This window comes from Callithrix jacchus, chromosome 20 (genome assembly GCF_049354715.1).
Source record: "Callithrix jacchus isolate 240 chromosome 20, calJac240_pri, whole genome shotgun sequence".
NCBI classification, from domain to species: Eukaryota; Metazoa; Chordata; class Mammalia; order Primates; family Cebidae; genus Callithrix; species Callithrix jacchus.
In genome coordinates, this window is record NC_133521.1 from 53,347,538 (window position 1) to 53,419,626 (window position 72,089).

The following is a 72,089-nucleotide window of genomic DNA, read 5'->3' on the forward strand; positions in this document are numbered from 1 at the left end:
TTTCGGTATTTTACATGAGAGAGCATATTGAGTTGATGTATATACTACAAAACAGAGTAGAAAAGGGCTTTGTATATTTTTTCTGACATGTTATATTCAGAGAAATTTTGCTTTTAACATTCGGGTGTCTAGATAATATTTAGATTTTTTTCGATTCACGTAAAATTTGAATTTCTGTATTTTACATGAGAGATCATACTGAGTTGGTGTATATACTCCAAAAAAAGGTAGAGTGGGGCATTGTATATTTTTTCTCACAGATTATATTCAGGGCAATTTTTCTTTTAACATTCGGGTGCCTATATAATACTTAGATTTTTTTTCTATTCTCTTAAATATAGAATTTCTGTATTTTACATGAGAGAGCAAGTTGATTTGGTGTATATAGTCAAAAACAGAGTAGAATAGGGCATTGAATATTTTTTCTGACAGATTATATTCAGAGCAATTTTGTTTTTAACATTGGGGTGCCTAGATTATATTTAGATTTTGTTCGGTTCACATTAAATTAGAATTTCGGTATTTTACATTTGAGAGCATACTGAGTCGGTGTATATACTCCAAGAGAGTGTAGGATAAGGTATTGTATATTTTTTCTAACAGACTATATTTATAGCCATTTTATTTAAACTTTGGGGCGCCTAGATATTATTTAGATTATTTTTGATTCACGTAAAATTTTAATTTCGGTATTTTACATGAGAGAGCATATTGAGTTGGTGTATATTCTCCAAAACAGAGTAGAAAATGGTGTTGTATATTTCTTTTTTGACAGATTATATTAACAGCAATTTTTCTTTTAACATTCGGGTGCCTAGATAATATATAGATTTCTTTCGATTCACCTAAAATTTGAATTTCAGTATTTTACATGAGAGAGCATACTGAGTTGGTCTATATCCTCCAAAACAGAGTAGAGTGGGGCATTGTATATTTTTTCTGACAGATTATATTCAGAGCAATTTTGCTTTTATCATTGGGGTGCCAAGATAATATTTAGTTTTTTTTCAATACTCTTAAATACATAATTTCTGTATTTTACATGAGAGAGCAAATGAAGTTGGTGTATATACTCTAAAACGGAGTAGAATGAGGCATTGTATATTTTTTCTAACATTATATTCAGAGCCATTTTCTTTTAACTTTGGGTCACCTAGATGTTATTTACATTTTTTTCAATTCGCGTAAAATTAGAATTTCTGTATTTTACATGAGAGAGCATACTGAGTTAATGTATATACTCCAAAACAGAGTAGAATAAGGCATTGTATATTTTTTCTAACAGACAATATTTAGAGCCATTTTCTTTTAACTTTGGGGCACCTAGATATTATTTAGATTTTTTTTGATTCACGTAAAATTAGAATTTCGGTATTTTACATGGGAGAGCATATGAAGTTGCTGTATATACTCCAAAACAGATTAGAATAGGGCGTTGTTTATTTTTTCTGACAGACTGTATTCAGAGCAATTTTGTTTTTATCATTGGGGTGCCTAGATAATATTTAGATTTATTTCGATTTGCTTAAATATAGAATTTCTGTATTTTACATGCGAGAGCATATGGACTTGGTGTATATACTACAAAACAGAGTAGAATAAAGCATTGTATATTTTTTTCTGACAGATTATATTCAAAGAAATTTTGTTTTAAACATTGGATTGCTTATATAATATATAGATTTTTTTGATTCGGGTAAAATTAGAATTTCTGTATTTTATATGAGAGAGCATATTGAGTTGGTGTATATACTACAAAATAGAGTAGAAAAGGGCATTGTATATTTTTTCGGACAGATTATATTCAGTGTAATTTTGCTTTAACATTGGGGTGCCTAGATAATATTTATATTTTTTCGATTCGGGTAAAATTAGAATTTCTGTATTTTACATCAGAGAGCATAGTGAGTTGGTGTATATACTCCAAAATAGAGTAGAATAAGGCATTGTATATTTTTTCTAACAGACTATATTCACAGGCAGTTACTTTGAATTTTGGGGCACCTAGTTATTATTTAGATATTTTTCGATTCTCGTAAAATTAGAATTTTGGAATTTTACATGAGAGAGCATATTGAGTTGGTGTATATACTCCAAAAAAGAGTACAATAGGGCATTGTATTTGTTTTCTGACAAATAATATTTAGAACAATTTTGTTTTTAAGATTTGTGTGCCTACATAATATCTAGATTTTTTCCATTCACTTAAATAGTGAATTTCTCTATTTTACATGAGAGAGCATATGGAGTTGGTGTATATATCCCAAAACAGAGTAGAATAGGGCACTGTATATTTATTCTGACAAACTCTATTCAGAGCAACTTTGTTTTTAACATTGGGGTGACTAGATAATATTTAGATTTTTTTCGATTCAAGTAAAACTTGAATTTCGCTATTTTGCATGAGAGAGCATACAGAGTTTGTTTATATACTCCAAAACAGAGTAGAAAATGGCATTGTATATTCATTCTGAAAGTTGATATTCAGAGAAATTTTGCTTTTAACGTTAGGGTGCCTAAATAATATTTAGATTTTTTTTAATTCATGTAAAATTAGAATTTCGGTATTATACATAAGAGAGCATACGGAGTCGGTGTATATCCTCCAAAACAGAGTAGAATAAGGCATTGTATATTTTTTCTGACAGATTATATTCAGAGCAATTTTGCTTTTAACATTAAGGTTCCTAGATAATATTTAGATTTCTTTTCGATTCGCTTAAATATACAATTTCTGTATTTTAGATGAGCGAGCATATGGAGTCAATGTATATACTCCAAAACAGAGTAGAATAGCGCATTGTATATTTTCTCTGACAGATTATATTCAGAGAAATTTTGTTAATATCATTGGGTTGACTAAATAATATTTAGATTTTTTCCATTCGGGTAAAATTAGAATTTCTGTATTTTACCTGAGAGAGCACACTGAGTTGGTGTATATACTCCAAAACAGTGTAGAATAAGGCATTGTATATTTTTTCTAACAGACTATATTCAGAGCCACTTTCTCTTAACTTTGGGGCGCCTAGATATTCTTTAGATTTTTTTCGATTCGCGTAAAATTAGAATTTCGGCATTTTACATGAGAGAGCATACTGAGTTGGTGTATATACTCCAAAACAGAGTAGAATATGGCATTATATATTTTTTATGACAGGTTATATTCAGAGTAATTTTGCTTTTAATATTGGGGTGCCTACATTATATTTAGATTTTTTTCGATTCATGTAAAATTAGAATTTCGGTATTTTACATGAGAGAGTATACTGAGTTGGTGTTTATATTTCAAAACAGAGTAGAATAGGGCATTGTATATTTTTTCTGACAGATTATATTCAGAGAAATTTTGCTTTTAACGTTGGGGTGCCTAGATAATATTTAGATTTTTTTCTCTTTGCCTAAATATAGAATTTCTGTATTTTACATGAGAGAGCATATGGAATTGGTGTATATACTCCAAAACAGAGTAGAATAGAGCATAGTATATTTTGTCTAACGGACTATACTCAGTGCCATTTTCTTTTAACTTTGGAGGCCTAGAAATTATTAAGATTCCTCTCGATTCCCTAAAAATTCGAATTTCGGTATTTTACATGAGAGAGCATATTTAGTTGTTGTATATACTCTCAAACAGAGTAGAAAAGCGCATTGTATATTTTTTCTGACAGATTATATTCAGAGCAATTTGCTTTTAACATTCGGTTGCCTAGATAATAATTAGATTTTTTTCGATTCACGTAAAATTAGAATTTCACTATTTTACATGGGAGAGCATATGGAGTTGGTGTATATACTCCAAAAGAGATTAGAATAGGGCATTGTATATTTTTTCTGACAGATTGTATTCAGAACAATTTTGTTCTTAACATTGGGGTGCCTAGATAATATTTAGATTTATTTCGATTTGCTTAAATAGAGAATTTCTGTATTTTACATGAGAGAGCATATTGAGTTGGTGTATATACTCCAAAACAGAGTAGAATAGGGCATACTTTATTTTTTCTGACAGATTATATTCCACGCAATTTTGTTTTTCACATAGGGGTGCCTAGATTATATTTAGATTTTTTCGATTCGTGTAAAACTCGAATTTGTGTATTTTACATGAGAGAGCATATTGAGTTGATGTATATACTACAAAACAGAGTAGAAAATGGCATTGTATATTTTTTCTGAAAGGCTATATTCAGAGCAATTTTGCTTTTAACATTGGGGTGCCTAGATAATATTTAGATTTTTTTCGATTCGCTTAAATATAGAATTTTTGTATTTTACATGAGAGAGCATACTGAACTGGTGTATATACTCCAAAACAGAGTAGAATAAGGCATTGTATATTTTTCCTAACAGAATATATTCAGACCCATTTTCTTTTAACTTTGGGGCATCTTGATATTATTCAGATTATTTTCGATTCATGTAAAATTAGAATTTCGGTATTTTACATGAGAGAGCATATAGAGTTGGTGTACATACTACAAAACCGAGTAGAATAGGGCATTGTATATTTCTTCTGACTGATTATATTAAGAGCATATTTGTTTTTAACATTGGGGTGCCTAGATAATATTTAGATTTTTTCGATTCTGCTAAAATTAGAATTTCTGTATTTTACATAAGAGAGTATATGTAGTTGTGTATATATTACAAAATAGAGTAGAATAGGGCATTGTATATTTTTTCTGACAGATTATATTCAGAGCAATTTTATTTTTATCATTTTGGTTTCTAGATATTTATATTTTTTTCGATTCACATAAAATAAAAATTTCGGTATTTTACATGAGAGGGCATATTGATTTGGTTTATACACTCCAAAACATAGTAGACAAGGAAATTGTATATTCTGTCAGTCAGATTATATTCAGAGCAATTTTGCTTTAAACATTGGGGTGCCTAGATAATACTTAGGTTTTTTTTCGATTCACTTAAATATAGAATTTTGGTATTTTACATGAGAGAGCATATTGAGTTGGTGTATATACTCCAAAACAGAGTAGAAAAGAACATTGTATATTTTTTCTGACAGATTATACTCAGAGCAATTTTGTTTTTAACATTGGGTGCCTAGATAATATTTAGATTTTTTCGATTTGGGTAGAATTACAATTTCTGTATTTTACATGAGAGAGGACACTGAGTTAGTGTATATACTCCAAAACAAAATAGAATAAGGCATTGTATATTTTTTCTAACAGAGTATATTCAGAGCCATTTTGTTTTAAATTTGGGGCGCCTAGATATTTACATATTTTTCCATTCGCTTAAAATTAGAATTTCAGTGTTTTACATGAGAGGGCATAGTGAGTTGGTGTATATACTCCAAAACAGAGTAGAATAAGGCATTGTATATTTTTTCTGACAAATTATATTCAGAGCAATTTTGCTTTTAACTTTGGGGTTTCTAGATAATATTTAGATTTTTTCAGATTCACGTAAAATTAGAATTTCTCTATTTTACAGGAGAGAGCATACTGAGTTTGTATATATACTCCATAACAGAGTAGAATAAGTGATTCTATATTTTTTCTAACAGTCTATATTCAGAGACATTTTCTTTGAACTTTGGGGCGCGTAGATATTATTTAGAATTTTTTCAATTCTCGTAAAATTAGAATTTCGGTATTTTACATGAGAGAGCAGATTGAGTTGGTGTATATACTCCAAAACAGAGTAGAAAAGGGCATTGTATATTTTTTCTGACACATTGTATTCAGAGCAATTTTGCTTTTAACATTCGGCTGCCTATATAGTATCTAGATTTATTTCGATTCACGTAAAATTAAAATTTCGGTATTTTACATGAGAGAGCATACTGAGTTAATTTATATACTCCAAAACAGAGTAAAATAGGGCATTGCATATGTTTTCTGACAGATTATATTCAGACCAATTTTGTTTTTAACGTTGGGATTACAAGATAATATTGAGATTTCTTCGATTCGGGTAAAATAAGAATTTCTGTATTTTACATTTGAGAGCATACTGAGTTGGTGTATATACTGCAAAACAGAGTAGAATAAGGAATTGTATATTTTTTCTAACAGACTATATTCAGAGCCATTTTCTTTTAACATTGGGGTGCCTAGATATTTTTTACATTTTTTTCATGTCTCGTAAAATTAGAATTTCTCTGTTTTACATGAGAGAGCATATTGAGTTCGTGTATACACATCACAGCAGGGTAGAAATGAGTATTGTATATTTTTTCTGACAGATTATATTCAGAGATATTTTTCTTTTAGTATTCGGGTGCCTAGATAATTTTTAGATTATTTTTGATTAGCTAAAATATGGAATTTCTGTATTTTACATTGGAGAGCAAATGGAGTTGGTGTATATACTCCAAAACAAAGAAGAAAAGGGCATTGTATATTTTTTCTTACAGATTATATTCAGAGCAATTTTGTTTTTAACATTGCAGTGCCTAGATAATATTTAGATTTCTTCGATTTGGGTAAAATTAGATTTTCTGTATTTTACATGAGAGAGCATACTGAGTTGGTGTATAGACTCCAAAACAAAGTAGAATAAGGCATTTTATATTTTTTCTAACAGACTATATTCAGAGGGATTTTCGTTTAAATTTGGGGCGCCTAAATATTATTAAATTTTTTTCGATTTGTGTAAAAGTATAATTTCCGTATTTTCCACGAGACAGCATATTGAGTTGGTGTATATACACCACAACGGAGTAGAAAAGGACATTGTATATTTTTTCTGACAGATGATATTCAGAGCAATTTTGCTGTTAACATTGGGGTGCCTAGATAATATTTAGATTTTTTTCGATTCACGTAAAATTAGAATTTCTGTATTTCACAAGAGAGAGCATACCGGGTTGCTGTATATACTCCTAAAAAGAGTAGAATAGGGTATTGTATATTTTTTCTGACAGATTATATTCAGAGCAATTTTGTTTTTAACATTGGGGTGCCTAGATAATATTTAGATTTTTTCGATGCATTTAAAATTAGAATTTTTGTATTTTACATAACAGAGCACACTGTTTTAGTGCATATACTCCAAAGCAGAGTAAAATAAGGCATTGTATATTTTCTCTAACAGACTATATTCAGAGCCATTTTTTTTAACTTTGTGGCGCCTAGATATTATTTAGAATTTTCGATTCGCAAAAAAATAAAATTACGCTACTTTACATGAGAGAGCATATTGAGTTGGTGTATATACTCAAAAACAGAGTAGAATAGGGCATTGTATATTTTTTCTGACTGATTATATTCAGAGCAATTTTGCTTTTAACATGGTGGTGCCTGGAAAATATTTAAATTTTTTTTGATTCATGTAAAATTAGTATTTCGGTATTTTACATGGGAGAGCATACTGAGTTGGTGTATATACTCCAAAACAGAGTAGAATAGGGCATTGCATATTTTCTCTAAGAGAATATATTCAGAGCCATTTTCTTTTAACTTTGGGGTGCCTAGATATTATTTAAATTTTTTTCGATTCGCGTAAAATTAGAATTTCGGTATTTTACATGAGAGAGCATATTGAGTTGGTGTAGATACTCCAAAACAGAGTAGAAAATGGCATTGTATATTTTTTCTGACAGATTATATTCAGAGCAATTTTGCTTTTAAGATTGGGGTGCCTAGATAATATTTAGAATTTTTTCGATTCACGTAAATTTAGGTTTTCGGTATTTTACATAAGAGAGCATACTGAGTTGGTGTATATACTCCAAAACAGAGTAGAATGAGGAATTGTATATTTTTTATAACAGACTATTTTCAGAGCCATTTTCGTTTAACTTTGGGGCGCCTAGATATTATTTACATTTTTTCGATTCACGTAAAATTAGAATTTCGGTAATTTACATGAGAGAGCATACTGAGTTGTTGTATATACTATAAAACAGAGTAGAAATGGGCATTGTATACAGTTTCTGACACATTATATTCAGAGCAATTTTGATTTTAGTATTGGAATGCCTAGATAATATTGACTTTTTTTGGATTCGCTCAAGTATAGAATTTTTGTATTTTACATGAAAGAGCATATGGAGTTGGTGTATATGCTCCAAAACAGAGTAGAGTAGAAATTTGTATATTTATTCTGACTGATTATATTCAGAGCAATTTTGTTTTTAACTTTGGGGTGCCTAGATAAGTTTTAGATTTTTTCGATTCGTGTAAAATTAGAATTTCTACATTTTACATGAGAGAGCATACTGAGTTGGTGTATAAACTCCAAAACAGAGTAGAATAAGGCATTGTATTTTTTTCTAACAGACTATATTCAGAGCCATTTTCTTTTAACTTTGGGGCACCTAGATACTATTCAGATTTTTTTCGATTCACGTTAAATTAGAATTTCGGTATTTTACGTGAGAGAGCATATTGAGTTCGTGCATATACTCCAAAACAGGGTAGAATAGGGCATTGTATATTTTTTCTGACAGATTATATTCAGAGCAATTTTGTTTTTAACATTGGGGTGCCTAGATAATATTTAGATTTGTTTTGATTCACTTAAATATAGAATTTCTGTATTTAATATAATAGAGCATATGGAGTTGGTGTATATACTCCAAAACCGAGTAGAATTAGGCATTGTATATTTTTTCTGACAGATTATATTCAGAGCAATTTTGTTTTAATATTGGCGTGTGAAGATAATATTTAGATTTTTTCAATTTGGGTAAAATTATAATTTGGATAATTTACATGAGAGAGCAAACTTAGTTGGTATATATACTACAAAACAGAGTAGAATAGGGCATTGTATATTTTTTCTGACAGATTATATTCAGAGCAATTTTGCTTTTAACATTGGGGTGCCAAGATAATATTTAGAATTTTTTCGATTCGCTTAAATATAGAATTTCTGTATTTTACATGAGAGAGCATATAGAGTTAATGTATACACTCCAAAACAAAGTAGAATAGGGCATTGTATATTTTTTCTGACAGATTATATTCAGAGCAATTTTGTTTTTAACATTGAAGTGCCTAGAATATATTTAGATATATTTTGATTCACGCAAAATTAGAATTTCGGTATTTTACCTGAAAAAGCATAATGAGTTGATGTATATACTCCAAAACAGAGTAGAATAGGGTATTGTATATTTTTTCTGACAGATTATACTCAGAGCAATTTTCTTTTATCTTTGGGGCGCCTAGATATTATTTAGATTTTTTACAATTCACGTAAAATTAGAATTTCGGTATTTTACATGAAAGACCATGTTGAGTTAGAGTATATACTCCAAAACAGAGTAGAAAAGGGCATTGTATATTTTCTCTGACAGATTATATTCAGAGCAATTTTGCTTTTAACATTGGCGTGCCTAGATAATATTTAGATTTTTTTCGATTCACTTAAATATAGAATTTCTGTATTTTATATGAGAGAGCATATGGAGTTGGTGTATATACTCCAAAAAAGAATAGAATAAAGCATTGTGTATTTTGTCTGACAGATTATATTCAGAGCAATTTTGTTTTTAACATTGGGGTGCCTAGATAATATTTAGATTTATTTCGATTTGCGTAAATATAGAATTTCTGTATTTTCCATGTGAGAGCATATGGAGTTGGTGTATATACTACAAAACAGAGTAGAATAAAGCATTGTATATTTTTTCTGACACATTATATTCAGAGGAATTTCACCTTTATCATTGTGGGGCCTGGAAAACATTTAGATTATTTTTGATTCACGTAAAATTAGTATTTCGGTATTTTACATGAGAGAGCATACTGAGTTGGTGTATATACTCCAAAACAGAGTAGTATAGGGTATTGTAAATTTTTTCTGACAGGTTATATTCAGACCAATTTTGTTTTTAACATTGGGGTGCCAAGATAATATTTAGAATTTTTCGATTCACTTAAATATAGAATTTCTGTATTTTACATGAGAGAGCATATAGAGTTAATGTATGTACTCCAAAACCGAGTAGAATAGGGCATTGTATATTTTCTATGACACATTATATTCAGAGCAACTGTACTGTTTACATTCCGGTGCCTAGATAATATTTAGATTTTTTCGATTCAGGTAAAATTAGAATTTCGGTATTTTACATCCGAGAGCATAATGAGTTGGTTTATATACTCCAAAACAGAGTAGAATAAGAAATTTTATATTTTTTATAACAGACTATTTTCAGAGACATTTTCTTTTCACTTTGGGGCGCCTATATATTATTTAAATTTTTTTTTGGATTTGCATAAAATTAGAATTTTGGTAATTTACAGGAGAGAGCGTATTGAGTTGGTGTATATACTACAAAACAAAGTAGAAAAGGGCATTGTATATTTCTTCTGACAGATTATATTCAGAGCAATATTGCTTTTAACATTGGGGTGCCTAGATAATATTCAGTTTTATTCGATTCGCTCAAATATAGAATTTCTGTATTTTACAGGAGAGAGCATATTGAGTTGGTGTATGTACTCCAAAACAGGGTAGAATAGGGCATTGTATATTTTGTCTGACAAATTATATTCAGAGCAATTTTGTCTTTAACATTGGGGTGCCTAGATAATTTTTAGATTTTTTTGGTTCGGGTAAAATTAGAATTTCGGAATTTAACATGAGAGAGCATAATGAGTTGGTGTATATACTCCAAAACAGAGTAGAATAGGGTATTGTATATTTTTTCTGACAGATTATATTCAGAGCAATTTTCTTTTATCTTTGGGGTTCCTAGATATTATTTCAATTTTTACAATTCACGTAAAATTAGAATTTCGGTATTTTACATGAGAGAGCATCCTGAGTTGTTGTGTACACTCCAAAACAGAGTAGAATGAGGCATTGTGTATTTTTTTTAACAGACTATATTCAGCGCCATTTTCTTTTATCTTTGGGGTGCCTAGATATTATTTAAATTTTTTACGATTCACGTAAAATTAGAATTTCGGTATTTTACATGAAAGACTACGTTGAGTTAGTGTATATACTCCAAAACAGAGTAGAAAAGGGCATTGTATATTTTTTCTCACAGATTATATACAGAGCAATTTTGCTTTTAACATTGGGGTGCCTAGATAATATTTAGATGTTTTTTGATTCACGTAAAATTAGAGTTTCTGTATCTTACATGAGAGAGCATACTGAGTTGGTGTATATATTCCAAAATAGAGTAGAATAAGCCATTGTATATTGTTTTCTGACAGATTATATTCAGAGCAATTTTGTTTTTAACATTGGTGTGCCTAGATAATTTTTAGATTTTTTCGATACGGGTAAAATTAGAATTTCTGTATTTTACATGAGAGAGCATACTGAGTTGGCGTATATACTCCCAAACAGAGTAGAAAATGGCATTGTATATTATTTCTAAAAGACTATATTGAGAGCCATATTCTTTTAACTTTGGTGCACGTAGATATTATTTACATTTTTTTCGATTCACGTAAAATTAAAATTTCTGTATTTTACATGAGAGAGCATATTGAGTTGGTGTATATAATCCAAACAGAGTATAAAAGGGCGTTGTACATTTTCTCTAACAGATTATTTTCAGAGCATTTTGCTTTTAACATTCGGGTGCCTAGATAATATTTATATTTTTTTCGATTTACGTAAAATTAGAATTTTGGTATTTTACATGAGAGAGCATATTGAGTTGGTGTATATACTCAAAAACATAGTAGAAATCTACATTGAATATTTTTTATGACACATTATATTAATTCCAATTTTGCTTTTAACATTGGGGTGCCTAGATAATATTTATTTTTTTCAATTCGCTTAAAAATAGAATTTCTGTATATTTCATAAGAGAGCATATGGAGTTGGTGTATATACTCCAAAACAGGGTAGAATAGGGCATTGTATATTTTTTCTGAAAGATTATATTGAGAGCAATTTTGCTTTTAACATTGGGGTGCATAAATAATATTTAGATCTTTTTCGATTCGCTTAAATATAGAATTTCTGTATTTTACATGAGAGAGCATATGGAGTTAATGTATATACTCCAAAACATAGTAGTAAAGGGCATTGTATATTTTTTCTGACAGATTATATTCAGAGAAATTGTGCTTTTAACATTGGGTTGCCTAGATAATATTTAGATTTTTTTCGATTTGCTTAAATATAGAATTTCTGTGTTTTACTTGAGAGAGCATATGGAGTTGGTGTATATACTCCAAAACAGGGTAGAATAAGGAATTGTATATTTTTTATAACAGACTATATTGAGAGCCATTTTCTTTTATTTTTGGGGCGCTTAGATATTATTTGTATTTTTTCAATTCGCTTAAATTTAGAATTTTGGTATTTTACATGAAAGAGCATATTGAGTTGGTTTATATACTACAAAACAGAGTAGAATAAGGCATTGTATATTTTTTCTAACAGACTATATTTAGAGTTATTTCCTTTTAACTTTCGGGTGCCTAGATATTATTTATTTATATTTCGATTCACGTAAAATTTGTATTTCCGTACTTTACATGAGAGAGCATATTGAGTTGGTGTATATACTACAAAAAAAAGTAGAAAGAAGCATTGTATATTTTTTCTGACAGATTATATTCAGATCAATTTTGCTTTTAACACTGGGGTGCCTAGATAATATTTAGATTTTTTTCGATTCACGTAAATTTAGAATTTCCGTATTTTACATGAGGGAGCATACTCTGTTGGTGTATATACTCCAAAACAGAGTAGAAAAGGGCATTGTATATTTTATCTGACAGATTATATTCAGAGAAATTTTTCTTTTAACATTGGGTTGCCTAAATAATATTTAGATTTTTTTCGTTTCGCTTAAATGTAGGATTTCTGTATTTTAATTGAGAGAGCATATGGAGTTGGTGTATATACTCTAAATCAGAGTAGAATAAGGAATTGTATATTTTTTATAACAGACTATATTCAGAGCCATTTTCTTTTAACTTTGGGGCGCCTAGATACTATTTAGATTTTTTTTTATTCGCGTAAAATTAGAATTTCAGTATTTTACATGATAGAGCGTATTGAGTTGGTGTATATACTACAAAACAGAGTACAAAAAGGCATTGTATATTTTTTCTGACAGATTATATTGAGATCAATTTTGCTTTTAGCATTGGGTTGCCTCGATAATATTGAGATTTTAGTCGATTTTCTCAAATATACATTTTCTGTATTTTACATGAGAGTGCATATTGAGTTGGTGTATATACTCCAAAACAGAGTAGAATAATGCATTCTATATTTTTTCTAACAGACTATATTCAGAGCCATTTTCTTTTAACTTTTGGGCGCCTAGATATTATTTAGATTTTTTTCGATTCACGAAAATTTCAAATTTTTGTATTTTACGTGAGAGAGCATATTGAGGTGGTGTATATACTCCAAACAGACTAGATTAGGGCATTGTATATTTTTTAAGAAAGATTATATTTAGAGACAAATTGCTTTTAACATTCGGGTGCCTAGATAATATTTAGATTATTTTCGATTCACGTAAAATTAGAATATTGTTATTTTACATGAGAGAGCATACTGAGTTGGTGTATATACTCCAAAACAGAGTGGAAAATGGTATTGTATATTTTCTCTGACAGATTATATTCAGAGAAATTTTGCTTTTTACATTGGGGTGCCTACATAATATTTAGATTTTTTTTGAATCGCTTAAATATAGAATTTCTGCATTTCACATGAGAGAGCATATGGAGTTGATGTATATACTCCAAAAAAGAGTAGAATAGGGCATTGTATGTTTTTTCTGACAGATTATATTCAGAGCAATTTTATTTTTAACATTGGGGTACCTAGATAATATTTATATTTTTTCGATTCGGGTAAAATTAGAATTTCTGTATTTTAAATGAGAGAGCATACTGAGTTGGTGTATATACTCCAAAACCGAGTAGAATAAGGCATTGTATATTTTCTCTAACAGACTATATTCAGAGCCATTTTCTTTTAATTTTGGGGTGCCTAGATATTTAGATTTTTTTCTCTTCGCATCAAATTAGAATTTCAGTATTTTACATGAGAGAGCATATAGAATTGGTGTATATACTCCAAAAGAGGGTACAATAGGGCATTGTATATTTTTTCTGACAGATTATATTCAGAGCAATTTTGCTTTTAACATTGGGGTGCCTAGATAATATTTAGATTTTTTTTTTATTCACGTATAATTAGAATTTCGGTATTTTACATGAGAGAGCATATGGAGTTGGTGTATATACTCCAAAACAGAGTAGAATAGAGCATTGTATATATTTTTTGACAAATTATATTCAGAGGCGTTTTGCTTTTACCATTGGGGTGCCCAGATAATATTTAGATTTTTTTTCGATTCACATAAAATTAGAATTTCGATATTTTACATGAGAGAGCATTCTGAGTTGGTGTATATACTCCACAACAGAGTAGAATAGGGCATTGTATATTTTTTCTAACAGATTATATTCAGACCAATTTTGTTTTTAATGTTGGGGTTACAAGATAATATTGAGATTTCTTCGATTCGGGTAAAATAAGAATTTCTGTATTTTACATTTGAGAGCATACTGAGTTCTTGTATATACTCCAAAACAGAGTAGAATAAGGCATTGTATATTTTCTCTAAGAGACTATATTCAGAGCCATTTTCTTTTAACATTGGGGCACCTAAATATTATTTAGATTTTTTTCTGATCTCGTAAAATTAGAATTTCGGTTTTTTACATGAGAGAGCCTATTGAGTTGGTGTATATACTACACAGCAGAGTAGAAAAGGGTATTGAATATTTTTTCTGACACATTATATTCAGAGCTATTTTGCCTTTAACATTCGAGTGCCTAGATAATTTTTAGATTTTTTTTGATTCGCTAAAATATGGAATTTCTGTATTTTACATGAGAGAGCATATGGAGTTGGTGTATATACTCCAAAAAAAATAAGAAAAGGGCATTGTATATTTTTTCTTAAAGATTATATTCAGAGAAATTTTGCTTTTAACATTGGGGTGCCTAGATAATATTTAGAATTTTTTCGATTCGCTTAAATATAGAATTTCTGTATTATACATGAGAGAGCATATGGAGTTGGTGTATATACTCCAAAACGCAGTCGAATTAGGCATTGTATATTTTTTTTTAACAGATTATATTCAGAGCCATTTTCTTTTAACTTTGGGGCACCTAGATGTTATTTACATTTTTTTCGATTTGTGTAAAATTAGAATTTCAGTGTTTTACATGAGAGAGCATACTAAGTTGGTGTATATACTCCAAAACAGAGTAGAATAAGACATTGTATATTTTTTCTATCAGACAATATTTAGAGCCATTATCTTTTACCTTTGGGGCACCTAGATATTATTTAGATTTTCTTTGATTCGCATAAAATTAGAATTTCGGTATTTTATATGGGAGAGCATATGGAGTCGGTGTATATACTCCAAAACAGATTAGAATAGGGCATTGTATATTTTTTCTTAAAGATTATATACAGAGCAATTTTTTTTTTAACATTGGGGTGCCTAGATAATATTTAGGTTTATTTCGATTCGCTTAAATATAGAATTTCTGTATTTTACATGAGAGAGCATACTGAGCTGGTGTATATACTCCAAGACAGAATAGAAAAGGGCATTGTATATTTTTTGGTACACATTATTATAAGAGCAATTTTGCTTATAACTTTCGTGTGCCTTGATAATACTTATATTTTTTTCGATTCACGTAAATTTAGAATTTCAGAATTTTACATGAGAGAGCATAGTGAGGTGGTGTATATACTCCAAAACAGGGTAGAATAAGGCATTGTATATATTTCGTTACAGATTATATTCAGAGCAATTTTGTGTATAACATTGGGGTGCCTAGATAATATTTAGATTTTTTCGATTTTGGTAAAATTAGAATTTCGTTATTTTACATGAGAGAGCATACTGAGTTGATGTATATACTCCAAAAGAGAGTAGAGTAAGGTACTGTATATTTTTTCTAACAGAGTATATTCAGAGCAATTTTTTTTAACTTTGGGGCGCCTAGATATTATTTGGGTTTTATCCATTCGCGTAAAATTAGAATTTCGGTATTTTACATGAGAGAGAATATGGAGTTGGTGTATATACTCCAAAACAGAGTAGAAAAAGGCATTATATATTTTCTCTGACTGATTATATTCAGAGCAATTTTGCTTTTAACATTCGGGTGCCTAGATAATATTTAGATTTTTTCGATTCGCTTAAATATAGAATTTCTGTATTTTACATAAGAGAGCATATAGAGTTTGTGTATGTACTCCAAAACAGAGTAGAATAGGGCATTGTATATTTTTTTTGAGAGATTATATTCAGAGCAAGTTTGTTTGTAACATTAGGGTGCCTAGATAATATTTAAATTTTTTCAAATCGGATAAAATTAGAATTTTTGTATTTTACATGAGACAGCATACTGAGTTGGTATATACTTCAAAACAGAGTAGAATAAGGCATTGTATATATTTTCTAAGAGAATGTATTCATAGCCATTTTCTTTTAACTTTGTGGCACCTAGATATAATTTAGGTTTTTTCAATTAGCTTAAAATTGTAATTTCTGTATTTTACATGAGAGAGCATACTGAGTTGGTGTATATACTCCAAAACACAGTAGAAAAGGTCATTGTATATTTTCTCTGACACATTGTATTCCGAGAAATTTTCATTTTATCATTCGGGTTCCTAGATAATATTTAGATTTATTTGGATTCACGTAAAAATAAAATTTTGGTATTTTACCTGAGAGAGCATACTGAGTTGGTTTATATACTCCAAAACAGAGTGGAATAGGGCATTGCATATTTTTTCTGACAGATTATATTCAGAGCAATTTTGTTTTTAACATTGGGGTGCCTAGATATTATTTAGATTTTTTCGATTCGGGTGAAATTTGAATTTCTGTATTTTACATGAGAGAGCATACTGAGTTGGTTTATATACTCCAAAACAGAGTAGAATAAGGCATTGTATATTTTCTCTAACAGAATATATTCAGAGCCAATTTCTTTTAAATTTGTGGCACCTGGATATTATTTAGATTTTTTTCGATTCCGTTAAATATAGAATTTTTGTATTGTACATGAGAGAGCATATGGAGTTGGTATATATACTCCAAAACAGAGTAGAATAGGGCATTGTATATTTTTTCTGACAGATTATATTCAGTGCAATTTTGGTTATAACATTGGGGTGCCTAGCAAATATTTAGATTTTTTTTCATTCGCGTAAAATTAGAATTTCAGTATTTTACATGAGAGAGCATACTGACTTGGTATATATACTCCAAAACAGAGTAGAATAAGGTATTGTATATTTTTTCTGCCAGATTATATTCAGAGCAATTTTGTTTTTAACATTGGGGTGCCTAGATAATATTTAGATTTTTTCGATTTGGTGAAATTAGAATTTCTGTATTTTACATGAGAGAGCCTATGGAGTTGGTGTATATACTCCAAAACAGAGTCAAATAGGGCATTGTATATTTTTTATGACAGATTATATTCAGAGCAATTTTGCTTTTAACGTTGGGGTGTCTAGATAATATTTAGATTTTTTCAGATTCACGTAAATTTAGAATTTCTCTATTTTACAAGAGAGAGCATACTGAGTTTGTATATATACTCCAAAACAGAGTAGAATAAGGCATTCTATATTTTTTCTAACAGACTATATTCAGAGATATTTTCTTTGAACTTTGGGGCGCATAGATATTATTTAGAATTTTTTCGATTCTTGTAAAATTAGAATTTCGGTATTTTACATGAGAGAGCACATTGAGTTGATGTATATACTCCAAAACAAAGTAGAAAAGGGCATTGTGTATTTTTTCTGACACATTGTATTCAGAGTAATTTTGCTTTTATCATTCGGTTGCCTTTATAATATTTAGATTTATTTCCATTCACGTAAAATTAGAATTTCGGTATTTTACATGAGAGAGCATATTGAGTTGGTGTATATACTACAAAAAAAAATAGAATAGGGCATTGTATATTTTTTCTAACAGATTATATTCAGAGAATTTTTCTTTTAACATTGGGGTGCCTAGAAAATTTTTAGATTTTTTCGATCCTGGTAAAATTAGAATTTCTGTATTTTACATGAGAGAGCATATTGAGGTGGTGAATATACTACAAAATAGAGTAGAAAAGGGCATTGTATATTTTTTCGGACAGATTATATTCAGAGCAACTTTGCTTTAACATTGGGGTGCCTAGATAATATTTATATTTTTTTATTCAGGTAAAATTAGAATTTCTGTATATTACATCAGAGAGCACACTGAGTTGGTGTGTATACTCCAAAATAGATTAGAATAAGGCATTGTGTATTTTTTGTAACAGACTATATTCAGAAGCAGTTTCTATTAATTTTGGGGCACCTAGGTACTATTTAGGTATTTTTCGATTCTCGTAAAATTAGAATTTCTGTATTTTACATGAGAGAGCATATTGAGTTGGTGTATATACTCCAAATAAGAGTAGAATAGGGCACTGTATATGTTTTCTGACAAGTAGTATTCAGAAAAATTTTGTTTTTAAGATTTGTGTGCCTACATAATATCTGGATTTTTTCGATTCGCTTAAATAGGGAATTTCTCCATTTTACATGATAGAGCATATGGAGTTGGTGTATATACCCCAAAACAGAGTAGAATAGGGCACTGTATATTTATTCTGACAGACTATATTCAGAGGAATTTTGTTTTTAACATTGGGGTGCCTAGATAATATTTAGATATTTTTCGATTCACGTAAAACTTGAATTTCGCTAATTTGCATGAGAGAGCATACTGAGTTGGTGTATATACTCCAAAAAAGAGTAGAATAAGGCATTGTATATTTCTTCTAACAGACTATATTCAGAGCCATTTTCTTTTAACTTTGGGGCGCCTAGATTTTATTTAGATTTTTTTCGATTCACGTAAAATTAGAATTGCGGTATTACATATGAGAGAGCATATTGCGTTGGTGTATATACTCCAAAACAGAGTAGAATGGGGCATTGTATATTTTTCCTGGCAGGTTATATTCAGAGCAATTTTGTTTTTAACATTAAGGTGCCTAGATAATATTTATATTTTTTTCGATTCACGTAAAATTAGAATTTCGGTATTTTACATTAGAGAGCATACTGAGTTGGTGTATATACTCCAAAACAGAGTAGAATATGTCATTGTATATTTTTCTGACAGATTATATTTCGAGCACTTTTGTTTTTAACATTGGGGTGCCTATATAATATTTAGATTTTTTCCATTCGGGTAAAATTAGAATTTCTGTATTTTAACTGAGAGAGCATGCTGAGTTGGTTTATATACTCCAAAACAGTGTAGAATAAGGCATTGTATATTTTTTTTAACAGACTATAGTAAGAGCCATTTTCTTTAAACTTTGGGACGCCTAGGTATTATTTAGATTTTTTTCAATTCGCGTAAACTTAGAATTTCGGAATTTTACATGAGAGAGCATATTGATTTGGTGTATATACTACACAACAGAGTAGATAATGGCATTGTGTATGTTTTCTGACAGATTATATTCAGAGATATTTTGCTATTTACATTGCGGTGCCTAGATAATATTTAGATATATTTTGTTTTCCTTAAATATAGAATTTCGGTATTTTACATGAGAGAGCATATTGAGTTTGTGTATATACTCCAAAACAGAGAAATAAAGGTCATTGTATATTTCTACTGACAGATTATATTCAGAGCAATTTTGCTTTTCACATTGGGGTGCCAGGATAATATGTAGATTTTTTTCGATTCTCTTAAATATAGAATTTCTGTATTTTACATTAGAGAGCATATGGAGTTGGTGTATATACTCCAAAACAGAGTAGAATAGGGCACTGTATATTTTGTCTGACAGATTATATTCAGAGCAATTTTGTTTTTCACATTGGGGTGCCTAGACATTATTAATATTTTTCTCGATTCGGGTAGAATTTAAACTTTTGTATTTTACACGAGAGAGCATATGGAGTTGGTGTATGTACTCGAAAACAGAGTAGAATAGGGCATTGTATATTTTTTCTGACAGATTATATTCAGAGCAAGTTTGTTTTTAACATTGGGTGCCTAGATAATATTTAGATTTTTTCGATTCAGGTAAAATTATAATTTCGGTATTTTACATGAGATAGCATATTGAGGTAGTGTATATACTACAAAACAGATTTGAAAAGGGCATTGTATATTTTCTCTGACAGATTATACCCAGAACAATTTTGTTTTTAACATTGGTGTGCCTAGATTATATTTAGATTTTTTTCGACTCGCTAAATAAAGAATTTTTGTATTTTACATACAAGAGCATATGAAGTTGGTGTATATAATCCAAAACAGAGTTGAAAAGGCATTTTATAATTTTCTGACAGAATATTTTCAGCACACTTTTGTTTTTAACATTGAAGTGCTTAGATGATATTTAGATTTTTTCGATTCACGTAAAATTTGAATTTCGGTATTTTACATGAGAGAGCATAGTGAGTTGGTGTATATAGTGTAAAACAGAGTAGAATAAGGCATTGTATATTTTTTCTTACAGTTTATTTTCAGAGCAATTTTTATTTTATCATCAGGGTGACTAGATAATTTTTAGATTTTTTAGATTCTGTTAAAATTAGAATTTCTGTATTTTACATGAGAGAGCATATTGAGTTGGTGTATATACTCCAAAACAGAGTAGAATAAGGCATTTTATATTTTTTCTAACAGACTATTTTTAGGGACATTTTTTTTTTATCTCTGGGGCGCCTAGATGTTATTTACATTTTTTTTGATTCACGTAAATTTAGAATTTCGGTATTTTACATGAGGGAGCATACTGAGTTGGTGTATATACTGTAAAACAGGGCAGAATAAGTTATTGTATATTTTGTCTTACAAACTATATTCAGAGCCATTTTCTTTTAACTTTGGGGCGCGTAGGTATTTAGATTTTTTTCGATTCGCGTAAAATTAGAATTTCGGTATTTTACAGGAGAGAGCATATTGAGTTAGTGTATATACTCCAAAACAGAGTAATAAAGGTCATTGTATATTTATTCTGACATATTATATTCAGAGAAATTTTGCTTTTAACATAGAGATGCCGAGATAATATTTAGATTTTTTTCGATTCGCTTAAATATAGAGTTTATGTATTTTCTATTAGAGAGCATATGGAGTTGGTGTATATACTCCAAAACAGAGTAGAATAGGGCATTGTATATTTTCTCTAACAGACTATATTTAGAGCCGTTTTCTTTAAACTTTGGGGCGCCTATATATTATTTAGAGTTTTTCGATTCGGGTAAAATATGAATTTCGTTATTTCACATGAGAGAGCTTACTGAGTTGTTGTATATACTCCAAAACAGAGTAGAAAAAAGCATTGTATATTTTCTCTGACGTATTATACCAAGAACAATATTGTTTTCAACATTGGGGTGCCTAGATAATATTTAGATTTTTTTCGATTCGCTTAAATATAGAATTTCTGTATTTTACATAAGAGAGCATATGGAGTTGGTGTATATACGCAAAAATTGATTAGAATAAGGCATTGTATATTTTCTCTGACAGATTCTATTCAGAGTAATTTTGTTTTTAACATTGGGGTGCCTAGATTATATTTAGATTTTTTTCGATTCGCTAAATATAGAATTTCTGTATTTTAAATGAGAGAGCATATGTAGTTCGTGTATATACTACAAAACAGAGTAGAATTGGGCATTGTATATTTTCTCTGACAGATTATATTCAGAGTAATTTTGTTTTTAACATTGGGGTACCTAGATTATATTTTGATTTTTTCAATTTTGGTAAAATTAGAATTTCGTTATTTTACATGAGAGAGCATATTGAGTTGGTGTATATACTCCAAAACAGAATAGAATAAGGCATTGTATATTTTCTCTAACAGACTATATTCAGAGTCATTTTCTTTTAACTTTGGGGCGCCTAGATATTCTTTAGATTCTTTTCAATTCGCGTAAAATTAGAATTTCGGTATTTTACATGACAGAGCATATTGAGTTGGTGTATACACTCCAAAATAGACTAGATCAGGGCATTGTATATTTTTTTTGAAAGATTATATTCAGAGCAATTTTGCTTTTAACATTCGGGTGCCTAGATAATATTTAGATTATTTTGGATTCACGTAAAATTAGAATTTCGGTATTTTACCTGAGAGAGGATACTGAGTTGGTGTATATACTGCAAAACCGAGTAGAATAAGGCATTGTATATTTTCTCTCACAGACTATATTCAGAGCCATTTTCTTTTAACTTTTGGGCGCCTAGATATTATTTACATTTCTTTCAATTCGCGTAAATTTAGAATTTCGGTATTTTACATGAGAGAGCATATTGAGTTGGTGTATATACTCCAAAACAGAGTAGAAAAGGGCATTGTATATTTTTTATGACAGCTTGTATTCAGAGAAATTCTGCTTTTAACATAGGGATGCCTAGATAGTATTTAGATTTTTTTCGATTTGCTTAAATATAGAATTTATGTATTTTCTATTAGTATATTGAGTTGGTATATATACTCCAAAACAGAGTAGAATAAGGCATTGTATATTTTTTCTAACAGACTATATTCAGAGCCGTTTTCTTTAAACTTTGGGGCGCCTATATATTATTTAGAGTTTTTGGATTCGGGTAAAATTTGAATTTCGTTATTTTATATGAGAGAGCATACTGAGTTGGTGTATATACTCCAAAACAGAGTAGAATAAGGCATTGTATATTTTTTCTTACAGATTATATTCAGAGCCCTTTTCTTTTAACTTTGGGGCGACTATATATTCTTTAGGTTTTTTTCCATTCACATAAAATTAGAATTTCGGTATTTTACATCAGAGAGCATATGGAGTTGGTTTATATACTCCAAAACAGAGTAGAATAGGGCATTTTATATTTTTTCTGACAGATTATATTCAGAGCAATTTTGCTTTTAAATTTATGGTGCCTAGATAATATTTAGAATTTTTTGGATTCACGTAAAATTAGAATTTCGATATTTTACATGAGAGAGCATACTGAGTTGGTGTATATACTCCAAAACAAAGTATAATAAGGCATTGTATATTTTTTCTAACTGACTATATTCAGAGCCATTTTATTTTAATTATGGGGCACCTAGATATTATTTAGTTTTTTTTGATTAGTGTAAAATTAGAATTTCGGTATGTTACATGAGAGACCGTATTGAGTTGGTTTATATACTCCAAAAAGTGTAGAAAAGAGCATTGTATATTCTTTCTGACAGATTAAATTCAGAGCAATTTTGCTTTTAACATTGGGGTGCCTAGATAATATTTACATTTTTTTCAATTCGCTTAAATATTGAATTCCTTTATTTTATATGAGAGAGTATATGGAGTTGGTGTATATACTCCAAAACAGAGTAGAATAGGGCATTGTATATTTTTTCTGACATACTATATTCAGAGCAATTTTGTTTTTCACACTGGGGTGCCTAGATAATATTTAGATTTTTTCGATTCGGGTAAAATTAGTATTTCTGTATTTTATATGAGAGAGCAAACTGACGTGGTGTGTATACTCCAAAACAGAGTAGAATAAGGCATTGTATATTTTTTCTAACAGACTATATTCAGAGCCATTTTCTTTTAACTTTGGGGCGCCTAGGTATTATTTAGATATTTTTGATTCAAGTAAAATTGAAACTTCTGTATTTAACGTGAGAGAGCATATTGAGTTAGTTTATACACTACAAAACGGTAGAAAAGTTCATTGTATATGTTTTCTGTCAGATTATATTCAGAGCAATTTTTCTTTTAACATTGGGGTGCCTAGATACTATTTAGATTTTTTTCGATTCGCTTAAATATAAAATTTCTCTATTTTACATGAGAGATCATATTGAGTTGGTGTATATACTCCAAAACACAGTAGAATAGGGCCTTATATATTATTTCTGACAGATTATATTCAGAGTAATTTTGTTTTTAACATTGGGGTGCATAGATAATATTTAGATTCTTTTCGATTCTCTTAAATATACAATTTCTGTATTTCACACGAGAGCATATGGAATTGGTGTTTATACTCGAAAACAGTGTAGAATAAAACATTGTATACATTTTCTAACAGACTATATTCAGAGCCATTTTCTTTTAAGTTTGGGGCGCCTAGATATTACTTAGATTTGTTTCGATTCGCATAAAATTATAATTTTGGTATTTTATATGGGAGAGCATATTGAGTTGGTGTACATACTTTAAAACAGTGTAGAAATGGGCATTGTATTTTTTTTCTGTCAGATTATATTCAGAGCAGTTTTGCTATTAACATTGGGGTGCCTAGATAATATTTAGATTCTTTTCGATTCACGTAAATTTAGAATTTCGGTATTATACATAAGAGAGCATACTGAGTTGGTGTGTATACTCCAAAGCAGAGTAGAATAAAGCATTGTATATTTTTTCTGACACCCTATATTCAGAGCAATTTTGTTTTTAACACTGGGGTGCCTAGATAATATTTAGATTTTTTCAATTTGGGTAAAATTAGAATTTCTGTATTTTACATGAGAGAGCATACTGAGTTGGTGTATATACTCCAAAACAGAGTAGAATAAGGGATTGTATACATTTTCTAACAGACTATATTCAGAGCCATTTTCTTTTAAGTTTGGGGCACCTAAATATTACTTAGATTTCTTTCGATTCACGTAAAATTAGAATTTGGTATTTTATATGGGAGAGCATATTGAGTTGGTGTACATACTCCAAAACCGTGTATAAAAGGGCATTGTATATGTTTTTCTGTCAGATTATATTCAGAGCAGTTTTGCTTTTAACATTGGGGTGCCAAGATAATATTTAGATTCTTTTCGATTCACGTAAATTTAGAATTTCGGTATTATACATAAGAGAGCATACTGAGTTGGTGTATATACTCCAAAACAGAGTAGAATAAAGCATTGTATATTTTTTATGACACCTTATATTCAGAACAATTTTGTTTTTAACATTGGGGTGCCTAAATAATATTTATTTTTTTTTGGATTCGCTTAAATTTATAATTTCTGTATTTTACATGAGAGAGCATATGGAGTTGGTGTATATACTCCAAAACAGAGTAGAATAGGGCATTTTATATTTTTTCTGACAGATTATTTTCAGAGCAATTTTGTTTTTAACATTTGGGTGCCTAGATAATATTTAGATTCTTTTCGATTCGATTAAATATAGAATTTCCGTATTTTACATGAGAGAGCATATTGAGTTGGTATATATACTCCAAAACAGAGTAGAAGAAGGCATTGTATATTTTTTCTACCAGAATATATTCAGAGCCATTTTCTTTTAACTTTGGGGCACCTAGATATTATTTAGATTATTTTCGAGTCGCGTAAAATTAGAATTTCGGTATTTTACATGTGAGAGCATATTGAGTTGGTTTCTATACTCCAAAACAGAGTAGAAAATTTTTTCTGACAAATTATATTCAGAGAAATTTTGCTTTTAACATTGGGGTCCCTAGATAATATTTACATTTTTTTGATTCGCTTAAATATAAAGTTACTGTATTTTACATGAGAGAGCATATGGACTTGGTTTATATACTCCTAAACAGAGTAGAATAGGGCATGGTATATTTTTTCTGACAGACTATATTCAGAGCAATTTTGTTTTTAACATTGGGGTGCCTAGATAATATATAGAATTTTTTCGATTCGCTTAAATATAGATTTTCTGCATTTTACATGAGAGAGAAACTGGAGTTGATGTATATACTCCAAAAAAAAGTAGAATAAGGCATTGTATATTTTTTTGAGAGATTATATTCAGAGCAACTTTGTTTTTAACATTGGGGTGCCTAGATAATATTTAGATTTTTTTCGATTCCCTTAAATATAGAATTTCTGTATTTTACATGAGAGAGCATATGGAGTTGGTGTATATACTCCAAAAAAGAGTAGAATAGGGCATTTTATGTTTTTTCTGACAGATTATATTCAGAGCAATTTTTTTTTTAACATTGGGGTACCTAGATAATATTTAGATATTTTCGATTCTGGTAAAATTAGAATTTCTGTATTTTACATGAGAGAGCATACGGAGGTGGTGTATTTACTCCAAAACGGAGTACAATAGGGCATCATATACTTTTTCTAACAGACTATATTCATAGCCATTTTCTTTTAACTTTGGGGCACCTAGATATTATTTAGATATTTTTCAATTCGCGTAAAATCAGAATTTCGGTATTTTACATGAGAGAGCATATTGAGTTGGTGTATATACTCCAAAACAGAGTAGAAAAGGGCATTGTATAATTTTTCTGACGGATTATATTCAGAGTAATTTTGCTTTTAACATTGGGGTGCCTAGATAATATTTAGATTTTTTCAATTCCGGTAAGTTTGAATTTCGGTATTTTACATTAGAGAGCATACTGAGTTGGTGTATATACTCCAAAATAGCGTAGAATAAAGCATTCTATATTTTATCTAACTGACTATATTCTGAGCCATTTTATTTTAACTTTGGGGCGCCTAGATATTATTTAGATTTATTTCGATTCGCGTAAAATTAGAATTTCGGTATTTTACATGAGAGAGCATATTGAGTTGGTGTATTTACTGCAAAACAGAGTAGAAAAGGGCATTGTATATTTTTTCTGACAGATAATATTCAGAGTAATTTTGCTTTTGACATTGGGGTGCCTAGATAATATGTAGATTTTTTTCGATTCGCTTAAATATAGAATGTCTATATTTTACATAAGAGAACATATTGAGTTGGTGTATGTACCCCAAAACGGAGTAGAATAGGGCATTGCATATTTTCTCTGACAGATTATATTCAGAGCAATTTTGTTTTTAACATTGCGGTGACTAGAAAATATTTAGATTTTTTTCGATCCTCTTAAATATATAATTTGTATATTTTACATGAGAGAGCATATGGATTTGGTGTATATACTCCAAAACAGAGTAGAAAAGAGCATTGTATATTTTTTCTGACAGATTATATTCAGAGCAATTTTTATTTGAATATTGGGGTGCCTAGATAATATTTAGATTTTTTTCGATTTGCTTAAATATAGAATTTCTGTATTTTACATTAGAGTCCGTGTTTAGTTTGTGTATATACTCCAAAAGAAAGTAGAATAGGGCATTGTATATTTTTCCTAACAGACTATATTCAGACTGATTTTCTTTTAACTTTGGGGCGCCTTGATATTATTCAGATTATTTTCGATTCACGTAAAATTAGAATTTCGGTATGTTACAAGAGAGAGCATATAGAGTTGGTGTACATACTCCAAAACCGAGTAAAATAGGGCATTGTATATATCTTCTGACTGATTATTTTCAGAGCATATTTGTTTTTCACATTGGGGTGCCTAGATAATATTCAGATTTTTTCGATTCTGCTAAAATTAGAATTTCTGTATTTTACATAAGAGAGTATATGGAGTTGGTGTATGTATTACAAAATAGAGTAGAATAGGGCATTGTATATTTTTTCTGACAGATTATATTCAGAGCAATTTTGCTTTTGACATTAGGGTGCCTAGATAATATTTAGATTTATTTCGATTCGCTTAAATGTAGAATTTCTGTATTTTATATGAGAGAGCATATGGAGTTGTTTTATATACCCCAAAACAAAGTAGAATAGGGCATTGTATATTTTTTCTGACAGATTATATTCAGAGCAATTTTGTTTTTATCATTTTGGTGCCTAGATATTATTTAGATTTTTTTCGATTCGCATAAAATAAGAATTTCAGTATTTTACATGAAAGGGCATATTGATTTGGTTTACACACTCCAAAACAGAGTAGACAAGGACATTGTATATTTTGCCAGTCAGATTATACTCAGAGCAATTTTCCTTTAAACATTGAGGTGACTAGATAATATTTAGATTTTTTCGATTCACGTAAAATTTGAATTTTGTTATTTTACATGAGAGAGCATACTGAGTTGGTGTATATACTGCAAAACAGAGAAGAAAAGGGCATTGTATATTTTTTTTGACAGATTATATTCAGAGCAATTTTGCTCTTAACATAGGGATGCCAAGATAATATTTAGATTATATTCGATTCTCGTAAATTTAGAATTTCGGAATTTTACATGAGAGAGCATACTGAGTTGGTGTATATACTCCATAAAAGGGTAGAATAGGGCACTGTATATTTTTTCTTACAGACTATATTCAGAGCAATTTTGTTTTTAACATTGGGTGCCTAGATAATATTTAGATTTTTTTTGATTCACGTAAAACTTGAATTTCGATATTTTGCATGAGAGAGCATACTGAGTTGGTGTATATACTCCAAAAAAGAGTAGAATACGGCATGGTATATTTCTTCTAACAGACTATATTCAGAGCCATTTTCTTTTAACTTTGGGGCGCCTAGATTTTATTTAGAATTTTTTCGTTTCACGTAAAATTAGAATTGCGGTATTACACATGAGAGAGCATATTGAGTTGGTGTATATACTCCAAAACAGAGTAGAATAGGGCATTGTATATTTTGTCTGGCAGGTTATATTCAGAGCAATTTTGTTTTTAACATTAAGGTGCCTAGATAATATTTAGATTTGTTTCGATTCACGTAAAATTAGAATTTAGGTATTTTATATTACAGAGCATACTGAGTTGCTGTATATACTCCAAAACGAAGTAAAACAGGGCGTTGTATATATTCTCTGGAAGATTATATTCAGAGCAATTTTGTTTTTAACTTTGGTGTGCCTAGATAATATTAAGATTTTTTCGATTCACGTTAAATTAGAATTTCTGTATTTTACATGAGAGAGCATTCTGAGTTGGTGTATATACTCCAAAACAGAGTAGAATAAGGCATTGTGTATTTTTCCTAACAGACGATATTTAGAGCCATTTTCTTTTAACTTTGGGGTGCCTTGATATTATTTATATTATTTTCAATATCCGTAAAATTAGAATTTCGGTATTTCACATGAGAGAGCATATGGAGTTGGTTTATTTACTCCAAAACAGAGTAGAAAAGGGCATTGTATATTTTTTCTGACAGATTATATTCAGAGCAATTTTGCCTTTGACATTGGGGTTCCTAGATAATATTTACATTTTTTTCAATTCACGTAAAATTAGAATTTCGGTCTTTTAAAAGACAGAGCATGCTGAGTTTGTGTATATACTCCAAAACAGAGTAGAATAGGGTATTGTATATTTTTTCTGACAGATTATATTCAGGGAAATTTTGTTTTTAACATTGGGGTGCCTAGATTATATGTAGATTTTATTGATTTGGGTAAAATTTGAATTTTTGTATTTTACATGAGAGAGCATACTGAGTTGGTGTATATACTCCAAAACAGAATAATATCAGGCATTGTATATTTTTTCAAACAGACTATGTTCAGAGCCATTTTCTTTTAACTTTGGGGCGCCTACATAATATTTAGATTTTTTTCGATTCACGTAAAATTAGAAATTCGGTGTTTTACATGAGAGAGCATACTGAGTTGGTTTATGTACTCCAAAACAGAGTAGAATAGGGCATTGTATATTTTTTCTGACAGATTATATTCAGACCAATTTTGTTTTTAACGTTGGAGTTACAAGATAATATTGAGATTTCTTCGATTCGGCTAAAATAAGAATTTCTGTATTTTACATTTGAGAGCATCCTGAATTGGTGTATATACTCCAAAACAGTGTAGAATAAGGCATTGTATATTTTTTCTAACAGACTATATTCAGAGGCACTTTCTTTTAACTTTGGGGCACGTAGATATTATTTAGATTTTTTTCGATTCGTGTAAAATTAGAATTTCGGTATTTTTCATGAGAGAGCATACTGAGTTGGTGTATATACTACAAAACAGAGTAGAATAGGGCATTGTATATTTTTTCTGACAGATTATATTCAGAGTAATTTTGATTTTAACATTGGGATGCCTAGATAATATTTAGATTTCTTTCGATTCATGTAAAATTATAATTTCGGTATTTTACATGAGAGAGTATACTGAGTTGGTGTTTATATTCAAAAACGGAGTAGAATATGGCATTGTATATTTTTTCTGACAGATTATATTCAGGGCAATTTTGCTTTTAACATTGGGGTGCCAAGATAATATTTAGATTTTTTTTCTCCTTGCTTAAATATAGAATTTCTGTATTTTACATGAGAGAGCATATGGAGTTGGTGTATATACTCCAAAACAGAGTTGAATAAAGCGTAGTATATTTTTTCTAACGGACTATACTCAGTGCCATTTTCTTTTACCTTTGGGGGCGTAGATATTATTAGATTCTTTTCGATTCGCGAAAAATTCTAATTTCGGTATTTTACATGAGAGAGCATATTTAGTTGTTGTATATACACCCAGAGTACAAAAGCGCATTGTATGTTTTTTCTAACAGATTATATTCAGAGCAATTTTGCTATTAACATTCGGTTGCCTAGATTATAATTAGATTTTTTTCGATTCACGTAAAATTAGTATTTCGGTATTTTACATGAGGGAGCATACTGAGTGAGTGTATATATTCCAAAACAGAGAAGAATAAGGCATTGTATATTTTCTCTATAAGACTATATTCAGAGCCATTTTCTTTTAACTTTGGAGCACCTTCATAATATTTAGATTTTTTTCGATGCGTGTAAAATTAAAATTTCGGTATTTTATATCAGAGAGCATATTGATTTGGTGTATATAGTCCAAAGCAGAGTAGAAAAGGGCATTGTATATTTTTTCTGACAGATTATATACAGAGCAATTTTCCTTTTAACATTCGGTTGCCTAGATAATATTTAGTTATTTTTGATTCGCTTAAATATAGAATTTCTTTATTTTTCATGAGAGAGCATATGGAGTTAGTTTATATACTCCAAAAGAGAGTAGAATAGGGCATTGTATATTTTTTCTGACAGATTATATTCAGAGCCATTTTTTTTTAAACTGGGGTGCCTAAATCATATTTAGATTTTTTCGATTCTGATAAAATTAGAATTTTCGTATTTTACATGAGAGAGCATATTGAATTGGTGTATATACTCCAAAACAGAGTAGAATAAGGCATTGTATATTTTTTCTGACAGATTATATTCAGAGCAATTTTGTTTTTAATATTGGGGTGCCTAGATATTATTTAGAGTTTTTCGATTTGGGTAAAATTGGAGTTTCTGTATTTTACATGACAGAGCCTATGGAGTTGGTGTATATACTCAAAAACAGACTCGAATAGGGCATTGTATATTTTCTCTGACAGACTACATTAGAGCAATTCTATTTTTAACATTCAAGTGCCTAGATAATATTTAGATTTTTTCCGATTCACGTAAAATTACAATTTCGGTATTTTACATGAGAGAGCATACTGAGTTGGTGTATATACTCCAAAACAGAGTAGAAAAAGGCATTGTATATTTTGTCAAACAGACTGTATTCAGAGTCATTATCTTTTAACTTTCGGGCGACTAGATATTATTTAGATTTTTTTCGATTCACGTAAAATTAGAATTTCGGTATTTTACAAGAGAGAGCATATTGAGTTGGTGTATATACTACAAAAAATTTTAGAAAAAAGCATTGCATATTTTTTGTGACAGATTACATCCAGAGCAACATTGCATTAAACATTGTGGTTCCTAGGTAATATTTAGATTTTTTCGATTCACTTAAATTTAGAATTTCGGTATTTTACATGAGAGAGCATACTGAGTTGGTGTATATATTCCAAAACAGAGTAGAATAGAACATTGTACATTTTTTCTGACAGATTATATTCAGAGCAATTTTGCCTTTAAAATTGGAGTGCCTAGATAATATTTAGATTTTTCTCTTTTCGCTTACATATGGAATTTCTGTATTTTACATTAAAGAGCATATTGAGTTGGTTTATATACTCCAAAACAGAGTAGAATAAGGCATTTTATATTTTTTCTGATAAATTATATTAAGAGCAATTTTGCTTTTAACTTTTGTGTGTCTAGATAATATTTAGATTTTTTGAGATTCACGTAAATTTAGAATTTCTCTATTTTACCATGAGAGAGAATACTGAGTTTGTATATATACTCCAAAACAGAGCAGAATAAGGCATTCTATATTTATTCTAATAGACTATATTCAGAGACATTTTCTATGAAGTTTGGGGCGCATACGTATTATTTAGATTTTTTTCGATTCTCGTAAATTTAGTATTTCCGTATTTTACATGAGAGAGCATATTGAGTTGGTGTATATACTCCAAAAAAAATTAGAAAAGGGCATTGTATATTTTTCCTGACAGATTGTATTCAGAGCAATTTTGCTTTTAACAGTCGATTGCCTATATAATATTTAGATTTATTTCGATTCACGTAAAATTAGAATTTCGGTATTTTACATGAAAGAGCATACTGAGTTGGTGTATATACTCCAAAAGAGAGTAGAATAAGGCATTGTATATTTTTTCTAACAGACTATATTCAGAGAAATTATTTTTAACTTTGGGGCGCCTAGATATTATTTAGGTTTTTTACATTTGCGTAAAATTAGAATTTCGGTATTATACATGAGAGAGCATATGGAGTTGGTGTATATACTCCAAAACAGAGTAGAAAAGGGCATTGTATATTTTTTCTGACAGATTATATTCAGAGCAATTTTGCTTTTAACATTCGGGTGCCTAGATAATATTTAGATTTTTTTCGATTCGCTTAAATATAGAATTTCTGTATTTTACATGAGAGAGCATATGGAGTTGGTTTATGTACTCCAAAACAGAGTAGAATAGGGCATTGTATATTTTTTCTGACAGATTATATTCAGAGCAAGTTTGTTTTTAACATTAGGATGCCTAGATAATATTTAAATTTTTTCGAATCGGGTAAAATTAGAATTTTGGTATTTTACATGAGAGAGCATACTGAGTTGGTGTATATACTCCAAAACAGAGTAGAATAAGGCATTGTATATATTTTCTAAAAAATATATTCATAGCCATTTTGTTTAACTTTGTGGCACGTAGATATGGTTTAGGTTATTTTTGATTAGCTTAAAATTAGAATTTCGGTATTTTACATGAGAGAGCATATTCAGTTGGTGTATATCCTCCAAAACAGAGTAGAAAAGGTCATTGTATATTTTTTCTGACACATTGTATTCCGAGGAATTTTCCTTTTATCATTCGGGTTTCTAGATAATAGATTTATTTTGATTCACGTAAAATTGGAATTTTGGTATTTTATCTGAGAGAGCATACTGAGTTGGTTTATATACTCCAAAACAGAGTAGAATAGGGCATTGCATATGTTTTATGACAGATTATATTCAGAGCAATTTTGTTTTTAACATTGGGGTGCCTAGATATTATTTAGATTTTTTCGATTCGGGTGAAATTTGAATTTCTGTATTTTAAATGAGAGAGCATATTGAGTTGGTGTATACACTCCAAAACAGAGTAGAATAAGGCATTGTATATTTTTTCTAACAGACTATTTTTAGTGCCATTTTCTTTTAACTCTCGGGCGCCTAGATGTTATTTAGATTTCTTTCGATTCGCGTAAATTTAGAATTTCGGTATTTTACATGAGGGAGCATACTGAGTTGGTGTATATACTGTAAAACAGGGTAGAATAAGGTATTGTATATTTTTTGTTACAAACTATATTCAGAGCCATTTTCTTTTAACTTTGGGGCGCGTAGATATTATTTAGATTTTTATCGATTCGCGTAAAATTAGAATTTCGGTATTTTACAGGAGAGAGCATATTGAGTTGGTGTATATACTCCAAAACAGAGTAATAAAGGTCATTGTATATTTTTTCTGACATATTGTATTCAGAGAAATTTTGCGTTTAACAGAGAGATGCCAAGATGCTATTTAGATTTTTTTCGATTCGCTTAAATATAGAATTTATGTATTTTCTATTAGAGATCATATAGACTTGGTTTATATACTACAAAAGAGAGTAGAATAGGGCATTTTATATTTTCTCTAACAGACTTTATTTAGAGCCGTTTTCTTTAAACTTTGGGGCGCCTATATATTATTTAGAGTTTTTCGATTCGGGTAAAATTTGAATTTCGTTATTTTACATGAGAGGGCTTACTGAGTTGTTGTATATACTCCTAAACAGAGTAGAAAAGGGCATTGTATATTTTCTCTGACGGATTAAACCCAGAACAATATTGTTTTCAACATTGGGGTGCCTAGATAATATTTAGATTATTTTCGATTCGCTTAAATATAGAATTTCTGTATTTTACATAAGAGAGCATATGGAGTTGGTGTATATACGCAAAAATTGATTAGAATAAGGCATTGTATATTTTGTCTGACAAATTCTATTCAGAGTAATTTTGTTTTTAACATTGGGGTGCCTAGATTATAGTTAGATTTTTTTCGATTCGCTAAATATAGAATTTCTGTATTTTACATGAGAGAGCAGATGGAGTTGGTGTATATATTTCAAAACAGAGTAGAATAGAACATTGTATATTTCCTCTGACAGATTATATTCAGAGTAATTTTGTTTTTAACATTGGGGTACCTAGATTATATTTTGATATTTTCAATTTTGGTAAAATTAGAATTTCATTATTTTACATGAGAGAGCATACTGAGTTTGTGTATATACTCCAAAACAGAATAGAATAAGGCATTGTATATTTTCTCTAACAGACAATATTCAGAGCCATTTTCTTTTAACTTTGGGGTGCCTAGATATTCTTTAGATTCTTTTCGATTCGCGTAAAATTAGAATTTCGGTATTTTACATGACAGAGCATATTGAGTTGGTGTATACACTCCAAAATAGACTAGATCAGGGCATTGTATATTTTTTTTGAAAGATTATATTCAGAGCAATTTTGCTTTTAACATTCGGGTGCCTAGATAATATTTAGATTATTTTGGATTCACGTAAAATTATAATTTGGGTATTTTACATGAGAGAGGATACTGAGTTGGTTTATATACTCCAAAACAGAGTAGAATAAGGCATTGTATATTTTTTCTCACAGCCTATATTCAGAGCCATTTTCTTTTAACTTTGGGGCGCCTAGATGTTATTTACATTTCTTTCGATTTCCGTAAATTTAGAATTTCCGTATTTTACATGAGAGAGCATATTCAGTTGGTGTATATACACCAAAACAAAGTCGAAAAGGGCATTGTATATTTTTATGACAGATTATATTCAGAGAAATTCTGCTTTTAACATAGGGATGCCTAGATAGTATTTAGATTTTTTTCGATTCGCTTAAATATAGTATTTATGTATTTTCAATTAGAGAGCATATTGAGTTGGTGGATATACTCCAAAACAGAGTAGAATAAGGCATTGTATATTTTTTCTAACAGACTATATTCAGAGCCGTTTTCTTTAAACTTTGGGGCGCCTATATATTTTTCAGAGTTTTTGGATTTGGGTAAAATTTGAATTTCGTTATTTTATATGAGAGAGCATACTGAGTTGGTGTATATACTCCAAAACAGAGTAGAATAAGGCATTGTATATTTTTTCTAACATACTATATTCAGAGCCATTTTCTTTTAACTTTGGGTCGCCTAGATATTATTTAGATTTTTCTCGATTCGTGTAAAATTAGAATTTCGGTATTTTACAAAACAGAGCATATTGAATTGGTTTATATACTCCAAAACAAAGTGGAAAAGGGAATTGTATATTTTTTCTGACAGACTATATTCAGAGAAATTTTGCTTTTAACTTTGGGGTGACTAGGTAATATTTAGATTTTTTTCGATTCGCTTAAATATAGAAGTTCTGTATTTTCTATGATAGAGCATATTTAGTTGGTTTATATGCTCCAAAAAATACTTGAAGAGGTCATTGTATATTTTTTCTGACAGTTTATATTCAGAGCAATTTTGATTTTAACATTAGGATGCCAAGATAATATTCAGTTTTTTTTGATTCGCTTAAATATTGAATTTCTGTATTTTACATGAGAGAGCATATGGAGTTGGTGTATATACTCCAAAACAGAGTCGAATAAAGCATTGTACAAGTTTTCTGACAGATTATATTCAGAGAAATTTTGATTTTTACATTGGGGTGCCTAGATAATATTTAAATTTTTTTGATTCGCTTAAATCAAGTATTTTTGTACTTTACTTAAGAGAGCATATGGAGTTGGTGTATATACTCCAAAATAGAGTAGAATACGGCATTGTATATTTTCTCTGACAGTTTATATTCAGAGCAATTTTGATTTTAACACTGGGGTGCCTAGATAATATTTAGATTTTTTTCTATTTGCTTAAATATAGAATTTCTGTATTTTATATTAGAGAGCATATGAAGTTGGTGTATATACTCCAAAACAAAGTAGAATAGGGCACTGTATATTTTTTATGACAGATTATATTACGAGCAATTTTGTTTTTAACATTGGGGTGCCTAGAAAATATTTAGATTTTTTCGATTCGGGTTAAATTAGAATTTTGGTATTTTACATGAGAGAGCATACTGAGTTGGTGTATATACTCCAAAACAGAGTAGAATAAGGTATTGTATATTTTTTCTAACAGACTATATTCAGAGCCATTTTGTTTTAACTATGGGGTGCCTAGATATTATTTATATTTTTTTCGATTCATGTACAATTCGAATTTTTGTATTTTACATGAGAGAGCATACTGAGTTGGTGTATATACTCCAAAAAAAAAGTAGAATAAGGCATTGCATATTTTTTCTAACAGACCATATTCAGAGTCATTATCTTTTAACTTTCGGGTGCCTAGATATTATTTAGATATTTTTCGATTCACGTAAAATTAGAATTTCGGTATTTTACAAGAAAGAGCATATTGTGTTGGTGTATATACTACAAAAAAGAGAAGAAAAGGGCATTGTATATTTTTTGTGACAGATTATATGCAGAGCAACTTTGCATTTATCATTGTGGTGCCTAGATAATATTTAGATTTATTTCAATACGCTTAAAAATACAGTTTCTGTATTTTACATGAGAGAGCGTATGGAGTTGGTCTATATACTCCAAAAAAGAGTAGAATATGGCAATGTATATTTTTTCTCACAGATTATATTCAGAGCAATTTTGTTTTTAAGATTGGGGTACCGAGATAACATTTAGATTTTTTTCGATTCAAGTAAATTCAGAATTTTGGTATTTTACATGAGAGAGCATATTGAGTTGGTGTATATACTCCAAAACAGAGTAGAAAAGGGCATTGTATATTTTTTGTGACACATTGTATTCAGAGCAATTTTGCTTTAAACATTTGGTTGCCTATGTAATATTTAGAGTTATTTTGATTCACGTCAAATTAGAATTTCCGTTTTTTACATGAGAGAGCATACTGCGTTGGTGTATATACTCAAAAACAGAGTAGAAAAGGGCATTGTATATTTTTTCTGACAGATTATATTCAGAGCAATTTTGCTTTTAAACTTCGGGTCCCTAGATAATATTTAGATTTTTTTCGATTTGGGTAAATTTTGAATTTCAGTATTTTACATAAGAGAGCATACTGAGTTGGTGTATATATTCCAAAACAGAGTAGAATAGGGCATTGTATATTTTTTATGACAGATTATATTCAGATCAAGTTTTCTTTAAAACTGGAGTGCCTACATAATATTGATATTTTTCTCTCCTCGCTTGAATATAGAATTTCTGTATTTTACATTAAAGAGCATATTTAGTTGGTGTATATACTCGAAAACAGAGAAGAATAAGGCATTCTATATTTTGTCTAACAGACTATATTCAGAGACATTTTCTTTGACCTTTGGGGTGCAGAGATAATATTTAGATTTTTTTCGATTCTCGTAAATTTAGAATTTCGGTATTTTACATGAGAGAGCATATTGAGTTGGTGTATATACTCGAAAATGAAGTAGAAAAGGGCATTGTATATTTTTTCTGACAGATTATATTCAGAGCAATTTTGCTTTTAACATTCGGGTGCCTAGATAATATTTACAGTTTTCTCTATTTTCTTAACTATAGAGTTTCTGTATTTAACATGAGAAAGCATATGGAGTTGGTGTATATACTATAAAACCGAGTAGAATAGGGCATTATATATCTCTTCTGACAGATTATATTCACAGCAATATTTATTTTAACTTTGGTGTGCCTAGATAATATTTAGATTTATTTTGATTCACGTAAAATTACAATTTCTGTATTTTACATGAGAGAGCATACTGAGTTAGTGTATATACTCCAAAACAGAGTAGAAAAAGGCATTGTATATTTTTCCTAACAGACTATATTCAGAGTCATTATCTTTTAACTTTCGGGCGCCTAGATATTATTTAGATTTTTTTCGATTCACGTAAATTTAGAATTTCGGTATTTTACAAGAGAGATCATTTTGAGTTGGTGTATATACTACAAAAAAGAGTAGAAAAGGGCATTGTATATTTTTTGTGACAGATTATAAGTAGAGCAACTTTGCATTTAACATTGTGTTGCCTAGATAATATTTAGATTTATTTCAATACGCTTAAATATACAATTTCTGTATTTTACATGAGAGAGCATACTGAGTTTGTGTTTATACTCCAAACCAGAGTAGAAAAGGGCATTGTATATTTTTTCTGACACATTGTATTCAGAGCAATTTTGCTTTTAACATTCGGTTGCCTATATAATATTTAGATTTATTTCGATTCACGTAAAATTAGAATTTTGGTATTTTACATGAGAGAGCATACTGAGTTGGTGTATATATTCCAAAACAGAGTAGAATAAGGCATTGTATATTTTTTATAACAGACTATATTCAGAGCAATTTTTTTTAACTTTGGGGCGCCTAGATATTATTTAGGATTTTTCCATTCGCGTAAAATTAAAATTTCGGTATTTTACACGAGAGAGAATATGGATTTGGTGTATATTCTCGAAAACAGAGTAGAATAGGGCATTGTATATTTTCTCTGACAGATTATATTCAGTGAAATTTTGTTTATAACATTGGGGTGCCTAGCTAATATTTAGATATTTTTCGATTCGTGTAAAATTAGAATTTTGGTATTTTACATGAGAGAGCATACTGAGTTGGTGTAAATATTCCAAAACAGAGTAGAATAAGGCATTGTATATATTTTCTAACAGACTATATTTAGAGGCAATTTCTTTTCACTTTGGAGCACCTAGATAATATTTAAATTTTTTTCGATTCACGTAAAATTAGAATGTCGGTATTTTACATGAGAGAGCATATTGATTTGGTGTATATAGTCCAAAACAGAGTAGAAAAGGATGTTGTATTTTTTATCTGACAGATTTTATACTGAGTAATTTTGCTATTAACATTGGGGTGCCTAGATAATATTTAGATTTTATTTGATTCACTGAAATTTAGCATTTCTGTATTTTACATGAGAGAGCACATAGACTTGGTGTATATACTCAAAAAAAGTGTAGAATAGGGCATTGTATATTTTTTCTGACAGTTTATATTCAGAGCAATTTTGTTTTTAAAATTGGGGTTCCTAGATAATATTTAGATTTTTTCGATTCTGGTAAAATTGGAATTTCTGTATTTTACGTGAGAGAGCATACTGAGTTGGTGTATGTACTCCAAAACAGAGTAGAATAAGGCATTGTATATTTTTTCTAACAGACTATATTCAGAGGCATTTTCTTTTAACTTTGGAGCGTCTAGATATTATTTAGATTTTTTTCGATTCGCGTAAAATTAGAATTGGGGTATTTTACATGAGAGAGCATATTGAGTTGGTATATATACACCAATATAGAGTAGAAAAGGGTATTGTGTATTTTTTCTGACAGATTATATTCAGAATAATTTATCTTTTAACATTGGGGTGCCTAGATAATATTTAGATTTTTTCGATTTGGGTAAAATTAGAATCTCGGTATTTTACATGAGAGAGCATACTGATTGGGTGTATATACTCCAAAACAGAGTAGAATAAGGCATTGTATATTTTTTCTAACAGACTATATACAGAGCGATTTTCTTTTAACTTTGTGGCGCCTAGATATTATTGAGATTGTTTTCAATTTGCGTAAAATTAGAATTTCGGTATTTTACATGACAGAGCATATTGAGTTGGTGTATACACTCCAAAACAAAGTAGAATAGAACATTGTATCATTTTTATGACAGATTATATTCATCGCAATGTTGTTTTTAACATTGGGGTGCCTAGATAATATTTAGATTTTTTTCAATTCACGTAAAATTTGAATTTCTGTATTTTACATGAGAGAGCATACTGAGTTGGTGTATATATTCCAAAACAGAGTAGAATAAGGAATTGTATATTTTTTCTAACAGACTATTTACAGAGAGATTTTCTTTTAACTTTGTGGCGCCTAAATATTATTTAGATTGTTTTCAATTTGCGTAAAATTGGAATTTCCGTATTTTACATGACAGAGCATATTGAGTTGGTGTATATACTCCAAAACAGAGTAGAATAGAACATTGTATATTTTTTCTGACAGATTATATTCAGCGCAATGTTGTTTTTAACATTGGTGTGCCTAGGTAATATATAGATTTTTTTCGATTCACGTAAAGTTTGAATTTCTGTATTTTACATGAGAGAGCATACTGAGTTGGTGTATATACTCCAAAACAGAGTAGAATAGGGCATTTATATTATCTCTGAAAGATTATATTCAGAGCAATTTTTTTTTACATTGGGGAGTCTAGATAATATTTAGATTTATTCTATTTGGGTAAAATTAAAATTTCTGTATTTTACATGGGAGAGCATATGGAGTTGCGGTATATACTACAAAACAGAGTAGAAAAGGGCATTGTATATTTTTTCTGATATATTATATTCAGAGAAATTTTGCGTTTAAAATCGGGGTGCATAGATAATATTTAGATTTTTTTCGATTTGTTTAAATATAGAATTTCTGTATTTTACATGAGAGAGCATACGGAGTTGGTGTATATACTCCAAAACAGAGTAGAAAATGGCATTGTATATTTTTTTGGACATATTATATTCAGAGCAACTTTGTTTTTAACATTGGGTGCCTAGATAATATTTAGATTATTTTCGATTCACGAAAAATATGAATTTTGATATTTTACCTGAAGAGCATACTTAGTTGGTGTATATACTCCAAAACAGAATAGAATTAGGCATTGGATATTTTTCCTAACAGACTATATTCAGAGCCATTATCTTTTAACTTTTTGACGCCCAGATATTATTTAGATTTTTTTCGATTCGCGTAAAATTTTAATTTCGGTATTTTACATGAGAGAGCATATTGAGTTGGTGTATATATTCCAAAGCAGTGTAGAATAGGGCATTGTATATTTTTTCTGACAAATTATATTCACAGCAATTTTGTATTAAGCATTGGGGTGCCTAGATAATATTGAGATATTTACATTTCGGGTAAAATTAGAATTTCTGTATTTTACGTGAGAGAGAATACTGAGTTGGTGTATATACTCAAAAACAGAGTAGAATAATGCATTATATATTTTTTATAACAAACTATATTCAGTGCCATTTTCTTTTACCTTTGGGGTGCCTAGATATTATTTAGATTTTCTTCGATTCACGTAAAATTATAATTTCGTTATTTTACGTTGGAGAGCATATTGAGTTGGTGTATATACTCCAAAACAGAGTAGAAAAGGGCATTGTATATTTTTTCTGACAGATTATATTCAGAGCAATTTTACTTTTAATATTGGAGTGCCTAGATAATATTTAGATTTTTTTCGATTCACGTAAAATTACAATTTCGATATTTTATATGAGAGAGCACACTGAGTTGGTGTATAAACTCCAAAACAGAGTAGAAAAGGGCATTGTGTATTTTTTATGACAGATTATATTCAGAGAAATTTTGCTTTTAACATTGGGGTGCCTAGATAATATTTAGATTTTTTCGATTCGGGTAAAATTAGAATTTCTGTATTTTACACGAGAGAGCATACTGAGTTGGTGTATATACTCCAAAACATAGTAGAATAAGGCATTGTATATTTTTCCTAGCAGACTATATTCAGAGACATTTTCTTTTCAGTTTGGGGTGCCTAGATATTATTTAGATATTTTTTCATTCGCTTAAATAAAAATTTCTGTATTTTACATGAGAGAGCATATTAAGTTGGTGTATATACTCCAAAACAAAGTAGAATAGAACATTGTATATTTTTTCTGACAGATTACATTCAGCGCCATTTTGCTTTTAACATTGGGGTGCCTTGGTAATATTTAGATTTTTTTCGATTCGCTTAAATATAGAATTTCTGTATTTTACATGAGAGAGCATATGGAGATGGTGTATATCATCCAAAACAGAGTAGAAAAGAGCATTGTACATTTTTTCTTACAGATTATATTGTGAGAAATTTTGTTTTTATCATTGGGGTGCCTAGATAATATTTATGTTTTTTTCGATACGCTTAAATATAGAATTTCGGTATTTTACATGAGAGAGCATATGGAGTTGGTGTATTTACTCCAAAACACAGTATAATAAGGCATTGTGTATTTTTTTTCACAGACTATATTCAGAGTCATTTTCCTTTAACTTTGGAGCGCCTAGATATTATTTAGATTTTATTCGATTCACGTAAAATTAGAATTTCGGTATTTCACATGAGAGAGCAAACTTAGTTGTTGTATATACTCTAAAACAGAGTAGAATAGGGCATTGTATATTTTTTCTGACGGATTATGTTCAGAGCAATTTTACTTTTAACATTCGGGTGCCTAGATAATATTTAGATATTTTTCGATTCTCTTAAATATATAATTTCTGTATTTTACATGAGAGAGCAAGTTGAGTTGGTGTATATAGTCAAAAACAGAGTAGAATAGGGGATTGAATATTTTTTCTGACAGATTATATTTAGAGCAATTTTGTTTTTAACATTGGGTTGCCTAGATTATATTTAGATATTCTTCAATTCACATAAAATTAAAATTTCTTTATTTTACATTTGAGTGTATACTGTGTCGGTGTATATACTCCAAGAGAGCGTAGGATAAGGTATTGTATATTTTTTCTAACAGACTATATTTAGAGCCATTTTATTTTAACTTTGGGGTGCCTAGATATTATTTCTATTTTTTTGGTTCACGTAAAATTTGAATTTCGGTATTTTACATGAGAGAGCATATTGAGTTGGTGTATATACTCCAAAACAGAGTAGAAAAGGGCGTTGTATATTGTTTTGACAGATTATATTAACAGCAATTTTGCTTTTAACATTCGGGTGCCTAGATAATATTTAGATTTTTAAGATTCACGTAAAATTTGAATTTTGGTATTTTACCTGAGAGAGCATACTGAGTTGGTGTATATACTCCAAAACAGACTAGAAAAGAGCATTGTATATTTCTTCTGACAGATTATATTCAGAGAAATTTTGTTTTTAAATTGGGGTGCTTATATAATGTATAGATATTTTTGATTCGGGTAAAATTAGAATTTCGGTATTTTACATCAGAGAGCTTACTGAGTTGGTATATATACTCCAAAACAGAGTAGAATAAGGCATTGTATATTTTTTCTAACAGTCTATATTCAGAGATATTTTCTTTTAACCTTGAGGCGCCTAGATATTATTTAGATTTATTTCGATTCGCGTAAACTTAGAATTTTGGTATTTTACATGAGAGAGCATTTTGAGTTAGTGTATATACTACAAAAAAGAGTAGAAAAGGGCATTGTATATTTTTTTCTGAGAGATTATATTCAGAGCAATTTTTCTTTTAACATTGGGGTGCCTGGATAATAATTAGATATTTTCGATTCACGTAAAATTAGAATTTCGGTATTTTACATGAGAGAGCATACTGAGTTGGTGTATGTACTCCAAAACAGAGTAGAAAAGAGCATTGTATATTTTTTTGGCAGATTATATTCAGAGCAATTTTTCTTTTAACATTGGGGTGCCTAGATAATATTTAGATTTTTTCAATTTGCTTAAATATAGTATTTCTGTATTTTACATGAGAGAGCATATGGAGTTGGTGTATATACTCCAAAACAGAATAGAATAGGGCATTGTGTATTTTTTCTGACAGAATATATTCAGAGCAATTTTTTTTTTTAAACTGGGGTGCCTAGATTATATTTAGATTTTTTCAATTAGGGTGAAATTAGAATTTTGGTATTTTACATGAGAGAGCGTACTGAGTTGGTGTATATACTCCAAAACAGAGTAGAATAAGGCATTGTATATTTTTTCTAACAGTCTATATTCAGAGACATTTTCTTTTAACCTAGGGGCGCCTAGATATTATTTAGATTTATTTCGATTCTCGTAAAATTATATTTTCGGTATTTTACATGAGAGAGCATATTGAGTTAGTGTATGTACTCCAAAAATGTAGAAAAGGTCATTGTATATTTTTTCTGACAGATTATATTCAGAGCAATTTGTTTTTAACATTGGGGTGCCTAGATAATAATTAGATTTTTTTCCATTCACGTAAAATAAAATTTCTGTTTTTTACATGAGAGAGCATACTGAGTTGATGTATATAATCCGAAACAGAGTAGAATAGGTCTTTGTATATATTTTTGACAGATTATATACAAACCAATTTTGTTTTTAACATTGCAGTGCCTATATAATATTTAGATTTTTTTCCATTCGCTTAAATATAGAATTTCTGTATTGTACATGAGGGAGCATATGGAATTGGTGTATATACTACAAAATAGAGTCAAATAGGGCATTGTATATTTTTTCTGACAGATTATATTCAGAGCAATTCTGTTTTTAACATTGTGGTGCCTAGATAATATTTAGATTTTTTTCGATTCTCTTAAATATAGAACTTCTGTATTTTACATGGGACAGCATATTGAGTTGGTGTATATACTCCAAAACGGAGTATAATAGGACATTGTATACTTTTTTTTGACAGATTATATTAAGAGCAATTTTGTTTTTAGCATTGGGGTGCCTAGATATTAGTTAGATTTTTTCGATTTGGGTAAAATTATAATTTCTGTATTTTACATGAGAGAGCATACTGAGTGGGTGTAAATACGCCAAAACAGAGTAGAATGAGACATTGTATGTTTTTTTTAACAGACTATATTCAGAGCAATATTGCTTTTAACATTCGGGTGCCAGGATAATAGTTAGATTCTTTCAATTCGGGTAAAATTAGAATATCTTTATTTTACATGAGAGAGCATAATAAGTTGGTGTATATACTCAAAAACAGAGTAGAATAAGGCATTGTATATTTTGTTTAACAGACTATATTCAGAGCAATTTTTTTAACTTTGAGGCACCTAGATTATATTTAGATTTTTATCGATATGTGTATAATTAGAATTTTGGTATTTTACATGAGAGAGCATATTGAGTTGTTGTATATACTCCAAAACAGAGAAGAAAAGGGCATTGTATATTTTTTCTGACAGATTATATTCAGAGCAATTTTGCTTTTAACATTGGGGTGCCTAGATAATATTTAGATTTTTTTCGATTCATGTAAAATTAGAATTTCGTTATTTTACATAAGAGAGCAAACTGAGTTGGTGTATATATTCTAAAACAGGGTACAATAAGGCATTTTATATTTTTTCTAACACACTATATTCTGACCCTTTTTTTTTTAACTTTGGGTTGCCTAGGTATTATTTAGATTTTTTTCGATTCGCGTACAATTAGAATTTTAGTGTTTTACATGAGAGAGCATATTGATTTGATGTATATACTACTAATCCGTGTAGAAAAGGGCATTGTATCTTTTTTCTGACAGATTATATTTAGAGCAATTTTGCTTTAACATTGGGGTGCCTAGATAATATTTAGATTATTATCAATTCGCTTAAATATAGAATTTCTGTATTTTACATGAGAGATCATATGTAGTTGGTGTATATACTCCAAAACGGAGTAAAATAGGGCATTGTATATTTTATCTGACAGATTATATTTAGAGTAATTTGGTTTTTAGCATTGGAGTGCCTAGGTAATATTTAGATTTTTTCGATTTGGGTAAAATTAGAATTTTTCTATTTTACATGAGAGAGCATACTGAGTTGGTGTATATACTCCAAAACACAGTAGAAAAGGGCATTATATATTTTTTCCAACAGATTATATTCAGATCCATTTTCTTTCCACATTGAGGTGCCTAGATAATATTTAGATTTTTTTCGATTCGCGTGTATATAGAATTTTTGTATTTTACATGAGAGAGCATATTGGGTTCGTTTATATACTCCAAAACAGAGAAGAAAAGGGCATTGTATATTTTTTCTGAAAGATTATATTCAGAGCAATTTTGATTTTAACATTTGGGAGTCTAGATAATATTTAGATTATTTTCGATTCGCGTAAAATTAGTAATTTGGTATTTTACGTGAGAGAGCATATAGATTTTGTGTATATTCTCCAAAACAGAGTAGAAAATGGCATTGTATATTATTTCTGACAGATGATATTCAGAGCAATTTTGCTTTTAACATTGGGGTTCCTAGATAATATTTCGATTTTTTTTGATTCCCGTAAATTTAGAATTTCGGTATTTTACATGAGAGAGCATATTGAGTTGGTGTATATACACCAAAAGACAGTAGAAAAAAGCATTGTGTATTTTTTTGAAAGATTATATTCATAGCAATTTTGCTTTTAATATTGTTGTGCGTAGATAATATTTAAATTTTTTTCGATTCGCGTAAATTTAGAATTTCGGTATTTTACATGAGAGAGCATATTGCGTTGGTTTATATACTCAGAAACAGAGTAGAAAAGGGCATTGTATATTTTTTATGACAGATTATATTCAGAGAAATTTTTGTTTTAACATTGGGGCTCCTAGATAATATTTAGATTTTTTTTGATTCCCGTAAAATTAGAATTTCTGTATTTTACATGAGAGAGCATATGGAGTTGGTGTATATATTCAAAAACAGAATAGAATAGGGCATTGTATATTATTTCTTACAGATTATATTCAGAAAAATTTTGCTTTTAACATTGGTGTGCCTAGATAATATTTAGATTTTTTTCGATTCGAGTAAATTTATAATTACAGTATTTTACATGAGAGAGCATATTGAGTTGGTGTATATACTCCAAAAGAGTGTAGAAAAGGGCATTGTATATTTTTTCATACAGATTATTTTTACAGCAATTTTGCTTTCAGCATTTGGGTAAATATATAATATTTATATGTTTTTCTATTCACGTAAATTTAGAGTTTTGGTATTTTACATGACAAAGAATATTGAGATAGTGTATATAATCCAAAAGAATGTAGGAGAGGGCATTGTATATTATTTCTAACAGATTATTTTTCGAGAAATTTTGCTTATATCATTCGGGGACATAGAGGATATTTATATTTATTTCTAACAGCATAAATTTAGATTTTCAGTATTTTACATGAGAGAGAATATTGAGATGGTATTTATACACCATAAGAGAGTAGAAAAGAGCATTGTATTTTTTTTCTAACAGAGTATCTTCCACGCAATTTTGTTGTTTACATTGGGGTGCATAGAGAATATTTATATTTTTGTCTAACCACGTAAATTTAGAATTTTTGTATTTTACATGTGAGAGAATATTGAGATTGTGTATATACTAAGAAAGATAGTAAAAAAAAGCATTGTGTATTTTTTCTAACAGAGTGTCTTTAGAGTAATTTGGTTTTTAACATTGAAGTCAAAGGAAATACTTACATTTTCTCTATCCACGTAATAATAGAATTTCCATGTTTTACAAGAGGGAATATGGAGATGGTGTATATACCTTAAAACAGAATAGAAAAGGGCATTGTATATTTTTTCTAACAGAGTATTGTCAGAACAATTTTGTTTTTAACGTTGGGGTAAAAAGAGAATATTTATATTTTTAGTAATTTTGTGTTTAACATTTGTGTTAAAATGAGTATGTATATATTCTGTAACCGCATAAAATTAGAATTTTTATATTTTACAAGATAGAGAATATTGAGTCGGTGCATATACTTTAAAACATAGTAGAAAATTGCATTGTATATTTTTTCTATCAGAGTGTCTTCAGAGTAATTTTTTTAAGGTTAAATTAGAGTATTTATATTTTCTGTAACTGCATAAAAATAGAATTTTTGTATTTTACAAGACAGCCAATATTGAGACGGTGTATATACTTTAAAATAGTGTAGAAAAGGGCCTTGTATATTTTTTCTAACACAGTATTTTCATAGTAATTTACATTGTGTGTGGGAGCAAATTTCTCAAATCCCTTTGAACATATTCTCCCTCTCCCCTGTTTTTCTCTTTGCTCACTATTGAATCATTTTCAGGTTTCTTGATTTCTTATCTTTTCCCGATGAGCATTTTAGCTTCTGTCCACTTCTACTTTCAGAATTCTTCAGCTACCAAGACCCACCTCCTCAGAGAGTTACTGGAGATTTTACTAACAAAAATTTTCTCTGTCACATTTAGGAGACGTGCTTCCTTATCTTTATTCTATCAAGCTGGGTGAATTTACACAAAACACTTTATATCTTAGAACCAGTTTCCTCTCTGTAGAATGTAGCTAACCTCTATTCTGTGGTCACAAGGATCATCAAAATAAAAAATAATCATAGTTAATATGTGTGGCTTACTAACCATGTTCTAGAAACCATGTCAAGTGCTTTCTGCAGATGGTTCCACTTTTATTTTACTATTGGAACTATCGTCAACCCTACTTCGCAGACTACTAAATTGAGTGTCTGAGCTGCTAAGCCACTTGTCCAACGATATACAGCCAGTAAGTAACAGAATGAGGATCAGCATTTGAGATAGAAATATTCTACACAAAATGTACTGTTAGAGTGAAACTAGAGTGGTATCATCTCAGATAAGCGTTCATGCCTGTTCGCTTATCGAATCTGCGGAATAAATTAAATGCATTCAGGAGATTGGGAGACATTGTTTAAATTTTCCCCAAAACCCAGAAGAACTCAAAAGTACTCATTGTCTTGGCCTTATTGGTATTTGACTATGAATACAATAGATCCCACAGAAGCAAGTCTAGTAGAGTGGCCTTGGAAAAAGTCTAGCATTTAGGAGCAGGTTTAGGCAACTCAAGCCTTCTCGGCTTCCATTTTCTCATCTGTACTTTCATCATTCTGAATTTTAAGAGCACCTTTGTTGAAAGTAAAGGTTCAGTGAAACAGCACAGATGAAGTCCTTCCTATTTGGTCTGGCAGGTAGTAGTTGCTCAACACGTCTTGTCTATTAATGACGACCACAATGATAATAGTGGACTAATAATGAATTGATACAATATGATTATGTAAGTTCAAATGAGTTTTGATCTCGCCCCTCTCTGTTTCAGAGGCTGTATGGTTTTTATGTTCTACATTGTATGGCTTAACGTTGGCAATTGGGGGATTTTGATAGACACATGATAAAATCAGAAGCCCCAAGACTTGTATTTTCATCACAGAAATGTATTTCTTCCTTGAGTTGTGACCTGGAGAGAGTTACTTTGTCTAAGTTAACCTTACTTGTAAAAATAATCATAAATATACCTGCCCTTTCTCATCATCTCAGCCTCTCCGCAGTCAGTGTGAGGTACCATTGGTATAGTGTTTATGAAGGAGTTTGCAAGCTCTGGAGTGCTGTATGTATTCTATTTTGCCTCTTCAATTGTGAGTGGTGTTTTCCCATTCTCCTTAAATGACCCAACACTACGCTCTTGGTAAAATAAATGCATTTGTGCATGAACATTTGGCAAATAATAAGAGCTGCATTTGCAAGAATTTTTCCCTTGAACAGCCAAGTGAGCCACTATGAGCTGCACTGTAGCAGTGACATTTACAATAATTTGTTCAGAAGAGCAATTGCCAACTTGCCTATTTGACTAGTATGGAGTACCATACGTTGTTTAGGGTGATGAGATCAGTAAACCAGCAATTTGGTAGAGCCATCAGAGAAGAGGATGAAAAGAAATGAATATCTGAGATCCTGAGTTTCCAATCAGATCAAGAAAAAGAAGCCTATAAGAATAGGTCCCATTTATTTGGGGGAGAAACATACACCGCTTTGTATGAAGGCTTTATTTTCTAGGAATATTTTCTAATGCTTTCAAAAACATTGTGATATATGTAGGACTATTCCCATTTTACAGATGAGAAAACTGAGGCTATGAGGTTTAAGTCACTAGTCTGCTCCTTCTTCCATTCTGGTTTTTAGAAAATGGTGCCACCACATATCCAGTCACACAAGCCAAAGTCCTATGAGTGAGCTCTGGTTTATCCCTTTCTCTCTCACTTCTCATATCCAACTGACCATTCAGGCCTGCTGATTTTAGTTCTTAAATATCCCTTAGCTTCTGTTTTTTCTTTCCATTAAAATTCTCATTGCAGCCCTTCTGTGGATTACCTCCTGGCCTTCCACCTGTGTGTCTGTGTCCATGTTGTCTCCAGTCTGTCCTTCACATAAGTCAGACCATGCCCCATACCTCCCAGTCCTTCTTAGAATGAGGACAAACCTCCTCACCATGGCCACAATCTTCTTTCCATTTCTCTGCCCTCATGGCGTGCCCCTCCTCTCTGCTCTGCACTGCAAAGACTCAGCATCTTGTACTGGCCAAGGTCCAGGTCCCCCTGCACCACATATTTGCCAGGAATGCCAGATCGTCCTTACTTTGCCCACTTACTGCCCACTCATGCTTCTGATCTCGGTCCCTCCCTAGGGGAAACCTTTCCTGACCTTTGTAACTAAAGCAAAGCCTTCTCCTGGGTGCTCTCATTGTTCCAGAGACCTGCCTGCACAGCACTTGTACCAGTTAAACCTTTACATTAACTGGAGTGACAGATATGTTAGTGTCCACTGCTGCCTCGCAGGAATAAAGCCAGAAAAGGTAAGGCCCTATCTGTGTGCATTTCTACAGTCTAGTGTGCTTAGTGAGATATTGTTTAAGAAGAATGAGTTGGACATGACAGCATGGCTAGAAAGTGATGGATTGAGGGTTTAAACATACTTCTTTCTGGTTCTAGAGAGTTGGCTGCTAACACTGTTCACTTTGGGACAGTGTCATTTTAGGACTGATAAGGGTACTTTTTGCTAAGATCAAATATATTTTGGGTCCATCAGATGAAGTTTGATAAAAGTGGGTTATCCAGAACCCACTGATAAGCAGAGCTGCCTGACCAAGATTTTCAGATTTTGTATCAAAGAGAAAAGTAATGAAAGTGGGCTGATGGGAGGGGACCGAGGGCTGAAAAGTGAAGCAGGAACAGCTATTTCTATAGTGCCCTTGACCCTGCCTTTCTCTGTTCTTCACTCTGGCTGAAATTGACCACCCTGAGTGCATTCAGATAATGATAAATTATCTCGGTCACACTGTGTGTGTGTGTGTGTGTGTGTGTGTGTGTGTGTGTGTGTGTGTGTGTGTGTTTGGCTATGTACAAAAGAGGCAGCTTCTGTGAATAAATGAAGCCTTGTAATTAAGGAATTTGTTGTAAATGGCAAGATGCATTGGTGCTTGGTCCTTAGTACTCCTCGCTGAGGCCACATTTCCTTGAACTGTCTTGTATTTGCCACTGACACTACTAGCAGCAGGATGGAGGGGAGGAAGGAAGACACCAAGTGTTGCAATGCTTAGCGCCTGCTTTCAGCTTTGCTGCAAACTAAAACACTGACTGACTTTGGTTAACCCCCTAACCTCTTTGAGCCTCAGTTTTTTCATCTGAAAAAATCAATGATGGTTTGAATTTCTTCCGAATATGACATTCAGTTATCTCTCTCTCCATTGTGGAAGCACTGGGAGCTATTGTTCTCCTGTCTCTGGTGGCCGTTATGACTTCTGCATTATCAAGGGGCCCTCTCTAACCTAAATAACCCCCCAAAGAAATTAAGTTTGTAATCATTTCTGCCTGGTAAGCGAAATGACAAGAGAAAAGAGCTACTTGTCAATAGCCCTGTGGATGGCGAATTAATGGGATCTGTGCAAACAGTTGCTTATAGAGCCATAATTTGCCTTTCGTTTTCCTTTGCAACTCAGAAAAAAAGTGAATAATTTTCAAAGAGCCTCTCATTGAACATATTTTTTAAAAACATGTCATTGGCAAAAGGGGCACTTGGTTGCTTGATTGCCATATATCTCTGAGTATGTGGAACAGTTATTTTTAGCTGGGGGTAACTAGCTGAGAAGAAAGCTGCAGCATCTTGGAGGCAGAAGAATCTTTGTATGTCTTATGTTGGCATGGAGAAAGCAAAGCGAAAGGGCAGAGGATAAAAGGTTGTGAACTAGATAAGGGGTCAGCTGCATTTCCTCTGGCTGCTCAGAGGTGAGGCCCTAAAGCAATGGAGACAACATTGTGGGTGGGAATGTGTTTGCAGGGTCTAATTAGTTTACCCAAGAAAAGCAAAAAAGAGAAAGGGCTAAAAATATGTAGATTGTAAAATTCATGGCTTCATTTGCTCTTCTTTACCTTTGAAACCTTTTTAAAACCTTATAGTAGAACAATTTGTAATCCTTGAAGCCTTTTTGCTACCACTCTTGTCAGCTTGTCTAAGGCCACCGTAACTTATCAGCTACTGGGGAAAGTTGTTTGAACTCTCTAAGCCTCCTTTTTTTTCACTGGTTCACTTAGGGGCAATAATTCCTAATGTTTCTGCCTGAGTTATTGTTTTTCAGATCCCATAATTGTTTGCATATGTGCTCTATAAGATGCGTCACCTAGCACACGTTGTGGGCAACCTCAGGTGTAGAAGTTAGGACATCTTTGTGCCTGGATTTGGCTGTTACTAACAAGACGGAACGGGGAGGAAGGGCAGAGTAGACTACTGTAGAATTTTTCTGGATTCTTTTGGTTTCTCCAGAAAATGATACTGTTCTTATATTTAAAGATAACTATCTGCCTAGGCATATTGAAATTCTAAGGTTGACACCACTTAGCATTGATCCTAGGGCAGGGTTTCAGGATTGCTGGAGCAGCATCATCCTTTTACAGTATAGATTTCAGTCAGCAGCCTGGTCATGGCCTCCTCAGTGTGCAATCTTCTTACTGATGGTGGGCGTCAGTGGGCTGGACTCACAGTTTCCATCTCTTAGGCTGGTCAGGCCCATGGTGGCAATGGTAAAAATTTCATGGGAACATACATCAGAAGTAATAAGAAATCCATCTTCTTAAAGCCTTCATAGGAGATTTCCTGAAGATTTATAAAAGGCACTTCATTGATCAAATGACTCTGATGTTTCCCCTCACTGGAAGAAATTCAGGTCACCAGCCCACTTAAAATCATTGTGTTCTCCTTTTGCAGTAACCTCTGCTCATATAATTTCTTTATGGCATATTATATACTATTAACTTAATATCCTGATTAGTGGAGCTAGCAAACACTCAGTATCACTATAAACTGCAGTATCATAACTAACTTCCTTTAAAAATCATCTAATGTTTCTTTAAAATCACTGGTGCTTTTGTAAAGTAGTTCATATTTAGGAATATGAACATTTTATCATGCTGGAAAATTATTTGAATTCCTTTTCATTTAAAACCTATAGCTTTCTATTTAATCTAGCTTTCACAAATATTTTATTTGCCCACTATAGAAAAATCGAGTTTAGAGATAAATGTAAAGTCACTCATAGCTCCATCCAAACGTCAACAACTCTTATTATCATTATTTTTGTTCTTGTTCTCAGTATTTTTGCTGAATCTATGTTTCGTAGAGTTTCATAATATGTCAGATAAAACTGCATATATATGAGTTTTTAAATAATACATTTTTATTGTCATAAATGAAATACACATTTAATATGGTATGACTAGGACATATAGAGAGATGTAACAAAGAAAATTAAAGTCATTTAAAATCTTACCAAATCTAATAACCATAAACCTTTCGATGTATATTCTCAGAATACTTTTTCCTATGCCTTTTATATTTTCTTGATTATCAAGTACTTCAAGCGTATAGAAAAGACAGAAACTAATATAAGCAGCAATGGAAAATTTTAAAATATGGGTATTTTTCTGCATGTGTTTCAGATTGTTTAGTTTTTGTTGTCCTTTGTCCTCCCCACGTGTCCCTTTATTTTCCTGGCAAAACAAAGCATTACAGATATAGTTGCAGCTTCCTATACTCAATTTTATTTTTCTAAAACTTATTGATATTGAAATGTCTACCTCTGGTCTACTTACTTTCCCTGCCGAATAATACTTTACCATATGGAAAGACCACGATGTACAATTACATGCATAGTGCCATATACATTTGTTTACAGGTTTCTTGGGAAGAATCTCTCTTACTGTGTTCCCAGAAGAGGGATTGGAAAACTGTAGGGGAGGCTTGTCTTCATTTTTACTATGAATTTCCAATTGTTTAAAGTAGTTGTAACAATTTGTATTCCCACAGGAAATGTGGGGAAACTTGTTTTGTGTTTGGCTTCACTTGATATTCCTAGGCTTTTACTTTTTGTTTGTCAATCTTATGACTGTAAAATGGTATGTTTTAATTTATATTGTGCGCAGACTTTATTATTCGGGACACATGTAACCTTTCTCATGCACCACTGTCATGGATTTGTTTTCAATTTAACTCATTTATTACGCACGGAAAATTGTGAGGTTTCTCAAAGATGGCGATGAGAACTGCTGATGGATTTGCTGCATTAGATCCACCCTCTCCAGCTCTGGCCCACTAGTGTCAGTATTTCTGCCTTCCATTTATAGTGCTTCCTCTTTTCAGGTTCTGGGAACATTCTGGCTGTAGAAATCAGTTGCAGTAATTGGAAGAACTTTTACTAAATTGACTTACTTGTCTTCTTACCTAGTAATTATGCAGACTGTAAAATATATTTATGAAAAAATTCAAGTTATATACAAAACCAGACACTACCAAAGCATATACAAAGTTCATGATCCCTTTTATTTTTCTCTTCTTCCTCTTCCAATATATAACCACTTCTACAGAGCCCCTACTATTTCCTTTGTATTTATGTTTATGTCCAAATGCAATAGATATTCTCTAACATATCTCCTTGGATCCATGAGAAGAAGGTGAATGTAATTTTTAAAAATGAATATGATATCTCTACATCAGCACAGTATTGCATTATACGGAAATAAGAGAAAGAATCTAACTCTTCCATGGACATTTAGGTTGCTTGTAGTTTTCTATTATTTTAAACAGTGTTGTGGAAAACATTCTTGTAAATGGCTTTGGACATCGATGTGAAAATTGTCTTAGGAGATATTTGTAGAAATGCTATTTACATGGTCTTTTTTGCCTACTTTATTCATTTTTATTTAGAACATTTTATAGAACTTTAGGAATTGGTGACTTCTAAGTAGGTGTAAAACACAGTACCAGGCCAGGCATGGTGGCTCACACCTCTAATCCCAGCACTTCGGGAGGCCGAGGCGGGTGGATCACGAGGTCAAGAGATCGAGACCATCCTGGTCAACATGGTGAAACCCCATCTCTACTAAAGATACAAAAAATTAGCTGGGCATGGTGGTGCGTTCCTGTAGTCCCAGCTACTTGGGAGGCTGAGGCACGAGAATTGCCTGAACCCAGAAGGCGGAGCTTGCAGTGAGCCGAGATCACGCCATTGCACTTCAGCCTGGGTGGCATGAGCAAAACTCCATCTCAAAAAAAAAGAAAAAAAAAAACACAGTACCTGGATTCTCTGAGCTTTATGTTCTGTTTGAAGCAGGGGAAGTGACAGTAACTACCTGTTAGGGTGATTTTGAGGATTAAATGAGATACTGTGTACAAAGTTTATAGCATGGGTTTTGGATCACAGCAGAGACTAGAAAGTTCAGTTTTGCCTCCTCTTAGTCGGTCCCGAACCCAAATATACTTTTAAATATTCTTTCAGCACAGATTTTAAAGTTTGATAGAAATAGAATTATATTGTGATCACTCCATATGTAAGGTTTCTTTTAGTCAAGAAAATGTTTTTGATATTCAGCCATGTTGTTGCACATGTCAATAGTTCTTTCCTTTTTTATCCTCCTATTTCAGATCTTAAAAAAGGAATACTGCAAAAAAAAAATGAAACAATATTTCCACTTGTATTCGGTTTTGGTCTACAGTTGACATTGTTCTCAAGTATCACTAACAGGTTCCCATGGAGAGAAAAATTTATTTTCTGTCCACAACATAACAGGAATTATAACAGATGCAGAAGGCCTACTAGCCCTGTGTGAAAATCATCATGTTGACTATATTTCTCAAAATTTAAACTCAGGTGTAGGGGCAGCTGTCAGTCTTTGTTTCCTCACTATCAATCCCACCACTTTTATTTTTTCATTTGGGGAAAAATAATAATGACTGTAAGAACAATGAAAAAATAATAAAAGGACAGTAAAAAGGTTGAATGCACTGGCTGTGGCAGGGAGCAATCAGAAATGGTTTGTTATTTCCCTTAACTTTATCAAAGTTGCTACGTGGACTCATTCTTACCCACCTGTTGGGTAGAATCTTTGATATTTTCTATTTCACTGAGCAATTTAAGATATTAAGAAATTCTTTCTAGTTCAAAACAGGAGTAGAAAACCAAGCACCACACTTTCTCACTCATAATTGGGAGTCGAACAGTGAGAACACATGGACACAGGGAGGGAACAACACACATTGTGGCCAGTGGGGGTCCGAGGAGGGTGAGACGGGGAGACCATTAGGACAAATAGCTAGTGCATGTGAAGCTTAAAACCTAGATGAACGGTTGATAGGTGCAGCAAAGCACCATGGTACACATATACCTATATAATAAACCTACACATTCTGCACCTGTATCCTGGAACTTAAGAAAAATCCTGTTTAGTTTAATTTCCAAACTCAAAAACCTCATTCAGCTGAAAACTTAACCCTTTTTTTTACATATTTTAACACATAAAATAATCAACAATGAAAACAGGTAGAGGTTGAGCATCTCTGATCCATAAACCCCAAAATCCAAAATATTCCAAGATCTGAAATTCATTTACATCGATGGCTGAGATAGCGATATGTGTGCTTTCTGATGGTTCAATGTATACAAACTTTGACTCGTGCACAAAACTGCTAACAATATGTAAAATTTTATTTGCGTTATGTGTATGAGGTGTACGTAAACATAGGTGAATTTTGTGTTTAGACTTCAGTTATATCTTTAAGAGATCTCTTTATGTATATGTAAATGTTCCAAAATATGAAAAAAGTTTAAAATCCAAAACACTTCTCGTCCCAAGGAATTCAGATAAGGAATATTCATCCACTACATCTAATAAGTCATGGATAGTTTAAAATGAAATTTTAAAGTATTTAAAGGGTCCAAAAACATCAGGAGAAAAGGGACAGGACAAAAACTGGGGAAGGGGATGCAAACAAAAACAAACAAAATAATGAAACAAACCATTCAATTGTAAGCTTGAATCCAATTACATCATTCAACCACTAATAAATCTATATTTAATAACGTTAAATGTTAATGAATCATACCACATACTCCAATTAAAGTGCAGAGATTGCCAGAATTGATTTAAAAAACCCACAAGACCCAGTGCTGTATATGAAATACACACTTTGAATAGAAAAAAAAAGACAAATATACGTAGGTCTAAATAAGTACATTTGAATTTTTTTAAGACAGTGTCCTACTCTATCTCCCAGGCTGGAGTACAGTGGTGCGATCTCTGCTCACTGTAAACTCCGCCTCCTGGGTTCGAGCAATTCTCCTGCCTCAGCCTTTTGAGTAGCCGGGAATACGGAAACCTGCCACCACGCCTAGCTAAATGTTGGGGTATTTTTAAGAAAGCTGGGGTTTCACTGCATTGGATAGGCTTGTCCTAAACTTTTGACCTCAAGTGATCTACCTGCCTCAGCCTCCCAAAGTGCTGGGATTGCAGGTGTGAGCCACTGTACCTGACCCTAAATGAGTACATTTAAAATGATATACTATGCAAACAGTCAGTAATGGAAGTGTGAAGAAGCTATATTAATACCAAATAAAATATGCTTAAGTCAAAACAGTATTTCCAAAGATAAAGAGGGATAGTTCATGATTACAGAAGAGTCATTTCATCAAAAAAATGGATTGAAAATAATTTGTGCGTCAATTTGCACAAAACAAAATTGAACTAAAGGAATAAACAAACAATCCACAATTTTGATTGGTGATTTTAATACCCATCTCCCAAGCAATTGATAGATAAACTAGACAAAATCTTAGTCAAGATGCAGATGACCTGAACAACACTCTCCACCATCTTAAACAAACCAATGGAAGACGACACCCAATAACCACAGAATACTGTATGTTTCAAGTACATGTAGTGTTCACTAGGATAGGTCACATGCTAGGTCGTAAAACAAGACTGAATAGATTAAATCAAATTGAATTCATGCAGTGTATGTTACCTGACCACAATAGGATTAAAACAGAAATTAACAATAAGAGAACTAGGAAAGCTCCAAGTACTTGGAGATTAAATATAATACACAAGCCCAAGAAGAAATCAAAAGGTAGAATATAAAATATTTTATTCTAAGGGATAATCAAAATACAACATGCCAACACTTATGAATTACAGCTATGGGAGTTCCCAGAGGGAAGTATAGCCGTACATGCTTATACTGCAATAGAAGAAAAAGAGAAAGTTCTAAAATCAATGACGTAAATGTTCACCTAAAGAAGATTGAAAACACACACACACACAAAGACACACACACACAGCAAAGAAAACTCCAACGAAGTAGTAAGAAGGAAACAATAAAGGTAAAAGTGCAGAGATAAACCAAATTGAAGACAGACAAACTAATAGAGAAAACTAACAAAGCAAAGAAGCTGGTTGTTTTAAAATATCAACATTAATAAACCTTAAGCTACTCTGATCATGAAAAAAAGAGAGGAAACACAAATGGTCAGTATCAATATCGGAAGTGAAAGCGAAGTGAAACTATCACTACAGATCCTGCAGACGTGAAAAGGATAATAAGAGACTATCATAAACAACGTCATGGTGACAAATTCTGCAACTTAGATGAAATGAACAAAGTATCTGAAAAATACAACAAAAACTAACACGAATTTTTCAGAAAATGTGTCTGGGAAAATTAAAAGATACATTAAACAAAAGAATATGCAAGCCACAGCCTGACAGAAAATGGTCATAAATCTATTTTCAGTAAAGAGCCTGATTTCCAGAATATAGAAAGCAGTTTTATAACCTGAAAATAAGGCTGGGCACAGTGGCTCACACCTGTAGTGCCAGTACTTCGGGAGGCCGAGGAGGATGAATGGCTTAAGGCCAGGAGTTTGAGACTAGTCTGGGCAACATGGTGAGACCCTGACACCTAGAATAAGTACAAAAAATTAGCCTTGTATGTTGGCTAATATCAATACAAAAAGTTAGCCTGGTATCAGCTAATTGGGAGACTGAGGTGGGAGGATCGCTTGAGCCCAGGAAGCAGAGGCTGTAGTGAGCCAAGATTGCACCATTGCCTTCCAGCCTGGATGACAGAACAACTCAAAGAAAAAAACATAACAATTACTGTTTAGAAGGAAAAAAAATTTGAGGAGCCCCTTTGCAAAGATAATATACAAGTGGGACAAAATGGTTAACATCAAGGAAATGCAGATTAAAACCACAGTGAGATACTACTACACACCCCACAAAATAACTAGGTTGGGAAAGACTAAACGCCAAATGTTGGCAAGAATACAGCACAACTATAACTATTGCTAATGGGACTATAAAACAGAGTTGCTGATGTCTGCAATTTACTTTAAAATGCCTAAAAACTATAATGGATTACTGGATGGATAGAAAGATGGATCTATGGATGGACATGAGATAAAACAAGACTCCAAGTTGGTGAAGATACAGTTAAAGTGTTCACTGTAAAGTTTTTTCAACTTTGCTGTACGTTCATAAATGTTCATGGTAAAATATCAACGAAAACAATTTTCATCCCTCCTCCTCTGTGACAGCCTCAGCCTGAGAAACCCACAGTGGGAAGGGAAAGGAGGGCAGTGTGTTTGTTTATGACCACCCACCCTAACTCCTTAGCAGTGCTTTCTGGCTCTTCTAGGGTTGGATAGGGGCAGGGAGAAAGGAGAGACAGAGGAACAGATAGGGCCTTATTTAATAGTTCAGCTGTATTATGGTGTCACATTTTAGGAGCAGGCATGCAGTTTTGGGCCCTTTCTCATGCGTTCCTGAGACATTCTCCTGGTAGGGATCTCTGAAAGCAGTTCACTACCTCAGGTAATACAGTTTCTAGGAAGCCACTAGGAGCCCTCCTACCACCTGCCTCTGGGGGTCCTGGGCAGCCTTTTCCTTACCCCTGGCAGGAAGCTTTTCAGGGCAGCGTCCTCCTTAAAATCAATGGTTTTCTCGATTATGGAATTCCTATTTGGCCCATATAAAACATGCAAACACCTTTGTTTGGCTTAACTTGAAGTACGGGCCACTCCCAGCTCCAGTCTTTATCGCTTCTATCTGCCCCATTATTTCAACTTGGCCACAGCCTTTTGCCTTTGGATTGTATTCAGATGGGATAGCAGTTCTCGTGTTCTCTAGCCTTCAGGGGCATGAGCTAATCAGTTTGAATGGTTAATTAGAAGTTCCTGTTCAGGCAGCTCATTAGCTTTAAAATGAAGCAGCAGCAATTTCCCATCCATGAGAATTGGGTGAGGAGGGAGTTCATACAACACACAACCCTTTCAAAAGTCTTCAGTGTAATTAAAAAAAAATGCCCAGCGTGGTGGCTCACATCTGTAATCCCAGTACTTTGGGCAGCTCAGGTAGGCAGATCATAAGGTCAGGCTTTGGAGACTACCCTGGCAAACATGGGGAGACCCTGTCTCTACTAAAAATTCAAAAATTAGCTGAGTGTAGTGGTGGGCCCCTGTAATTCCAGCTACTCAGGAGGCTTAGGCAGGAAAATCACTTCAACCTGAGAGGCAGAAGTTGTAGTGAGCCGAGATCATGCCACTGCACTCCAGCCTCGGGAACAGAGTGAGACTCTGTCTTAAAAAAGAGAATTTTTAGTCCTGTCCTATAAAGGTAAGAGGTAGATAATAACCTATTCTGGCAAAACTGGTTCTTGCCCACACCATTTGAAAAGTCTAGAACCTGATTGTAAATGAAAGGATTCTTGACAACTACTGTTTGGCGCTTGATCTTTGACTCCAATGCCAAACGTGGAGAAGACAGCATGTTTCCACTGTTCTGAAAACAGTAGCTAATCTGTGCCTCCCTTTGCTGTCTCGAGTATAGTAAAACATTTATGAGGTACAGAGGCTTGCAGAAAAGTATTTTAGAAGTGGAGTCAGAACTCCACTGTGGAAAGGGGGCTGAGAGAATCATGAATCCGATTCTTTCTCTTGCCAGAGGAGACTCAGAGTTGTGATGTGGTTTCTCTGGGTAAACATGAGTAAGTAACAGAAGAGATCAGTAAAACTCTGGTCCACTGCTTAGAAATTAGTGTTTTATGACCTCCCCTCTGCCAGGGAAATAAGCATGAAGACAGCGCTTTTTCTCCCACTGTGTTTAAATCTCAGATGAGGAGGTGTTCTATTGCTCCACGTGGTGCGCTTTTGAACTGAGAGGGACTGAGCACGGAGAAGCCCGAGTAGCACTGCCCCCACCCCGGGCCACCTGAAACTCATCATGCTGCTTTCTTTGGAGCGGCTGCCAATTTAAAAGAAGACTTAAGGGGTTTCATTTGGCTCTGTGATTCTGCTGGAAGGAGGCCTGAGTAAGGTTGAGCTGAGGTTGCAGAGGAAAGGAGCCGTTTGTCCCACAACCTAAACAAAACAGAACTATGATGAAGCAGCATTGTCCATCTGAGGTAATACCCAAGGTACATTGCCTCATGTCAAGAAAATCAAGGACGTGAATACACATGGAGTGAGGTTAAGAATGGAGGTTTTACAGGCAAAAGAAGAAAAGAGAACATCTCTCTCTTCTGCAGAGTGAGAGAGGGGCTTCTGAGTGTGTTTTCTGGTTTTCTGGTGAACTGCACAAGGTTTTATAGACTTGTTGAGGAGGTGGTGTTTGATTTACATAGTGTCCAAATATGGGTTGGACCAGGTGAGAGCTTTACATAGCTCGTGAAGAAGCTGGCTATCCACCCGAATCTTCTTATGCATATAGGTTTTCTACTTGGCCAGTGCATGTTGTCTGTCCCTTACTGCACTTGTGGTTGATAAAGAAAAAGGAAGATAAAGCCGTCAGGTTGAGCATGCCTGGCACCCAAGTAGCCTCCTATTGTTACAGCTGCTGGCATTCGCCTGTGCAAGCTTCCAGCTTGCTTGTCTATATCTGCAGCTCGATTTTACAGGCCGCTCTTTGTTAGAAATAGTTTTGGGGCTGCTTTTTATTCAAAGGGAAACCTTACCAAAGACTTCCTTACTTTCAATCTCTGACTAAATAATTTCTTTAGATCTCCTGTATCAATGGGACTTCTGGATTACAGTTGAAGTAGTTTTGGCTGATCATCAACTCTGCCTCCACTTAATAGTGAATGCTTTTATTTTCTATGTTTCAAGGAGGGACTCTTTGCTTCTTGCCCTTCTTCAGAATAGCAGTGTGGAAATTGCATTTAAGAACACCTGTTGGGCACAGTGGCTCACACCTGTAATCCTAGAAATTTAGGAGGCTAATATGGGAAATTGCTTCAGGCCAGGAATTTGAGAGCAGTCTGGGCAACATAGCGGTACCCCATCTCTCAAAAAAAAATTACTGGGTGTGGGGATGCATACCTGCTGCCCTGTTGGCCCAGCTTCAGTCAGGAGGCCATGGCAGAAAGGTCACTTGAGCTCAGGAGTTTGGGGCTGCAGTGAGCTATGGTCATGCCACTGTACTCCAGCCTGGGTGACTCCATCTCTTGAAAAACACAACAAAAACCAACAAAAGCCCACTTTCTATCTGGAATGGGAACCGGTAGAGCCTTATGACAGTGAGTGACTCAGAGGCAGAGCAAACGTTTGGCCACAGTTTTAATGGTGCAATTTGAACCTTGTGTTTGTCCTACTGACCAAGACTGTGGCTGTCTTAGGGTCCTCCATATGGTCTGGCCTTGGAGGAGAAGAAACTGTTCTTGTTCAACACTTTCTGTTTGTGGAGCCCAAGATAAGAACTTTATGTTTGTTTCACAGATGAGAGGGTGCTAAATAGCTTGCTTAGAATCACACAAGTCAGAGGTAGGAGGGCCACGTTCTTTAACCAGTTTGTGAGTAGATGTCTTCCCAAGAACGTACAGCTGATGGCATAATGCTGACCTTAAGCCTAGGTTAATCAAATTGATGTTTAATGAAAAGCAATAGATTTCCTCCTGTAGCCCAAGAAAGAGCCACTTGACTACAGCTCATCGGTGAGAGAAATACCTCCATCAAAGGAATAGGTGATCAGAATTCATGGGCAGCAATGGGACATAGGAATGTGGAAATGAGAGGTGTGGGCTCCAGGGATGCTGGAGAAAACTCCTCCTCCAGTATTCCCTAACTCTCGAATGCTGCTGTCTTTTCAATACAAATACAAACCCACTCTGTTGTTTTGCACTGCCCCGTGCCCTGAATCTCTTGTTTGTGGACTGTATCCTCCAGTAACTTATTCAAGCAAGGATACACTGAAGCAAATTGTTCTGAAATATGACTTTATTTCTTCTTACACTTACATGACTGGTGGGGCATAGAATTTTTGATTGAAAATAATTTCCCATTCAAGTTTTAAAGATACTACTCCATTATTTCCCAGCTTCTGGTAGTGCTGTTGAGAAGCCTGAAATCATTCTGATTTTTGATTCTTTGTAAATACTGTTTTTTAAAAAACTTTTCTGAAAACTTAGGAGAGCTGTTTTCCTTTGTCATATATTGCAGAGTTTCAAGACAATGTTCCTTGGTGTGAGTTTGTGTTCATGTGTTTAAACCTAGGAGGTTATGTTATTCAACTTGAGAAGTTGCTTTTTTTTTTAACTTTTATTTCAGTTCAAACGTTCAAGCACAGGTTTGTTATTTAGGTAATGTCTGTCATGAGGTTTGTTGTACAGATCATTTCATTACTCCGGTATTAAGCCTAGTCCCATTTAGTTGTTTTTCCTGATCTTCTTCCTTCTCTCATTCTCCACTCTCTGAAAGGCTCTAGTGTGTGTTGTTCTTCCGCCTGTTGTATGTTCCTGTGTTCTCATCATTTAGCTCCCACTTGCAAGTGAAAATATCTGGTATTTGGATTTTGTGTTCCTGCATTAGTTTGCTAAGAATAATAGTTTCCAGCTTCATCTATGTCCCTGAAGAGAACACGATCGCATTCTTTTGTGGCTGCCTAGTGTTTTTTGTTGTATATGTACCACATTTTCTTTATCCAGTCTACCATTGATGGGCATTTAGCTTGATTCCATATTTTTGCTATTGTGAACAGTGCTGCCATGGACATATGCGTGCACATGTCTCTATAACAGAAGGATTTATATTCCCTTGTGTACATACCTAGTAACCCATTACTAGGTTTGCTGAATCAAATGGTATTTCACTCTTTAGGTCTTTGAGGAATCATGACACTTTTTCACAATGGCAGAACTAATTTGCATTCCCGAATACAGTGTGTAAGTGTTGTTTTTCTCTCTAACCTTGCCAGTATGTGTTTTTTTTTTTTTTGCTTTAATAATTGCCATTATGACTGGTGTGAGATGGTATCTTATTATAATTTTCATTTGCATTTATCTAATAATCAGTGACGTTTAGCTTTTTTAATATGATTGCTTGTTGCATATATGTCTTGTTTTAAAAGTGTCTGTTTATGTTCTTTGCCCACCTTTTTATGGGTTGTTTGTTTTCCTCTTGTAAATTAAATTTCCCTACCGATGTTTGATATTAGATTTTTGTGGAATGCATAGTTTACAAACATTTTCTCACATTCTGTAGGTTGTCAGTTTTCTCTGTTGATAGTTTATTTTGCTGTGTGAGAGTTTCTCATTTTAATTTGACCCCAGTTTTCAATTTTGCTTTTGTTACCTTTTCTTTTGGCATGTTCATGATGAAATCTTTGCCTGTGCTTATGTTTTGAATGGCATTGTCTCGTGTCTTGCAGAGCTTTTATAGTTTTTGGTTTTACATATCAGTGTTTAATCTACCATGAGCAAATTTTTGTATGTAATGTAAATAAGGGGTCTAGTTTCAGTCTTTTGCATATGGCTATCCAGTTATCCTGGCATCGTTTATTGAATACGGAGAATCTTTCCCCCCTTGCTTGTTTTTGTTAAGTTTGCCAAAGATCAGATAGAGTTAGAAGCTTGGTTTTGTTTCTGGATTCTCTATTCTGTTCCATTAGTCTATGTGTTTGTTTTTGTACCAGTACTATGCTGTTGTTTCCTGTAGCCCTGTAATGCAGTTTGAAGTCTGGTAGCATGTCGCTTCCAGCTTTGCTCTTCGTGCTTAGGATTGCCTTGGCGGTTTTTGGTTCCACATAAATTTTTCAAAAGCTGGTTTTCTGAAAAAAATAATAAAACTCAACCTACTTCTTAACATTTTTCAAGAACCCAAATGAAATCATGAGTGCTCTTGGAGATGGCACTCTGTATGTTTCCATTTACTACCAAGTAACTGGTCTATTAAAATCATACTGGTTAAAAAATAATAAACTTGAAGCTAGACCAATGAAGGAGAAAGGGAAGAGATTCAAATAACCACCATCAAAAACAATAAGGGCAATATTACCACTGACCCCACAGAAATACAAACCACCCTCAGAGAATATGATGTACAACTGTAGGCACTCTTTTTTCTTTAATTTTGAGATGAAGTTTTGTGCTTGTTGCTCAGGCTGGAGGGCAATGGTGAGATCTCGGCTTAGTGCAACCTCTGCCTCCTGAGTTCAAGCTATTCTCCTGCCTCAGCTTCCTGAGTAGCTGGGATGACATGCATGTGCCACCATGTCTGGTTAATTGTGTATTTTTAGTAGACATGGGGTTTCTCCATGTTGATCCAGCTGGTCTTGAACTCCCAATCTCAGGTGATCAACCCACCTTGACCTCCCAAAGTTCTGGGATTGCAGATGTGAGCCACTGAACCTGAAAAAATTGAGAAATCTAGAAGAAACTGATAAATTCCTGGTCACAACCACCCTCCCTGAGATGCAAGTTTGGTTTAACATATGCAAATTGATAAATGTCATCGTCACATAAACAGAACTAAAGAAAAAAAATTACCCACATGATTATCTCAATGGATGCAAAAACAGCTTTTGATAAAATTCAACTTTCATGTGTGTTAAAAACTCTCAATAAACCAGGTATTGAAGGAACATACCTCAAAATAATAAGAGCCACATGTGACAAAACCACAGCCAGCATCATACTGAATGGACAAAAGCTGAAAGCATTCCCCTTAAAAATTGGCACAAGATAGAGATGCCCTTTCTCCCCACTCCCATTCAGCATAGCTTTGAGGGTGTTCTTTGCTCTTGGGTTTCTAATTCTTTTAATTGTGATGTTGGGTAGTTAACTTGAGATCTCAATTTTGTTTTTGAGATGGAGTGTTGTTCTCTCAACCAGGCTGGAGTGCAGTGGTGTGATATGGGCTCACTGCAACATTTATCTCCTGGGTTCAAGCAGTTCTCCTGCCTCAGCCCCCTGAGTACCTGGGATTAGAGGTATGTGCCACAACACCAGCTAATTTTTGTATTTTTAGTAGAATGTGGTTTCACCATGTTGGTCAGGCTGGTCTCAAACTCCTGACCTTGTAATCTGCCCGCCTTGGCCTCCAAAAGTGCTGAGATTACAAGAGTGAGTCACCGCAGCTGTCCCGAGTTCTCACTTCTTGATGTGAGCATTTAGTACTATAAATTTCTCTCCACACTACTTGACTAGCTGCATCCCAGAAACTCTGGTAAGTTGTACCTTTGTTCTCATTACTTTCAAAGAACTTCTTAAACTTCTTGATTTCTGCCTTAATGTCATGATTTACCCAGGAGTCATTCAGGAGCAAGTGACTCAGTTTCCATGTAAGTGTATGGTTTTGAATGAATTTCTTAGTCCTGATTTCAAATGTGATTGCATTTGCTTTGTGACCTAAGGTATCTTCTATACTTATGAATGATCTATGTGTTGAGTTGAAAAAATGTGTATTCTGCAGTCATTGGATGAAATGTTCCTTGAATATCAGTTCCATTTGGTCTGTAGTAAAGATTAAATTTCATGTTGATTGGTTGGTTTTCTGTCTGGAAGATCTGTCCAGTGCTGAAAGTTGGGTGTTGTAGTCTCCAGCAATTACTGTGTTAGGGTTTATCTCTCTCTTTCTTATTTGCTGCGTGTGTCTGTTCTTTTTTCTCTCTCTCTGTCTGTCTCTATTTCTATCTTTGGAATTCTGATCATTTTAGTGTTGAACCTGTTCAAATTTTCTTCCGGATTTCAACTTTTTTCTTATCGCTATTTCTGGAAGACATAAGGTTCATCTACTCAACTTTGTTGTCTTACTATTCTAACAAGAATTTTTCACAAGTTCTGCTGTCATATTTTTAATTTCTAAGCGTTTACTTTTTCTTTAAATTTGGTTCTTGTTTCATGAAAATGGTAACACTTTTATCTCTTCGAGAACATTCATATGGGTTTCAGAAGGTCTTATCTCCTAGCACAGTCCTCATTCAGGCTGCATTTATGTGTCTTGTTGCTCTGGTCTCGGCCATTCATGTTAGAAGCTTTGCTCAGATGCCTGGTGAACCTTAGCTGTCTGTGTGTGTTAGAAAAAAATGGAGCACTGAAAAGCTAAAAGCTGATGGAAGTTCTGTGATTGTAACATTTTGTGGGCGGTGGTCTTGCTGGGTCAGACCTTTTCTTCTTGAGCAAGAGAGATTCTCTCTAGAGAAAAATCGTCTTAACTTCTGACCAAGTGTATTGGCCACCCTCATTGGAACTCAGTGGTAGGAAAACCTGGAGGATATCAGTGTTCAGTGTGTACATTTAAGCACTTGTGTCTACAGAGCTCCTGCCTAGAGACACCAAATTTTACCCTATAGAGAGGAAACCTCCACCCTGCCACCACCGTGGGATGCAGTCACCAATTCTAGGGAGAGGATCTGGGATCTACCTACTACTGAAACATAAATTCCCTAGGTAAATTTAGCTGCCAACTCTTGAACCCTTGGGGATCCTGGTTGCCTTCCTGCCACTGGCTTGGAAGTTAGCATCTCTGTGTCTACTGTCAGGTGTCACTGACAGCTTCTGCTTGCCAGTTTTCTATATGCTGAAGGGATTGTCTTTATTTTCTTTTTATCTTTGTTGGTTTATTTATTTTTAATCATCCCGTGTTAATGTGGTTTAATGATGGAGTGAAGGCATATGCAGGTATTCAACCAAACATCTTAGCTGAAGTCTGCGTAATTCTCTTGTAGTAAAATCTTGATCATTCTATGTTTCAGTTAATCAAATTTTTATATATGCATTCTGATTTGGGGATGATATGAGGGAAGGGAGAGAGAAAGAAAGAGAGACTCAGACGGACAGAGACAGGGTGAGAGAGAGAGGCTACTGTGACAAATCTGTGGGTCTGTGTATTTGGAAGTCAATAGGAATTTAGCCCTGTTTTCTGTCTAAAAAGCAGGAGTGTCCAGACAATGGATCTTGAACTAGGCTAAGAATCTTTGAGGCAATGGCGCAGATCCAGCTGTGTTCAATTTTTAGTCCTTAGGCTGAAAGGGAAAATAACGTAAAAGACATTTTAAAAAATTTCTGGCTGGGCGCGGTGGCTCAAGCCTGTAATTCCAGCACTTTGGGAGGCCGAGGTGGGTGGATCACAAGATCAAGAGATCGAGACCATCCTGGTCAACATTGTGAAACCCTGTTTCTGCTAAAAATATAAAAAATTAGCTGGGCATGGTGGTGCGTGCCTGTAATCCCAGCTACTCGGGAGGCTGAGGAAGGAGAATTGCCTGAACCCAAAAGGCGGAGGCTGCGGTGAGCCGAGATTGTGCCATTGCACTCCAGCTTGGGCAACAAGAGCGAAACTTCATTTCTAAGAAAAAAAAAAATTTTCTGAAAGTGGTGTTTTCTGATTTGCCCTCAGATAATTAGATATAGATGGTAGCCATACATTTTTGGCTAACTCAGCATTCGTTGCTCCATTCAGCGAATTCATCTTTATATTCATGTTCTTTCTCTCCAGGTTAATATCCAAAATTTAAAAGTGAGGAATGCAGAATAGTTGAACTAAAAGAAACAGATCAACCACAACCTGCCTCTTCTTCCTCTCACCCAAAGAAAACCATTGTTAACATTTTGCTATATTCTCTTTATGTACTTTTCTCAGGTACTTTTATTCGAATATATTTTTGATCATAAAATTGTCTTAGACAATAAGTTGTCAGAGAAGAACACCCACTCTTTTTACACTCCAGGCTTCCAGCTTGAAGGTGACTGACTTGGGAATCCTGTATTTAACAAGATATGATGTTGATATGGAATCTTTTATTTGACTGTTCTGAGGTGTTCTCTTTTTAGCATACTCTCCTTCATCCCCTTCTTCCCTGCTATACATACACATACACATTCACACATACACGCATTCTTTCTTTCTCTCTCACATGCACATTCTCATACGCAAATACAAGCATGCTCATACACATGTGCACACACACAGGCACGTGCATGCACACACTCACACTCATGTGAACCAACATGCACATACACACTCTCCTTCATCTCTTTCCTCCCTGCTACACACACATACTCTAACACTCATATGCACATGTGCACACACACATATGTACAACATGCAATGTGTCAGAAGGCCATGTAGAAAATGATTGTTACTCTCCAAAAGGAAGGACACCCACACTTTTGCAATGGAAAAAAACAGCTCTGTTTTTGTAAAAAAAAAAAAAAAGAATTTTCTATTAGGCCAAGAAAGAAACTTAAAAAGTGTTTCTTCTTTTATCTAATCGGAACTTGTGTATGTGCACACACCCGTGTGACAGAAAGAGCCAGGGAGAGAGGGAGGGAGAGGAGGTGAAGGCAAGAAGAGAGAGAGCGATTAAAAAGCAAGTGCACTGTGGCAAGCTCGTCTGGACTAAGTGAGAAGCAGGCGGTTGTGGTGATGAGATAGGAGCTTGGAATGCTTCCTGGTACCAAGACTGTCATAAGTGGAATTGGGGTCTGAAAAAGTGACAGCAAAATTCAGCGTTCCTTTGACAACCACTCAGAAAATAGAATGTGAGGAAGCAGGAGGAAGGGAAGGTGTGGGGCCAGCCATGAGAATGCACCCCGCTGCTCCACGGATGCCTAGAAATGCTGGTCACTTATAGGGCACAGGTGAGGGGAAGTCTGGACTGGTGGCAGTAGTGCTGCCAAGCCATGTAGCCTGCTCTCTCAAGGGTGAATGTTCTTGCATAAGTAGTGGGGAAGATTATTCCCTAGTTTATATAGGCCCCATTTGTCCTAGACACAGATTTTAATGTTCTCAGGTGATCGCTTGCTTGATTGTCTGTGTAACAGATCAGCAATCCTTTTTTTTTCTGGAAAGGTCTAGGCAGTAAATATTTTAGGCTTGGCAGCCCATATGGTCTCTGTCACAGCTACTTATCTCTGCGGTTGTGGTGTGAAAGCAGCCATAGAAATGGGTAATAAAGGAGTTTGGCTGAGTTCCAAAGTACTTTTATAAGAACTGAAAATTGCATTTTATGTAATTGTTGACATGTCCCAAAATATTGTTACTTTTTTGAATTCTTTCACATTCGTGGCTCATGAGCTGTCTGACAAGAGACGACAGGCAGGAATTGGTGGATGGGCCATGGTTGCCCAAACCCTGTGTCCAAATCATGGCATTGTACAAGCAGGAGGGATCTCTGACCCTGTCATTTTTTCCTCTTTCCTTCTTTTCAGTTTCTCGTTGTGCTGATTTGGAAACCAGAAATCGAAAGCTCTGGGACGTGAACTCTTTCTGACTTAACCTGTTAGTGGCAGTGTTAGGATAAAATGTCAGGTCTCAAGGAGCACTTCTTAGAGCCCAGATCAGACTGAATGCTGCTTTTGTGATTGCAGAAGGCATACCATCCTCTGGTACACTAGCTCCTTAGCGTCACCCTGAATCTGAAACTTAGTTCTTCATAAAGTCTTTTGTTCTATGATTCCTCAGTGCATCATTTGCTAATTTGCGCCAGTTATTCTGTTTAACACAACTGAGATATAGACATAAGCAAAGTTCCTACCCTTTAGGAACTCACTTCTTCAGGGCCTGGTTTTGATAATCCAGACAAAGCTACTTAAATGTAGTTTTATCCTTAAAAGCAAAATCGGCTGCACTTATGTAAGTTACAATAATAATTAGAATTTAGGAAAAATCCATTCTTAAAACAAGAAGGCAAAGAGAATAAAAAATAAACATCCAAGTCACCCTCTGACTGTGCGTTGATTTTAAAACAACAAGACTATTATTTTAAGTGAACACAAGGAAAATTTTGCTACCAAGCGAGTACAATTTCTAACAGGTGATACATCGACTCCTCTAATTCCAGACATTTCCGAAAGTGCCCTTACTACCTACATTACTTCCTTCTGTAAAGCTCTACTGATTAAGACTTTATCTTTTGTGGTTGGATTTTTGCTTTTGGAATTACAACCTGCTTTTCAAGTCACATTTTGTAAATTAGTTGAGGTATCTTGCTGAGTGATAAAGTCTGAGTCAAAAACTTCCTGAAAAGTGCCTCGTGAACTCGTGAGGCATCATGGCAAAGATCCCAATTGTTGGACTGAGGCAGAGAGGTAGAAAGAAGAACACAGACTTTAAGGTCTGACAGATGTAAGTATAGGTCCCACCTCCACCACGTATTGGATGTGTAATGATAAATGAGCTACTATACCTCTTTGAGCCTCAGCTTTCCTCTCTGTAAAAAGAAGATGTTAAATCTTTCCTTGCACTATTGTTGTAGGGATTAGAGATGATGTAAATAAAAATGTTTCCAGCATGCTCGGTATTCAACGTACCTTGGATAGACTTATTTGGCCAGTTCACTGCAAAGGGTAATATACACGAGTAAGATTTTTTTTTTCTTCAAAATAGACTTTTTGGGATTAAACTCTAAAAAAGTGTTAAATAAATGAATCAAGATCTTTTTCATTTCTGTTGTTGAAGTATTTGCCTTCTTACGTTTGGTAATGTTAGGATTTTCCACAGAAGAAGTTGACACTTTCCTTCTTAATCATACTGGCAATACCAGGTTTCAACACTAGTTACTATTTTCTTTTCGAAAAGTGTCATTTGTCTAGCT